We start from the raw sequence: 72089 nt of genomic DNA, 5'->3' as shown, positions 1-72089 counted from the left end.
GCCCTTTTGCTCTCGCAGGTCGAAAATAGGAAGCGTTGTTTTTGTAGAGTGTGTTTGTCGCCATGCCATTGAAACCCTATTATTTTCATCCCGGAGTCAAATCACTTTTGTTTGGCCTTCCCACGGATGCTGTACGTAGAGATCAATGGCTATAGTTTATGGTTAACTCGGTTCCGGAAAATTATAATCACAATTTAAAACTATGTGCAGCACATTTTGCTGAGGACTGCTTCCTCAATCTCAATCAGTTTAATGCCGGATTCGCAGAAAGATTATTCTTAAAAGATGACACAGTTCCCTCTTTGTTGTTTATGGACCACAACCGGTAAGTGTATTTTATTATTTAAGTCGGTCCGTTTAACAGTTTATGTAACTCATGACACAAAGTGCAACGTTTAGCTTTGTTAACTAATGTTAGATGGTAATTTAAACTAATCCGAAAAACTTAGCATATAAAAGTGTAGTAATTCATTCAGACACCATCGGTTGTTGGTGTTTGTAATGATCAGTTTAAACTACTGAATAGACAGCTTACCATTCTGAAACATCCAGCAAAAGTCTTTCATGAGCAGGTCGATCCTCTTCGATATTCTCTGGGTCTGATTCCGACTCAAATAGATAAGGCAATATAGACATTTTTGCAATAACATTGAGCGCACGTATCTACCCGTTATGATAAGAGGCGGGACCTTTCCGGGCAAAGTGCTAAGCTGCTGTCCAATCACAGCGCGGGAAGTGCAGGCCTAATCAGAACTCGTTACGTATTTTTTCTCATGTTATATTGCACACTGTAAACATAATCAAAGCTTCAAAAACACGCAAAGAATGGGACCTTTAAAGATAAGTATACAAATATAACCTCCCTCAAAGGGCATTTTCTCTGCCTTGTCACCCGTAAATCTTGTACCCTCTAGTCACCCTAGCAAATGTCCTCCATTAAATCAGGTGCTTATGACTTAAGTATAAATAAATGAATAAATTCTTAAATGCATAATTTAATAAATAAATAAATAAAAGCATAAATAAATGAAGGAGCAGCGCAAAGAAAACAAAAAAGCATGGCGGATTGCAGAGGAGAAGCCAACGGCCGTGAAATAATCAAGCCACCATTGCGGTCCGGTGTGTGGAAACACTTTGGCTTTTGCAAAGACGGGGATGTACTAATAAGTCGCTCGCTGTTCGTAGGATATGTAGAGGTCAAGTAAAGTACAACGGCAACACAACAAATCTCTCCAACCACCTAATAAGGCGCCATGGGATTTCACACAATGCCGACCATCCAGGCACCTCTTGCAGTGTTCCCGCTACAGCAGCGCAAGGTAAAGTCAACTCTGCAGAAGCCTCAAGCCTCGCCTGCATGTTTAGTCAGACACTAGGTCAAAACTCAGCTCGGGCGAAAAACATCACAGCAACAATTGCAAAGATATGCGACCCTACAGTGTGATTGAAAATCCAGGGTTCCGTGAAATGATTCAAACACTGGAGCCAAAGTACACGATACCAAGCCAACCACACTTCTCAGAAAAGGTTATTCCTGCATTGTACTTAAGTACTAAGAATGATGTGAAGCTGTCGCTTTCTCAAGCTGAACGAGTAGCGATAACGACAGATGGCTGGACGTCATGCTCAAATCAAGGGTATGTGACAATTACCTCTCATCACATTGATCCAGGGTGGAAAATGAAGACCTTTGTTCTGCAAACCAGAGTTTTAAATGAAGCCCATACTGGTAAAAATATTGGCCCATTACTGCGTGAAGCCTGCATGGAGTGGAACATCTCCGACCACAATCCTGCCATCGTCACAGATAACGCCAGGAACATGCTTGTGGCTGGTGCAGAAGCCCAGTTCAGTCCACACATTACCTGCTTCGCACAGGTAGGACTGTGGGTGGGGGTGGACTCGAGGGTGGACTGTGCTTCCAAGTTGTTGGGAAAAGTGCAAAAAATTGTTGGATATTTTCACCGCAGCCCGATTGCATGTCACATCCTACAGGAAAAACAAAGTCTGTTGGATTTACCAAAACATAAACTGATCCAAGACATAATCACCAGATGGAACAGTTCATTCGAAATGCTTGAACGTTTTTCGGAACAACAGCCAGCTATAATGGCAACTCTGATGTCCAAGGAGCTACGAAAGGGGATCACAGATGTATGCACACTGACTGAGCGCGATATTGCCAACATGGATGACATTGTTCAGTTGATGGGTCCTGTCAAAATGGCAACCACTGTGATGTGTGTAGAAGACCAGCCAACTCTCTTTGTAATTGCTCCTCTTCAAGCAACTGCTGAAACACCTACAGCCATGCGAAGACAACTCAACCCAAGTTGCAGAGATTAAGAGGGTGATGGCAAATGACCTCTCCACATGCTACAGAGGCACCCAAGATGCTCTCAACATGGGTAATTAATTTGGAGTCTTAATTAAAATCAACCTGGTTAATATTTTAGGTTTAGACTGTATTCATTTGTAAAATGCCACATATGTGTTTTCAAGTTTGAATTTTAGTTTAGTTTTTCTCATATGGAAGATATCTGCAATAAAATTATAGTTCATGGTGGCTTTACATCATCACTGTGCCACTTTTCTTTTAAACATAATAAAGTTTAATCTTCTGATTATTTTGTGTATCACTTGCAATGTCAGATCAACTTAATTTAATAATGCAATGAATGCAATATTCTTGTTCTTTAAACAGCGTCAGTGTTGGACCCGCGATTTAAAGAACTGCCCTACCTGGAAAAAGAGGACAGAGAGCAGGTCTATGCTAAACTAGTTTTTGAGAGAGAAGCGTCACACCAGGTAACTCTTCTCCCCTCTTTCCCCTCCCCTTCCCTCCCGCTCTTTTTTTTTCCTTTTCATTTGTCCTCTCTCAAATCTCATCTGTTCTTTATTTTCCTCTAAATTTCTGTGTGCAGTCTTACAGAGCAAAAATTCGAACATTTCACACATTCTTACATCAATAGATGCAAGCAATGGAAAATCAGGAGGAAGACGAGGGAAGCTCAAGCACAAAGTTGTCAGGATTCAATGAAGAGACCACAGGTGTGTTTTATGTGATACCAATGAAAGATTGTTGTTGTTTTGTATTAATGAGAAACATTAATATATTTTGAAATACATTTCTTATATTGTAGCCCCAAATGAGTCACCTCCTTGTAAGAAGAAAGCCTTAGATGCACTGTTTGGCGATTCCTTCACCCAAAGAGAAAGAAAATCCACAAGCGAGACAGCAAGAGCAGAGGTGATAAGGTACAGAGCAAAAGATGCGCTGCCTTTGACTGAAAATGCCATAAAGTGGAGGAGATCTCAGGTGAAAGAGCTACCTGTACTTTCAACCCTTGCTAAACGTTACCTGTGCATTCCAGGCACCAGTGTGCCAGCAGAGCGAGTTTTTAGTACTGCTGGCGACATAGTGAACGCACAGAGAAGTGTTCAGTTGATCAGTTGATATTTTTGAAAAAAAATCTGTAGTCATTGAAGAGAAGTTGGTTACACTTGATCTTTTGTTAAATATTGTTTGTTTTATTTAACTGAGAGTAGTAGCAGGTTCAGCCACTGCTCATTCAACCTAAAATGTTGGTTGCACTTTATTTTTGATATTAATACTGTATTTAATTTATATTATTTTTATGTTGAAAAACAACAGCAAAAGTAGTTAATTAAACCCAGAAATGTTAGTTGCACTTTATTTTTTATATTATTATTGTAATATTTTTTATGTTGAAAAATAAAATCAGAAGTATCAGGGAAACCTACTGTTGAAATGTTGGTTGCACTTGTACGGCGTGCACTGTACTTTTATTGAATTTATTGAAAATGAGAGCAGAAAAGGTTCCGGTTAATTCAACCTAAACTGTTGGTTGCAATTTATCTAAATAAAATGTGAATGCATTTGACATTAATTGTTGTTTACTTGTTTATATCCATAATTAATTGATACCTGATTCCCTTACAAGAAACAACAGGAATCTAGGAAACTTCCCCTGCACTGACCAGTATCCAGGTATTTATTTCAGTCACACTGGTTGAATTTTTGGCTAAAAAGTTACTGAATCGATTTCAAGTCACTAAATCGTTTCGGATCGTATCGTTCTAAATGAACCAATATCGTCCTTGAATCGTATCGACAACCTCAAATCATGATACGAATCGAAGTTTAAACGAATCGTTACACCCCTAGTAATTAGTTTACGTTGATGTATTTCTACATTCATTTATTTTCTACATGTATTTATGCATTTCTATATTTATTTATTTATGTTTACCCAAGTTAATAAGGTAGGCAGTCCTAACCTCTCTCAGTGCAGGATTGGTCAATTAGGCAACAACTGTTTCTGTTAGGACCACTGGCTCAGCTGTTGCTGGATGTAGCTGACCAGCTTGAAAACAGTATGTTTCTCCAGTTAATATCTGATCTGACAGTACTGTGCAAAAGTCTTAGGCACACCTGAGATGGATTAAATCCAGAAGAACTATGACACTTGAGGAAACCTTCCTGCAAAACTACATGAATAAGAATGAATATGAATAAGAATAGATGCAGGTGACAAATTTAGTTCAGGGTTTCCATGTGGTCTCAAAGTCCAAAAAAGTCTCAAATTTAAAAATCTTAATTTCAGGCCTTAAAAAGTCTTAAATTCGTGGAAGTATTGAGTTCTAGGTCTTAAATCATTTTAAACAGGTCTTAATTTTCCTATGTCCATGTAACGCTACCTCTAATGTTCATTTAAGTGCTCCCACAGCACTTTAGTGTGTAAATGAGACCAGCATGCATCTTATATTGCAGCCAATCAGCTTTCATGTTATTGGCTCGAGTCTCTTTCGGATTGTACCACAGACAAATAAAACTCAAATATTTTATTCTTCAGATAATATAGCGAGAATATGGGAAATAAAGATGTTCTGTATTGTTCTGGATTTATTAACTATCAGTATCAATATTGCTATTTTATACTTTTTACAGAGTCCAGAGGCATTGGAGCATCACAAAGTTGGAATGAAAATTGGAATTCTTGAAGTGGTGAGCAGCAACAGTTCCACTTCAAGATCCCTCTCCGATGTGGTAAATGTTGCAATTGTCCTTGAAGAGGAAGTTGTCCTGGAAAACATGGGAGACTTTGTGAGTGCGTTCCAAGCCTGCAGCACCCCTCTCAGAAATTGAAGCTTTTGTAACACCTGCTCGTTAGGTGGTAAACATAAGTAATATTAGCTGAATGGTTGACTCAATGCCACCAGGCAGTAGCTAATATTTTTTTCTTTAATTCACTGAGTCAGATCAATGGGCCAATCAGAAGAAGCAAAGCTCACAGGAGGCAAATCAAAACACACGTTCGAGGTATTCGATTTTGTTCTATTGGTTATGTAGTTTTTTCTGATTTTGAAGTGTTGTTAGGATGAACAGTAAATGACAAATGATAAACCAAAGTAAATATCAAACTTTAACAAAATGGACAAATTAAAAATACAATATATTCAACTATAATCAAGTTCGTATTTGAAATGAATTAATTACCACCCCCCCCCCAAAAAAACCAAAAAAACAACAGGTAAAATAAATTCAGCAAAATCCTTTTTCTTTCTTGACTCTTTTGGTTGATGAACTTCTCTTTTTAGCTTAGTCTTGGTTTCTCTAATTTAAATATGCCTATTTGCTTTAATTTAATTAGTTTAGTTCGATTTAAGGTTCTAATTTTCTTGTCTTAACTGTATATAACTCACTTGCTTCAAATGCAAACTCAAATCAGAGTAACCATTCACATTAATTTCCCTCAATATGTACAATTTATATGTAACCAGATAACCCTTTGTTCAAGAAATATACATAAGTAAAAAGTCACAGAACTGCAAAAATAGGAGTTATGTTCACCTCAGTCCATTCAATGAGTTCAGTTCAGAAAAAAATATACCTCAGTCCATCAGAGTTCTGAAGGGAAAAAAACGTTACCACCAAGTGGATAAGAATAGGAAAATAGAAGATCCAAATTCAGTCTGAGGGGCTCCCCATCTTTCTCTTCTCTCAGTGCGGCTTGATGAATCCACACCATGCACGCAAATCACAGTAGAAAATCCAAACTTCAACAAATACAACAAAAACTGGCCTGTACAAACAGGATAATACATTTTTAGAAACTCATTCTTTTACAGCATTCAACAGTATTCCCTCTTCACACCAGCACTTAACATCCTTTTACAACATAGGCCATAGTTCATAAACAATGAACATATCACTTCATTGCAACACGCATAGGAATACAACACACTCTTGTAATTCATCACATATGAAAATAAATCCACAACTCACTGATTCCTTTGGATTAACACTGTTTGTTAATCTTTCCTCCCGATTACACCACGAACTATGGTGATGATTCAACTCGAAGCTGGGCATGCGAAATTTGCATGCGTAACTCCGCCTACCCACCTGGGTATATAAGGAAGTAGCTGGCATGAATCGCATTATGTTTCTGCTTCGGAGCCAAGAGCATCTCTTCACTCCGGCAAGCCTGAATTCTGAAGTCCTCTCTTCAGTCTTCGAGACGAGCGGTTCTCCAGGGTGTTGGTGTAACGGCGCGTTCCAGCGATCTCACATTGCCTGCCTGCTGATCTGTGCAGTGATCTGCAACAGCTGTGTGTGTTTTCCCTGGGCGCTTCGGCACTCTGCAGAGCTTCCTCTCACAAAAAGAGCTTGCGTGTGGCACGTCTTTTTCAAGACGGGTTGCCCGCGCACTTCCGGGTGCGGTCGATATCTGTTGCTGTCTTTGGGACGCATTCACTGCTCGACGTGTTTGGGCCCAGCACGTTCGGACAGTGTTTTTGGATGTGCTGTGTTCCCTCTGTGGGAACATGACCATCGCGATGTTGTGGTCGAGACTCAATGATCTCTGTAAAGAGAGAGAGTCCCCTCTGCCACACCCCGATCTACCATCTCCGAGAGAGGTGGTACTTTGGCTGGTGGCCAGGGTGACCTGAGGGCGGTGCTGTGGTATTAAGAACCCCGACGATCATTCCTCAGGCCACTCCCGCCCTCTTGCACATTGCTTCCAGTGAGTGTTGGACTGAAGCAGCGGGACCGTCTGCTGACGCCCCGTTCGTTTCGTTCATACTCCAGATAGCGGCGAGAGGTCGATTGCCGCATCTCAAGGTGGGCTAGAGTCCTTTGGGGATGACGATTCGGCTATGCTCCGCCTCCGGGTGTGGTAGCACTGTAGAATCTGACCTAGAATTGACAGCCATGTTATCTCGGGCAGCCGCAAGCCTCGGGCTGGTGTGAATCTCCACCCTGTCACGAGTGCTCGCGGTTGGCCGATTGGTTTTTGGAGGTGGCACCTGACAGCTGCGGGCCCCGCCCCCAATGCCATTTCGCTCCTGAGATGCATGAGGAGTGCACGTGGTCCGGGAGATCTCCGGGTCTTCCCGCGACCGTTTGGTGGCCTCCTCCGCCTTCTCTGCCCTCGAGGGGTCGCGGCCTAAGGGTACACTGGGGTCCCTCCCCCTCAGTCAGGTGCTCTGTTGCGCACTACGGTGTCCACTGAGTGCTTTGACTTGACGCGGTGAGGCTATCCTAAGTGCCCTCCCAAGCCTGCTACTTTGGTGGCGTAGTCCAGCAGTGCTATGGGGTAAGCTGCCGCCCCGATGCGTATGCACGAGGACAGAGCTGATCCAGGGCTTACGAGCCCTCTCGCAGAGCAGACCCCAGTGGAACGCGAGAACTTCCCTGGTCTCCTCTGTCAGGGCGCAGTCGTTACCAGTGCCTCGACACCAGGCCGCTATGCCACCCGAGTCCGGGCCGGTAACACTGCCTCGAGAAAGGCGTGCCGCCACCGATCCCGCCCAGCGTGGCATAGGTGACCACACGCCCCCTGGGTCAGGAGATGTCCACAGCTGTGGTCCGGGAAAGACAACTGGCCTTACTTGGTCGATGTGGGATGGCTGAGTGAGCCCGCCTCCTCAGCTCGCCCATATCCCAGGCCGGCCTTATCGGCGGCACGGTCAGGGACTGCATCCAACAGTTCTTGGCTGTCCCCAGAGGCAGACTGAGGCCATCTGCCCCGGCGGCCCGCTGCTGCACCTAAGCGCCGCCGCACAGCACAGTTGCCTCAGCCTCCTCGCCACCAGGGCGACTTCCTGCGACCCCCTCCCGTGTGGCCACAGCAGCAGCCTTCACCCTGGCCATGCCACAGGGCGCGCTGCAGGAAGCCGTCCCAGTCCGCGCCAGCCCCGCAGCCTGCTGAAAATAAGGCCAGCGGCGCTCCGGACGCGGACAGCTCTGGGATGGGCAGTTCTTTCATGGGACGGTGGCAGGTCCGCCCCTTCCCCCGGTGGAGGGCCGGGGGAGAATCCTTTGTCCAGCTGCTGGCCCACGGGTCAGCAGCAACCTTTGCAAGAAAGAACTGATTAACCCATCCCTGAGCACCCAGAGACCGGTGACGGCAGTGTGCGCCGCCCCCGGGCCACGCCGCTCTCGTCCCTCTCTGTCGCCAGCCCCCTCTCAGAGCAGACCCCAGTGGAACGCGAGTCCTTCCCTGGTCTCCTCTGTCAGGGCGCAGCTGTTACCGCCGCCCCGACACCGGGCCGCTACGCCACCCGAGTCCGGGCCGGTAACGCTGCCTCGTGCTCCGTGTGACCCCGTTGGTACACTCCCTGGGAGCGTGGCTACAGCTGCCGAGACTGTCCCGCTGGGTCGCACGGACCATCCGGCTCGGCTACGCGATTCAGTTCGCGCGAGCTCCTCCCCGTTCCGGGGTGTCCGGTACACCATGGTGGGGTCCAATGCCCCAGTCATGCGTGCGGAGATGGCGAAGGGTGCGGTCGAGCTCGTCCCTCCAACCGAGATGAAGTCCGGCTTCTACAGCCCTTACTTCATTGTACCGAAGAAATCCGGTGGGTTATGACCGATCCTGGACCTTCGCGTCCTGAACCGATCCCTATACAGGCTTCCGTTCAGGATGTTGACTGCGAAACGCCTTTTCGAATGCGTTCGTCCATGCGATTGGTTTGCAGCGATCGACCTGAAGGACGCGTACTTCCATGTGTCCATCCTTCTGCGACACAGACCGTTCCTACGGTTTGCGTTCGAAGGGCGGGCATATCAGTATGCCGTACTACCATTCGGGCTAGCTCTGTCCCCTCGCGTCTTCACGAAGATTGTCGAGGCAGCCCTTGCGCCACTCAGACAACAAGGGGTTCGCATCCTGAGCTATCTCGATGACTGGCTCATACTGGGCCACTCTCGGGACCGGGTGTGCGAACACAGAGACCTGGTTCTCCACCACTTAGCTCGTTTGGGCCTTCGGGTCAACTGGGAGAAGAGCAAACTCTGCCCAGTGCAGAGGATCTCTTTTCTCGGTATGGAGATCGACTCGGTCGCCATGTGCGCGCAGCTTACCGGCTTGTGCGCGCAGTCACTGCTGACTTGCCTCAGGCAGATAGAGAGCAAGAGTGGGGTTCCACTGATACTATTTCAGAGGCTCCTGGGGCATATGGCATCTGCAGCCGCGGTGACGCCGCTCGGATTGCTTCATATGAGACCGCTTCAGCACTGGCTTCGCGATCGAGTCCCGAGATGGGCATGGCAGTCTGGCACGCTTCGGGTCCCAGTGACTCAGGCCTGCAGACAGACACTCACCCAGTGGTCGAACCTCAGCTTTCTACGGGCAGGTGTGTTTCCCGGCATGTTGTTGTGTCAACAGATGCGTCCACCACGGGTTGGGGTGCCATGTGCAATGGACATGCAGCCGCCGGCTCTTGGTCAGAGAGCCAGAGCCGCCTGCATATCAATTGCCTCGAGTTGCTGGCAGTTCGGTTCGCCTTGCACCGCTTCCTAGCATTGTTGAAGGGCCAACACGTTCTGGTCAGATCAGACAACACGGCCGTAGTAGCGTACATCAACCACCAGGGCGGTCTACGCAAGTATGCATTTCCCCCAGTGAGCCTTCTTGCACGTGTTCTGTGCAAGGTCAGGGAGGACAAGAAGCAGGTCATCTTGGTCGCCCCGTACTGGCACGGCCGGACCTGGTTCCCAGAACTAGTTCTCCTTGCGACAGCCCCTCCCTGGCCGATTCCTCTGAGACAGGATCTACTCTCTCAGAGACGGGGCACCCTGTGGCACCCGCGTCCCGATCTTTGGAACCTCCACGTGTGGCTCCTGGACGGGACGCGGCAGGTTTGAGTACCCTATCACTTCCGCTCGGGCCGAGTCCACGAGACGGGCCTATGCGTTGAAGTGGAACCTCTTCGTCAATTGGTGCTCTTCTCGCCAAGAAGACCCCTGGAAGTGCCCGATCGGGTCTGTGCTCTCTTTCCTCCAGGAAGGGTTGGATCGAAGGCTGTCTCCATCCACCCTGAAGGTTTATGTGGCCGCTATTGCCGCCTACCATGACCTCTTGGACGGGAAAATGGTCAGTAAGCACGACCTGGTCATCAGGTTCCTGAGGGGTGCGAGGAGACTACATCCTCCTCGTGCTCCTCTCGTACCCTCTTGGGACCTCTCAGTAGTTCTAAGTACTCTGCAGAGGGCCCCATTTGAGCCTTTGCGGTCAGTAGATGTTAAGTTATTGTCTATGAAGACAGCGCTCCTGACCGCATTGGCCTCCATCAAGAGGGTAGGGGACCTGCAGGCATTTTCGGTTGACGAAGCGTGCCTGGAATTCGGGCCGGCTGACTCTCACGTGATCCTGAGACCCCGGCCTGGATATGTGCCCAAGGTTCCCACCACTCCGTTCAGAGACCAGGTGGTGAACCTGCAAGCGCTGCCTTTGGAGGAGGCAGACCCAGCCTTGGCATTGCTCTGTCCAGTACGCGCCCTTCGCGCTTACGTAGACAGGATGCAGTGTTTCAGGACCTCAGACCAGCTCTTTGTCTGTGATGGTGGGAAGCTGAAAGGGAAGGCTCTCTCAGAGCAAAGGCTGCCTCACTGGATAGTGGACACCATTGTTTTGGCTTACCAGCAGCAGGGACGCCCATGTCCCCTTGGGGTCAGGGCCCATTCCACCGGAGTGTGGCCTCCTCTTGGGCTTTAGCACATGGCGCTCCGCTGACAGACATCTGCAGAGCTGCAGGCTGGGCGACACCAAACACATTCGCCAGGTTTTATAACCTCCGAGTGGAGCCTGTATCCGACTATGTACTCGCCTCTACAAGTGGCCGGTAATGGATTGGCTGAGGTGTCTTCGCTTGCTCGCCATTCCACTCCACGGACTGGATACGTGCGATATTCTTCTCAGGTGAGTTCCCCGAGAGCCCTGAGCTCCTCCAGCACTGACGACGCCGACGCCAGTAAGTCTGCCCTTAGCCCAGACACTCGTGTCCGGCCAGGTGCCCCATGTGCATGGTTCCCCTCCGGCGACCCCCACATGTGTATTTCCACCGTAAGCCTCCCTGACCTGGTGTATTCCCTTGGCAACCTTGCCACCCCCTGGGGTTAAAAATCCACCTGCGGCTGGTACCCCAGTGATCTTCCGTATGCAGCCCCCCGGGGTCATACGTGTATTCCTAAGTCCTCCCTACGGGTAGGCATCTTGGCGCATATATCCTCCTGGAATATGCCTCCCAGTCTACCTTGGTATTCCTGCGTTAAGTAGAGGCCTTTGACCGTCCTAACTGGCATCAGGGTTCTCACGCTTGCGCAGGGTACTGGAAGACAGCTGAGTGCCGTTATTGCATTGGGACCCCCATTCGTCAGTCACTGACGTTACGTCGGAGTGACTGAACGAAAGGGAACGTCTCGGTTACGTATGTAACCCTCGTTCCCTGAGGAGGGAACGGAGACGTAACGTCCCGCTGCCACTTCCGCTGTACCGCGGGAACGGCCGAGAGTTCAGTCTTGGCTCCTCAGCAGGTAACATAATGCGATTCATGCCAGCTACTTCCTTATATACCCAGGTGGGTAGGCGGAGTTACGCATGCAAATTTCGCATGCCCATGGCATTGGCACTGCCATTGGGCGCTTTCTAAGATCTCGAAGATGATTGGCTTCTAGGAGAAACCCCCATTCGTCAGTCACTGACGTTAAGTCTCCGTTCCCTCCTCAGGGAACGAGGGTTACATACGTAACCGAGACGTTATCCTTGTATATTTTTTTTCATCTGTTTGATAACAAATAAAATGTCAAAATATAACAAAATATGTTTTGTTTTATCATTTTGTAATTGTTAAAAAATACTAAGAAAGTTTTATACTAATGGGGCAGTTTAGCTATCCATCTGTGTTAGAAATATACACAGGTTCGCTAACGACCCCAATATGTAAGAATGATTGGCGAAACAGTCATGCATTTAAGGGTTGATGAAATGACATTAAACAAAACCCTGAAGTCATTTTTTTACTTCAGACTTTTGCAGCTTTTCAAATATTTGTAAATGTTTTACAAAAATTCAAGTAAATTTACATTGAATATTTAAAGTAGCCCTCTCCTGTTACTTACAGTTTATGTTGTGTTGACATGTTTGCACTTTAGCAAAATAGCATATTAGCATCTTTAGCATATTAGCAAATATTCACATAATATTTTAAATTATTTAAATGTTTATTGTTAGTGCAGTTTCATAAATGTAGTACCTAAATAACAAAATGTCAGTGAAGTTTCCCTAAACACTGACAATACATGTTTTTAAAATATTTGTGGTTTTGTTAATGTAAGATCTAAGGTCTAATGACTTTTGTGTATCTTAGAATCCTGAATTGAAATGCATGATTTTTATCTTTTTAAGATTTTTATATACTAAGTTCTACTGTGCAGAAATGTTCAATGTATTGAACATTTAAGATAATTCAAATATTTTAAATAATTTAATTATTTAAGAAATTATGCAACCATGGGTGTAGCTGCAATCCAGAGGACTCTATAAAGGGGCTTGTGAATTACATAGTTCACATTTGAACAAAACATAAAATAAAATAAAATTTGAAAAATCTTATATATATATAAACATAAATTTTTTATTTAATTTTTGTTAGAAATAGTGATTTTTTTGTGTGTGAATTTGTGTTCCCTTTCAGTCGGTCACATTCGACGTACGTCCGAACTGAACCGACGATTGGGATCTTACTTTAGAGACCAATCCTACTTCGAGTGTTTAAAAACGAGCCAATGAAATTTGGCATGCGATCCACGCATTCCACGCTCCGCCCCGCAGCGCGGGTATAAAACAGGAAGTGGAATGGTAGATCAGCGCTTTCTACTTCGGAGCCGAACAGTTGTTGCTGTTTCTACGAAGAGTGTTTGACTACGAGTCTAAAAACAAGTGATAAGAGAACTGCAAGTGCAGGTGATATGGCGCATCAGCGAGAGACCGATTAAAGTGAAACTAAAAGAGCTTGTTGGTTCGATGCATTTCAATTCAGGATTCTAAGATACACAAAAATTTATTAGACCTTAGATCTTACATTAACAAAACCACAAATATTTTAAAAACGTGTATTGTCAGTGTCCCTGGTGCGCTGAACCAGACAGCCGACGAGCTCTCTCGTCAGCCGACACCTCCGGGAGAGTGGCGACTCCACCCCCAGGCGGTCCCCTGATTTGGGACCAGTTCGGAGCCGCAGATCTGTTTGCCTCTCCGGACTCGACCCATTGCCAGTGGTACTTTTCCCTGACCGGGGGTACCCTTGGGACAGATGCACTGGCACACAGCTGGCCCCGGGACCTGCGCAAATATGCATTTCCCCCAGTGAGCCTGCTTACACAGACACTGTGCAAGGTCAGGGAGGACGAGAAGCAGGTCTTGTTAGTTGCGCCCTACTGGCCCAACCGGACCTGGTTCCCAGAACTCTCTCTCCTCGCGACAGCCCCTCCTTGGCCCATTCCCCTGAGGAAGGACCTTCTTTCTCAGGGACGGGGCACTATGGCATCCGCGTCCAGACCTCTGGAATCTTCATGTCTGGTCCCTGGACGGGACGCGGAGGTTCTAGATGGACTACCATAAGCTGTCGTAGATACCATCGCTTCGGCTAGAGCCCCCTCTTCGAGGTGCCTCTATGCTCTGAAGTGGAACCTGTTCGTTGAGTGGTGCGCTTCCCACTGGGAAGACCCCCGAAGGTGTTCGATTAGTGTCGTGCTTTCCTTCCTGCAAGATGAGTTGGAGTGAAGGCTGTCTTCCTCCACTCTCAAAGTGTATGTCGCCGCAATAGCGGCATACCACGATGCAGTAGAAGGTAAGTCCGTGGGAAAGCACAACCTAATTGTCAGGTTCCTCAGAGGTGCGAGGAGATTAAATCCTCCTCGCCCTACCTCGGTACCCTCTTGGGATTTATATATAGTACTGAGAGCACTTCAGAGCCCTCCCTTCGAGCCTTTGGCGTCTTGTGAGCTTAAGATATTGTCAATGAAGACAGTGCTCCTGACCGCATTGGCCTCTATCAAGAGGGTAGGGGACCTGCATGCACTTTCGGTCAACGAATCGTGCCTAGAGTTCGGGCCCGGTGACTCTCACGTTGTCCTAAGACCCCGGCCCGGATATGTGCCCAAGGTTCCTACCACTCCCTTTCGAGATCAGGTAGTGAACCTGCAAGCGAACCTGCAAGCGCTGCCTTCAGAAGAGGCAGACCCAGCCCTGGCTTTGCTGTGTCCGGGCCGCGCTCTTCGCGCTTACATCGACCGGACCTAAAGCTTTTGGACCTCAGAGTAACTGTTTGTCTGTTACGGAGGCCAGCAGAAGGGAAAGGCTGTCTCCAAGCAGAGATTAGCCCACTGGATAGTGGATGCTATTGTCTTGGCTTACCAGTCCCAAGACGTTCCTTGCCCGTTCGTTGTAAGGGCACACTCCACTAGGACTGTTGCTTCTTCCTGGGCGCTGGCTCAAGGCGCCTCGCTGACAGACATATGAAGAGCGGCGGGCTGGGCGACACCTAACACGTTCGCTAGATTCTATAGCCTCCGTGTAGAGCCGGTATCTTCCCGCATCCTCTCCCCCAGTGGCCAGGAGCGTTAAGTGCCCGTTCTAAGTGTCGGCTTGCAAACGCCACTCCAGCCCTCTGGGCCGGATACATGCGTCTATTGTCTCCAGTTGTGTTTCCCGGGAAACCGGCTAACCCTGTCGAGCTCCTTCGTTGCCCCTTCGGTGTGAGACGTTGCGGACCGTCTGACGCCAGGCCTGCACCCGTATGCTTGTGAAACGTGGTTGTAGGCTGGGTTCCATATGTAGCGGTTCCCTCACGGCAACCCCATATGTGTATTCTTCCACGGTACCAGCTAATCTTCGGGCTAGCCCCGTGTCTTTCCCTGGACAGAGCCCGCTCTGTCGTCTCTGGGCGTGTTCTTTCCCCCCTACAATTAGTTTGGAACCACCCCAGAGACTGTCATATGTTGCACTACCCGGTAGGCTAGTCCTTATGTGTACTCTACCCACCCTCTGGGGCCGTGGTCCGCAGCGTTCCATCTCCCGAGACAGGCACGCTTTCCCAGCGTTATCCAATAGTCATTCTGAGTGGATCTTGCAGAAACAGCAGTGACTGTCCTCCCTGCTTGGAGCCTTGACTTCCGTACCATACTAGACGGCACAGTGTGCTCAAGCAGGATGCTGGGAGGGCCAGCATCCTGGCGTTTTCAATAGGGATCCCATTCGTCGGTTCAGTTCTGACGTACGTCGAACGTGACCGACTGAAAAGGAACGTCTCGGTTACGTGTGTAACCCTTGTTCCCTGGAGGAGGGAACGGAGACGTACGTCCCATCGCCAGGTGCTGTGCTTCCGCTGGGAGTCCAGTCACAAGTCAGCTCCTCAGCAGGAATAGCGCTGATCTACCATTCCACTTCCTGTTTTATACCCGCCCTGCGGGGCAGAGCGTGGAATGCGTGGAACGCACGCCAAATTTCATTGCCTCGTTTTTAAACACTCGAAGTAGGATTGGTCTCTAAAGATCCCATTCGTCGGTTCAGTTCTGACGTACGTCTCCGTTCCCTCCTTCAGGGAATGAGGGTTACATACGTAACCGAGACGTTTTTGCAGATTACCCATTAATTTCCTATGGTGGTCATTTTTGACTGAAGAGCACAAGTGGGAGTGTTTTTTTTTTTTTTTACAACCACTTAGCATGCTCAAATCACGCCCCCAATTTTTTTTGTGTTTACATACCTAATGCTAGAAAAGTCACCAAGTTTAATTTCATTTTGAAGAAGCTGTGATTTTTACAATTTCAAAAACAGACTGTTTTCCAGTCAGAAATGACCGAAGAGCACCATAGCAAAATGTTGCTTGGTCTGATGAGTCTCGATTTCTGTTGAGACATTCAGATGGTAGCGTCAGAATTTGGCATAAACAGAATGAATAAACAGATCCATTCCATCCCTTTATGACCACCATGTACCCATCCTCTGATAGCTACTTCCAGCAGGATGATGCACCATGTCACAAAGCTCGAATAATTTCAAATTTGTTTCTTGAACATGACAATGAGTTCACTGTACTAAAATGGCCCCCACAGTCACCAGATCTCAACCCAATAGAGCATCTTTGGGATGTGTCGGAATGGGAGCTCCGTGCCCTGGATGTGCATCCCACAAATCTCCATCAACTGTAAGATGCCTACCTATCAATATGGGCCAACATTTCTAAAGAATGCTTTCAGCACCTTGTTGAATCAATGCCACACAGAATTAAGGCAGTTTTGAGGGTGAAAGGGGGTCAAACACACGCTGTGTTTCATTTCAGAAGGCTGTGTCCTCCGGAGGTCGCATTTGAAGGCTGCATACATCATAAGGCCTTCTCATTTCAAAATAGTGAGAAGGACACTCCAAATACGCCCTTAGAATATATCCTTCTTTTACAGGAATTCGGAGTGTGCATGAGGTGTATCCTTCACGGCTGGAGACAACCCACAATTCTTTGCGTCGCCATTAACAACCGTCATTTTTTTATATTATATGAAAAACCACACCACCGCCAGATATACATGCAAGCTGGTGTTTAAATGTAAGTAGTTTAAGCTTTTTTTTTTTTTTTTAAGCTATTAAGCTATTACCTTAAACAGATAGTTGTGGTAAACAGGATTACAACTGTTTAGTGCTTTTTTAAACGTTTATAACAGTACATTGCTGTCAAAACAAGAGACATTTCATAGTCATTTTCAAGTTATAAATCATTTTCATTCATATAACTGGCGTGAGAGCGCAAAGAGGCTGAACGCGTTGGCATAGCAACGTGATACTTCCTGCCTGCGTGTCCTACGAAGGACGTCTCATTTAATTCTGATTGAGGACACTCCGTATACTGTATCCTACACAGGATGTGTCCTCCTGGAGGACGCAGCCTTCGAAATTTAACGAAATGAGACACAGCTACAGTATTAGTATGTTGGTCCTAATACTCCTTTAGGTGAGTGTATATACTAATACATGGTCTCACTATTTTCCAGGCAGCAAAGTTGCCTCAAAGTTGTTTTTAACAATTTTACATGTGAGTTCCAAATGAAACATATAAACCAAGAATAAATTGAATGTTACTAAAGCCTGTTAATGTGTTTTTAAACACTTTACAAATAGTGAAAATGCATTTGATTGTGTAAAGTTTCAGACAATTGAAAAACAATTTACCCTAATAGGACAAACTCAGTTATGAATGACGGCACCTAAAAATGGGTCAAAGGTCAGATGTAGAAAACGGCTCGGGTTATGTATATAACCCTTGTTCCCTGAGAGGGAACGAGCACTGCGTCGAAACGCTTTGGGGATGCTCCCTAAGCATCAGCGAATCTGAAGCCTGAATAAACACTAGTCCAATCCAATTGGTCGTGCGTGATGACGTCATTGTGACGGCGTACCCGGAAGTATAAAAGGGGGGCCGGCGCATAATGGCGGCAGTTTTTTGCTCTGAAGCATGCGCTCCAGGCGTGCCGAGGTGTGGCGGTACGACGCAGTGCTCGTTCCCTCTCAGGGAACAAGGGTTATATACATAACCCGAGCCGTTCCCTTATCGAGGGAACTTCCCACTGCGTCGAAACGCTTTGGGGAACGAGTACCCACTAGGCCACACCGAGGGTAGCGCCTGTCCTAGTGTGAAGCCGGAGACCGGGCACAACTAGGGTTGGAGCACCCTCGCGCCAGGCGTCGCAGGGAGATCCAGGCTATAGAACCTGATAAAAGTGTGTGGAGTAGCCCACCCCGCCGCCTCGCAGATATCCTGCAAGGGGACCCCAGAAAGGAGGGCCACCGAAGAGGCCATGCCTCTGGTGGAATGTGCCCTCACGGCTACAGGTGAAGGCAAACTGCGCACCTGATAAGCCATGGTTATTGCCTGGACAATCCAGTTACTGATTGTCTGGGTAGACGCAGGCAACCCCTTCTTGGGTGAGCCAAAACACACCAACAATTGTTGAGATCTCCTCCACTGTGCGGACTTCGCCAGATACACCCTGAGTGCCCTGACCGGGCAGAGTAGGTGAAGTCTCCCCTCTTCCGCCGTCACGTGAGGCGGAGGATGAAATGCCTGCAGAACCAAAGACCTGACCACCCTGGATGGGACCTTAGGCACATAGCCCGGCCTAGGGTGTAAGATGGCCTTCACTCCACCCGGGGCAAACTCCAGGCAAGTCGGCGTTACTGCCAAGGCCTGGAGATCCCCCATTCTCCTCAGAGAGGAGATGGCGAGTAGAAAAGCCACCTTAAGGGTCAGATTTTCCGGTTCTGCTGACTCCAGTGGCTCGAAGGGGGCCTCAGCCAACCCCTCGAGAACCACTGCCAGGTCCCAGGTTGGAACTCTGGACTGAGCCACAGGCCTCATCCGCCGAGCCCCACGGAGGAACTGTACAACCAACTGGTGCCTACCCAGAGGCCCATCACCCAGAGGAGTGTGGAAAGCCGCAATGGCAGCCACGTACACCTTGAGTGTGGACGGGGTTAGGCCCGCAGGGAAGCGATCTTGGAGGAACTCCAGCACTGAAGCCACTGGGCAGTTAACTGGGTCCACCTCACGCCCCCTACACCAAGTGGAAAACACATTCCACTTGAGGCTGTACAGTCTCCTTGTGGACGGAGCCCTGGAACTGAGTAAGGTCTCTACCACGTCTGCCGACAGGCCAGCCTCTAGGTACCTGGCCCCCTCAGGGGCCATACCCAAAGGTTCCAAATCTCCGGCCGGGGGTGGAATATCGTCCCCGCCGCCTGAGACAGGAGATCCCTCCTCAGAGGAATCTGCCATGGATGACCTGCCAGCAGGGCTATGATATCTGAGAACCAAACTCGCGTCGGCCAACGGGGTGCTACCAGAAGTAGACTGACCCCCTGCCGACGGACCCTCTCCAGGACTCCCGGGAGCAGAGCAATCGGGGGAAATGCATACAGACGCAGCCTCGGCCACGTCTGCACCATGGCATCCAACCCCAACGGGGCTGGATGCGTGAGGGAGAACCACAGTGGACAGTGGGACGTCTCTCGAGACGCAAACAGATCCACTTCCACTGGGCCGAACCTCTCGCATATGGCCTCCACCACTTCGGGGTGGAGCCGCCACTCCCCGGGCCTCAGCCCCTGCCTCGACAGGATGTCTGCTCCCTGATTTTGAACCCCCGGGACATACATTGCCCTGATGGACAACAGTTTCCCCTGGGACCACAGGAGGATTAGATGCGCCAATCTGCACAGAGGGCGCGATCTTACCCCTCCCTGGCGATTGAGGTACGCTACGACAGCCGTATTGTCTGTCCGCACCAGGACATGTTGGCCGCGGAGGTCCGGGAGAAAAGCTCCTGAGAGCTTTGTAGACCGCCATCATCTCCAGGCAATTTATGTGCCAGGAGGAATGACGGCCCTCCCATGGGCCCCTCGCAAAGCGGCCGTCCATGACCGCGCCCCAACCAGTGAGGGAGGCGTCTGTTGAAACGGATTTCCGGCAACAGGACGCTCCCAACACTGGCCCCTGGGACAGAAACCAAGGTTTCTTCCATATGACTAGGGAACGAAGGCATCTGCGCGTTACCCTGATCATACGAAAAGGATTCCCTCTGGGGGAAAACCCCTTGGTTTTCAACCACCACTGGAGGGGTCTCATGTGTAGCAGGCCGAACGGTATCATGTTGGACGCTGCTGCCATGTGCCCCAGCACTCTCTGAAAGTGCTTCACAGTGGTGTGCTTAACAGTGAGGCCGAAGGGAAGAACCCGATATTGGTACGCCTCGCCCCCGAAAGCGAACCTCAGGCCTCCTGTGGGCAGGAAGGATGGAGATATGAAATATGCGTCTTTAGATACATCGTGACGAACCAGTCCTCGGACTGGATCTGACTCACGATGGGATAATGAGCATCTTGAACCTGAATCTCCTCAGAGAACGGTTCAAGTACCTCCGATTTAATAATAGACGCACCCTTCCATCCTCTTTGGGAACCATGAGGTAGCGACCGTAAAGCCGGACTCCCTGTCTGGCGGAGGGATACACAATATAGCCTCCTTTACCCTCAGGGAGCACACTTCCTGTTCCCTACCTGCCACTGGGCTGGGCCCACCACTATTCAGGCCACACCGATGAACCCCGGTGGTGGAACGCTGAACTGCAGTCTCTACCCTTTGCCCAAGGTACACAGGGCCCCAGCAGATATATTCGGGAGCATAACCATGCGCCGAGATATTCTACTAGGGGAACCAGCCTCTCAAGGCTGGTCTCTGGTACCCACCAAACCTCCTGCCCGACCCCCTGAAGCGGCCACCCGGCAGGGCTTATTCGGGGAGGATTTTCGGTGTGCGAACACGTTCGCTGCCCAGCCGAGGTCTCCCTAGAGGCGGCTAGAGTAGCATGTGTTCGCAGGAAGTCAATGTGGCCCGAGCGTCATAGACGGCGGATCGCAGCATCGACTTCCAGAAAACTCCACAGAGGAGGCGACCTCGATCGCTCCTCTGGAGAGGGGGCTGGCCAGCAGGCCACTGGGCTGGGCACACCACTATCCAGGCCACACCGATGAACCCCGGTGGTGGAACACTGAACTGCAGTCTGCACCCTTTGCCCATGGTACACAGGGCCCAACAGATATATTCAGGAGCATAATGACTATGCGCTGATATATTCTACTAGGGGAACCAGCCTCTCAAGGCTGGTCTCTGGTACCCACCGAGCCTCCTGCCCGACCCCCTGAAGCGGCCACCCGGCAGGGCTTAGTCGGGGAGGATTTTCGGTGTGCGAACGCGTTTGCTGCCCAGCTGCAGTCTTTCTAGAGGCGGCTAGAGCAGCATGCGTTCGCTGGAAGCCAATGTGGCCCGAGCGTCGTAGACGGCGGATCGCAGCATCGACTTCCAGAAGACTCCACAGAGGAGGCGATCTCGAACGCTCCCCGGGAGCAACACAATTTGGATGATAGGCTGAAATACCTAACTCCTCAAAGTCAGATAAATCCCATTTAATTGCACAGAATTAAATGCCACCAAAAACACCCAAATAGTGAACACAACTGGGATGATAGGCTGATAATCTAACTCCTCAAAGTTAGATAAATCCCATTTAATTCCTCAGAAATAAATGCCACCATAATCACCCATCACGTGAACATGCTGAATGATAGGCTGAATAGACATATCTAACTCCTCAAAGTCAGATAATGTTTAATTTAAATTCCTCAGAATTAAATGCAGCCCTAATCACCAGACCATACTGTTTAAATATGTATTCAACTACTCGTCATCTACACGCTGCCTCAGCAACGCGAGATTCGAATCGTTCCCAACATATTTGGCTTTCATCCCTCGAGATGAAAGCCACAGGCGCGAGGCTGAAACACTCGAAAACGCACGTTTCTGTACGCTACGAGACATTTCTCAACGACCACAGCCAGCACCCTCAGGGGCTGACTGCAAGCCTCGCTAAACAGTATCACATGTACACATATAGCGTGTGTTCACTTCTGTTGCAGACCCTTAATGCACGCGCTGCCTCGGCAACGCGAGATCGAGCCTGCATTAAAAGGTGGCGGGCTCTCGTTTGCTTCACTCCGTCGACGCTGAGCACATCTAATTCCTCGGAATCAGATCGCTCAAGCATCTGGTTCTCCCTCCCGGGGAAGAGCCGCATCGCGGGCTTCCGCACGGGAACGGAGAACACCGGGTTACTACAGGCAGCCCCCTCGGGGACTGCCTGAGCACCTTATTTTATGAGTGAAGCAGTGTGTATGGTGTTTTAACGTCACCCGCCTCGATGCTGAGCACATCTAATTCCTCAGAATCAGACAGCTCAAGCATCGGACCCTCCAACCCGGGGGAAGATGCCGCCAAGCGGGCTTCCACACGGGGAGGAAGATCGTTGGAACTGTCAGGGGAGGATTGGGAAAGTGCCGCGGCAGTCCCGAAACCCTCTGACAAGTCCCGCTGTGAGCCCCATGATCTGCGACGCCGAGCCGCCTCAGCGACCGCGGGTCCAGAACCACGGGGCTCACGAGGCTGGCCGGTCTCATCGAACACGGCCAGCCGAGAGCGGAGCAGTCTGAGTGTCAGCAGCTCGCAGTGTTCACAGGCGGCTCCCTCGAGAGCCGCCCGAGCGTGCTGAACACCCAGACACTGCACACATAACAGGTGTGTATCCGATCCCGAGATGTAACGGGGACACGGATGCACACACTGCCTAAATGCACTCCTTCTCTCTTCCATACTTTTTAAATAAATCTTTCACACACACACTCGCAACTGGACAGACAACAGTAAATAGACAGACCAAACAGAGAGCGCTATGCTGAAGAGCAATAACTGCCGCCATTATGCGCCGGCCCCCCTTTTATACTTCCGGGTACGCCGTCACAATGACGTCATCACGCACGACCAATTGGATTGGACTAGTGTTTATTCAGGCTTCAGATTCGCTGATGCTTAGGGAGCATCCCCAAAGCGTTTCGACGCAGTGGGAAGTTCCCTCGATAAGGGAACTTGTTTTAGCCTTAAATATATGTAAAATATCATAAAAGTCATTAAAGTCATTATTACTTTTTTTAAGGCTCATATAGAAGGCTTCTGAAGCTTCCCAGAGGTAAACACACAACTTGAGAGGGCTAGGAAACTCATATTTCCCAACATAGCATGAGAAATGCAGCATAAACCCATAGTTTCTAGAGGTCTTGATATTCTCCACTAAGAGTCAGTACACTCAATGCTTTATGGATTGTTCTCTTCCACAAAGGCGCGGTTGCATATTTCCCAGTTCTGCACTGACAACTCTTCCAGCTCAGGCTCCAGTACAGGAAATGTGATTTCCTTTTAGCCTTGCCACACTGCAGCCTTTCTTTGACAGTACTTTCCAATTTGCTTGCCAGTTCACGGGACGTCATCGAAAGGGACTTGTGTTTTTGGGAAATCCTTGTAAGCTTTACATTTCTCCAAATATTTCTGTTACAGTCATTTTCATTTTAGATAAAATTCACTCGTGGTTTCGGGTGTGAATTACTGTCATCTTGTCCTGCCAGAATTTTTGGATTCAAAGGTAAGTCTGCTAGTCAGGAATGTGAAAAGCCTGCAGACCACATAGCCTAAAAACAAAATAACTTTTTTTTTTTTTTTTTTTTTAGCCTGATTTGGGAAAACGCTTATTATTGCATGTTCTCATGAAAATGTTTTGGTGTTTCTCACTGCTCAGAGGCCTGTCGCATGAAGCTAGTTGAACAAACTCTGAGTTTCAGAGTAGGTTTAGAGTTGACAAATCCAGATAAATACAACCTGGTTTAGATCAAGTTTAAGCTCTGTTTCTCAAAGCTTGGTATAAACTTTCTCTGTCAACTCATGTTTAATCCAGAATTAGCATTCAACTCTGAAGTGCGTGCACCTGAAAGTGTGACACGTGCGGCAAATAGCCAATCACAGTGTCCGTGTGATTCACTTCATGCAAGAGCGAGGGCGCAATTCACTTCTCTTCTGAGATTGAGAGATCATTTTGAAAAGGATCATGAAATGTGTTTACAAAGCAGGAATAAACACTGCTGCAGCAACAGTTTGAAAAAGCAGCTTAAAGAATATCTGACTATATCAATGCATGATGTGAATCAAAGAAATATGCCTAATTATAGGTTCACAAAGAGCTCAAAGGAATGCACGTTGTTTAAAAAAATTATGAATGCATATATTATTATTAATATTTGTCTACTTGTCAATTCATATAATAATTATATGAATATATTATTATAATTTTAAAATTCAATTTAAAATTAAAAGTAATTATAATTTGTATAATATAAATATAATAAATTATTAGCGCCAAAGGATGAGGGATTTTGTCTCTAACGGTTTTTTTTCTTCTTCCCATTATAAACTGCTTTAATTAGATACAGGGGGTGTGGCTTTAGTGTCTTTGCTTGCAGCTGATTGGTCCAGTTTGGGTTTGTGTTCTCTAACCCAGAATAAAACCTGCACCAGAGCAGGTTTGCTGAAAAAAACGAGTTTGCTCAAACTAATCTTGAACTTACCTGGGTAACAACTGAAACCAGCTTTGTGCAACAGGCCACTGCTGATTCCACTTTCATCAACAGACCTATCAAATTAGGGGTAGAGCAGGGCAGAACCTTACCTAAAGCTTTTTGATTTTCTCAGTTTGTGTAAATCCACTTGGGGTTAAGAGTATTAATATTTTTCCCCCACATTAATTGCACACGTCTAGTACAATTATGTGTTTTTGTTTTACTAAGACAGAATATACTTTTTCCTTGATTTCCCCAAAAATAATGGAAGTGAAATGTGACAACATGCCCCATAGGCAGGGGCGTAGCTAAGGGGGAAAGTCAGGACAATTCTGCAGCCTGTAGCACAATGACGTAGCTGGATCAGATCCAATACTTACTGGATGGTGACTCGTTATGGCGATGTCATACTGATCTCTGGGTTAACTTATAATGCATATGCGCTGGTCTTAAAGGGTTAGTTCACCCAAAAATGAAATTTCTTTCATTAATGACTCACCCCAATGTCGTTCCACACCCGTAAGACCTCTGTTCATCCTCGGAACACAGTTTAAGATATTTTAGATTAAGTCCGAGGGCTTTCTGTCCTTTGAATGTAAGTGTATGCCCACTTGCTGTCCACGTCCAGAAGGTAACATCATCAGAGTAATCCATATGCGACATCAGTTGGTTAGTTAGACTCTTTTGAAGCGTCGACCATAGATTTTAGTCAAAAAATAACACAAAATACGACTTTATTCAGCATTGTCTTCTCTTCCGTGTTCCTCAAATAAAAAATCAAACAGTCATGATTCAAGATTCGGATCGCATGTCAAACTGGCAAACTGCTGAAATCACGTGACATTTGCGATACGAATCATGAATCAATCTGCTGATTCGCAACCGTTTGATTCTTTATTTGAGGTTTAAAAACAAATGGAGAGAATAGTGAAAGCAGTTGTGTAAAACTTATTGTGTAATTTATTCAGCAAGGATGCATTAAATTGATCAAGTGACAGTATAGACATTTATAATGATGCAAAAGCTTTATATTTCAGATAAAAGCTGTTCTTTTGAACTTTCTATTCATTAAATTATCCTGAGAAAACAGTTTTCAACACTGATAATGATCATAAATGTTTGTTGATCATCAAATATCAAATACTCATATTATAATGATTTCTGAAGGATAATGTGGCTCTTGTGTGGAAGCCCGTTTCCGCCACAGTTGAGTAAAAAATATGATTCTTTAAGTCAAAATAATGATGAACTTTCTCAAAATAATGACTTAACATCTCAAAATATTGACTTAACATCTCGAAATAATAACTTAACATCTCGAAATAATGAGAAACTTTCTCGAAATATTGACTTAACATCTCGAAATAATGAGAAACTTTCTTGAAATATTGACTTAGCATCTTGAAATATTGACTTAGCATCTTGAAATATTGACTTAGCATCTCGAAATAATGAGAAACGTTCTCGAAATATTGACTTAACATCTCGAAATAATGAGAAACTTTCTCGAAATATTGACTTAGCATCTTGAAATGTTGACTTAACATCTCGAAATAATGAGAAACTTTCTCGAAATATTGACTTAGCATCTTGAAATATTGACTTAACATCTCGAAATAATGAGAAACTTTCTTGAAATATTGACTTAGCATCTCGAAATATTGACTTAGCATCTCGAAATAATGAGAAACGTTCTCGAAATATTGACTTAACATCTCGTAATAATGAGACACTTTCTCGAAATAACTTAACATATTGAAATATTGAGAAACTTTCTCATAATAATGACAGCAACTCACATCAAGCGAGGCGGGCAGCATTAGGCTACATGTGATATCTTATTAATTTATTTAATTTATTACTGTTGGATGAAAACTGCTGCCCGATCACCTCACAATATTTCTGTTGCAACTTTTCGGCAGCAGAACTCTGTTTCCCTGTCGTTCACCAACCCAATCACATGTAAATGCGTATAAATAGTACGAGTGTGCAATGTCGTGGAATGTATATGCTAAAACTCATTTTGGCGTGCATATGCTACGCTGTTTTTCGCATGCATATGATACGCACTTTATAGCGGTGTAGCCTATATGACACGCGCTCTTGGGTAGGATTAGGGTGGTGGGGTGGGTGGTTCGTCCGTACAGTTTATACGGCATAAAGTGCGTGCACACGAAAAACAGTGTGTGTGTGTGTGTGTGTGTGTGTGTGTGTGTGTGTGTGTGTGTGTCTCCAGAGGTTTGAAGTTGTTCAATGAATGTTGCCACCTCGCAGCCACCTCTGGTCTGTTCTTTCTGCACCAAACCTCGTTCTTGTATAAAATCCTCTCAAGAGCGCGTTTGCTCAGGGATAGCCTAGGCTATCCAATGCAAATAAGATAATAAGATAATAAGGCAATAATTGAATCATTAGTAGCTAAACACCATAGTTAAAATACTCATTAATGTGTTCACAATCCTGTGTCGGGTCGCGGAAGATCAATGAGCAGCATGTTATAATTTTAATTTATTAAATACTAATTTTGTTTGCATGAATAAGCATCAGCAACACCGGCGTCCTATAACATGCGCATAATACGTCGTAATAATATTGACTTAACATCTCGAAATAATGAGAAACTTTCTCAAAATATTGACTTAACAACTCGAAATAATGAGAAACTTTCTCGAAATATTGACTTAACATCTCGAAATAATAAGAAATTTTCTCGAAATATTGACTTAACATCTCGAAATAATAAGAAATTTTCTTGAAATATTGACTTAACATCTCGAAATAATGAGAAACTTTCTTGAAATATTGACTTAACATCTCGAAATAATGAGAAACTTTCTTGATATATTGACTTAACATCTCGAAATAACGAGAAACTTTCTCGAAATAATGACTCAACATCTCTAAATAATGGGACACTTTCTTGAAATATTGCCATACAGCTCATGAAAACCCCAAATTTCTGTCTCAAAATATTAGCATATTTCATCCGACCAATAAAAGAAAAAGAAAAGTGTTTTTAATACAAAAAAAGTCAACCATCAAATAATTATGTTCAGTTTAATACTTGGTCGGGAATCCTTTTGCAGAAATGTCACTACACTGAAGCTAACCCCCTGGGAAATGTAGCAAGCTCAGCTACAGCAACTTGAAAAAAGTAGTTTACTACATCTAAGCTACTTTTATTTATTTATTTTTATATTGAACCCACTTCATTCATATCAATGCTATTTCAGTGAACAATAAAATCAAGCATATAGACACACATTTTTTTTAGTTATTCATAAAACTGTCCGAAATCAATTCGCAACAAAACCATGTGATATTAACAAAACCAGGGGCCTATTGCACAAAACTAGGATAAGGGATTAAGCCGGGATATCTTGATGATCTTGTCATTTTTATGCAAAATTTAGTACACAGCTGTCATGTAAACATACCCTCAAGGCAAACTGTATATATTAGCAGATAAATTGAGCCGGGATAACCAAAATACCCCGGCTTAATCCCTTATCCTAGTATTGTGCAATAGGCCCCTGGTGTCGAGAGTGTGTGTGTGTATATGTTCATCTGTATGTGTATGATATGCATACACAACTGTGTGTTTGCATTTATGCTCGATTTAGACTTGGGTACTTTTGCAGGACAAACTGTAAGTTAATTTACAACTCAACTTGTACAAAAAAAGTCGCAAAATAATTAAGACCTGCTCCAAACAGTACCAACATGGCAAAAAACAAAACATGTAGCCTGTGTGTGTGTGTGTGTGTGTGTGTGTGTGTGTGTGTGTGTGTGTGTGTGTGTGTGTGTGTGTGTGTGCGTGCGTGTGTGTGTGTGCGCGTGTGTGTGTGTGTGTGTGCGCGTGTGTGTGTGTGTATGATCTATCTCCCACACACATGAAACAAGTTTCATTCATTCATTCATATCAAGAGGTGGCCAGGCTGGACCCCGATACTTTTAACAAGAGGTGTTTATTCAAGAGACACAATAGATTTTAAAACTTTGCAGTTTCTCTTTTGTCACCGCTCGGATGATGCGCGTGCAACAACGAATTGAGCGCTAGGGAAAAAAAAAGTCAACTAGATGTGCACTAGTTGAATGTGCACGCGCCTATCCAGTCTTTACGCGCTCACTGCCAAATGAGTACTTTGAAAGGCTCGCGCGCGCATCTGTGCGTGTCTGCGCGAGGCAGAAAGGAACGTAGAAAGTGAAGTATATCTCGTTCTTATCAGTTGTGTTTCCAATTTGAGCTTGATCCTCAGAAATGCTGGGGAAAATGTAACGTTAGCTTGTTTGGACGCTACCGCACTACTTGATCAACAGAAGAGCTTCGCTACTGAAAAGCTATTTAGTTGAGAAAACAGCGACGCTACCACCACGCTACTGAAAAAAGTAGTTAAGCTAGTAGCATCACTACTTGTATCGACGCTACTGCCCAACACTGAGTGTGGGTACTTTGCCTAAAAGTTTCAGATGTGTAGCAACAAAAAAAGGTAGTTTTAGGTGCTGAAGAAAAAAGTGTTAAAACCATACCCGGTCTCCCCTATAGTTTGTCAAGGTAATTACTTACATCTGATAGTAATTTTGAGCTAATTTAAGCAAAGAGAGCTTCAGTGCGTCCACGTCCTCGTGAACGTTAAGAGTTTTTAATACAGCACTCTGGGAACAGCCTGTTCGTTCAGAAATTTATTTCTGTGTCTTACCCTCTCGCTTGAGGGTGTCAATGATGGCCTTCTGGACAGCAGTCAGGTTGGCAGTCTTACCCATGATTGCGGTTTTGAGTAATGAACCAGGCTGGAAGTTTTTAAAAGCCTCAGGAATCTTTTGCAGGTGTTTCGAGTTAATTAGTTGATTCAGATGATTAGGTTAATAGCTTTTTTAGAGACCCTTTTCATGACATGCTAATTTTTTGAGATAGGAATTTTGGGTTTTCATTAGCTGTATGCCAAAATCATCAGTATTAAAACAATAAAAGGCCTGAAATATTTCAGTTGGTGTGCAATGAATCTAAAATATATGAAAGTTTATTTTTTATCATTACATTATGGAAAATAATGAACTTTATCACAATATGATAATAATTTTAAGAAGGACCTGTATTCTCAAAATAATTCATAAAAATAAAGAATAGATATTCTGCTAACAGGGGCTCATTGTAAATCACACAATGCACCCCACCTGCGCAACTGGAATTTAAACCGGCTTGTGTCTTCTGCTGTTACAGTAGATCAGCATTAAATAACTATATCAACTGTTAAATAACAGATATAAGATTAAAATATTGTCAGATTTGTCTTAGTTTAAATCAACACAAAAACAGAGATGAAAAATAAGTGTGTTACTTTTATTTTACTTATTTACTTTTGCTATGGTTAAATAAATGTTCAGTGATATCTTCCAAAGACTTTTTAATTTTGATGCAATTTTTTCTCTAAATAATGTTGATATGGCAACTAGAAATAAATGAAGTTTGGTCATCCTGGCATGTGTGGAAAGTAACATGTAACATGCGTGTTACAACTAACCCTGCGTTAGAATGTGCCTCGCTCTCGCCTATTTGAATACTGTAACTTTTCATATTTTTGACATTGTTTTGTGTTTTTGCCTCTTTATTTTCTAGAGTCCATCCAATATGGGTGCATGGGCACTCGTTCTTCTCTGCTGGCTTCAAGGTTCGATTTTAAATTACCAAAAATTATGAATAAAATATTAATAAAGTGTTATTCACTTCACCTGTATATATACTAAACTGAGATGAACAGTATCCATCCGAAACATTCTACCTTTTTCTTTACCCTGAGGTCAATTTATTTAGAAGGTTTTTGTGACCTCTTGTGTAACTCAAATAAGAACACCTTTTCAAAATAGAGTCAGCCTAGAATGTAGAATTCCACCACTGTAGGAGATATATGTACAGTTTATTAACTTCACTGATTGTATTATTATTATTATTTGCAGTTCTTTGTGCTGTCGTGTTTGGTGATGTATGGAAGGTTCACGTAGAGGCTGAAATGGAGGCTCTGGTCTCATCTTGTGTCGTGTTGCCCTGTTCATTCAAATACCCTGCTACAGTACAGCCCTCCAGTCGTATTAAAGCCATTTGGCACAAGAAGGCCAAATGGGACGATTTCATCTACCACAATGATCCTACAAGGGTTCTAGACAATTTTAAGGGTCGCACACAACTGCTTGGGTCACTGGGTGGTTTAAACTGCTCCTTGGAGATCGATGAAGTCAAAGATCACGACAAGGGCCCATATTGTTTCAGGGTTGAATTAGAGACGTCTCAAAAGTTCTCCTTTGTGGAAAACTGTGTGACAATTAGGATGATTGGTAAGTGTGCTTCTGAGCTGTCAACCTCTAATACTACCGCTAAATAGGGTCCAAGAGAAAAAAGAAAGAGTGCAAATGATGATTTTGTGGCTAAATAATTAGTAAGCTTTATTAGTAATAAATATTAGTAAATCATTTATTAGTAAAATTATCAGTCAATAATTTTTATTTTATTTTATTTACTATGTTAAATATATGTTTTGTCTTTTAAAATAAATGTATAGAGCAAGCATCAAAACCTGAGCTGCAGGGTGAGGCGTCTGTGCAAGAGGGTCAACCCGCAGTCTTGAAATGCTCTGTCCGACACACCTGTCCATCTCATCAGCCCGCTCTCAGCTGGAACCACACTGGAAAAACCGTCATGAGCAACAAGGACAATGGACATGGAGAATGGGAAGCAGAGTCTATTCTTACCTTCATCCCAACGGTAGAGGATGATCACAGCTCGGTCACATGCACAGTCAATTACCATGGGAGTGTCCTGGGCGAAATGAAAGCCACTCACCCCATCTTTGTGAAAAGTATAACAATAAAACTCTTTTTTGTATATATTGTTATAAGTGATCATTTTAAATTAATTAAGTATTTATGTTACCAGAACAAGCAACTCTCAGCCACATCCTCATTCCAAGCATCTCCGGTCTCGGAGCTGCTCTTTTGGTTGGAGTTCTGTGTTTCTTCGTTGTCAGGAGATACAAGTAAGTCTGGATCTGATTTTAAAATAAATATCACTTATATCACAGTAATATTATAGCACACATCCCTAAAAATGGTTCACAGTGTAATTGTAATGAATGAAAATAACTAATTTAATGTATAATTTATAATTTCTTTAAAAAAAAAAAAAATGCAATTATATGCAATGAGCATTGAGAATGCATTGTGGCATTCTGGTATCTTTCAGTGTGATTTTGTTTTAAATCACTCAAATCTTTCACAGGAAGCACATGGCAGATATCCAATCCAGAAACGACAATGGGTGAGTAAATCATAAGTTTGCATTTTGATCATCAGTTTTAAATGTACATTATTTTGCCTTAGTCTTTTCTTCTTCTTCTTCTTTAAAAAAAAATGGTTGTGTCTTTGAATCCATGTCTTAAAAGGTGTCAAAAGTCATGTCAAAAGTTTCAAAACGCATGCAAATAATTAACAATCATTATGACAAAGAACTGCAATGCCATGTGAGCGTAATCGTGATGGAGATGATAATCTGAACCAAACAATATGTTTTGTTTTTGGCAGAACATCCCAGGCATAGCTGTAAAGGCTCCTTCTTGAAAAAAACGGGGTACAGCTTTGGGGTATTTTGAAACTTTACAGACACATTCTGAGGACACCTGGGACTTATACTACATCTTGTAAAAGGGGCATGATAGGTATATTTTACCTGTATATAAATATACCTAATACATATCCACCCTGTATATTTCAAATATTTGTTTAATGGTATCTTTTTACAAAGAATATTAATGAAGGACTGTATCATTGATCCCAATATATATATATATATATATCACTTATATTGATGGGGCTCAATGGGGCTCAATGAGATTCTGCTCCCTTCTGGAGCCTGTCCCTAGTGGCCAGTCGATGAATATATATATTTCCCCCATAACAGCATATGTTGTTTGGGCCTGTAGAATCATACTTTTCATTATAAATTTAATTTGTATTATTTGAATCATTTAAATTTCTTTTGTATTATGAACAGAGTATTAATGTTTGTATTTTTTGTGTATTATTTGTAATCAAAATCTAAGAGAAGAGACTTTTTTATCATTACATTTTCAAACAGTCAGAATATGTTGTGTGTTACCTATCCTGAGGGGCCGTTTACTTTACACAACACCATTTCAACTAAAAACTGGCCGTTCATTTACAACGTTTTGAGTGCCTGAAAATGCTAACTTTTTTTGAAACAGGATTCAAAGCGCATGTTTTTTAACGCTACTGTTATTGTTTCAGTGTAAAATAAAAACGTGAATTTGTGAAAACGTTGACGTAATGCATATTTTGTTCAGTCTATAGGGGTGTAGTTTCTTTACAAAGGGACATCGGATTCCGATAAGCCGTTTTTAAGTGTGAAGTAGAGACAAGCTGTCCGTTGCCATCTTGCTAGTGTGTCACTCCCGGATAACAGATAATAGGTAAAAAGGCGGGATCTTAGGTGACACAATGACTATAGACAGCGTATAAATGGCTATCCACCTGTCACTCAAAGTAACCACACCCTTAATTATGCAGAACTTTAAGGCTTTATATAATGTAAACGAATGAGTTATAAAAAAATTCACCCCCTCACAGTTGTCATGAAGGGGAAAATTAGCCGTATAGGCCAAAACCACAATTTGTACCAGGCTGTAAACATGTTTTTTTCTGCTGTAAAGTTGGGAATTTTAACATGGGGCTCAATGAGATTCTGCTCCCTTCTGGAGCCTTTCCCTAGTGGCCAGTCGATGAATTGCAGTTTACGTTACTTCCGTATTGGCTTCAAGAGAGATCGCAGGAGGTTGCCGCTTGGTTTTTAGTCATTATCGTGAGGTGGATGCGTGTGAATGGGGAACAATTTGACGATGGTGTTGTCTGTACGTGAAAAAATGCAAAAGTAATACTTTTCTGTTTTTAGTACATTGTTGTTCTGTAAACGTACCATTAATGGTAATGTTTCATATTATTTGATATTTGATTTTTTTCTATGAAATTAAGATTTAATTTATGCTTTTATTCACAAAAAACAAATGTCGCACAGTGCTTTTGCACCCTTGAAGGCCATTTTTGAAAAGGGCCTATCATGTATAGGGCTCTTCCAAATGAAAGTGAACACCTGAATACCTTCATGAAGGGCCCTTCCACGAGTTTGTTAGCTAAGGGTACACTATAATGCCAACAATTCTGGGATGCCTGCCATTACATGCACATTAACTGCCTGGCTTGCAGTCTCCACTATTATTCATCCCCAAAGTATTTTAATGGGTTGAGGTCAGAACTCTGTGCAGGCTAGTCAACTTCCTCCACACCAAACTCGCCCATCCATGTCTTTATGGACCTTGCTTTGTGCACTGGAGCAGGAAGGGGCCATCCCCAAACTGTTCCTACAAATGTGGGAGCATTAAATTATCCAAAAAGTCTTGGTATGCTGAAGCATTAAGATTTACCTTCTCTAAAACTAAGGGGCCGAGCCCAACCCTTGAAAAACAACCCCATACTATAATCATCCTCCACCAAACTTTACACTTGGTACAGTACAGTCAGGCAAGTACTTTTTCCTGGCAACCGTCAAACTCAGGCTCGTCCCATCGGATTTTCTGAGAGCAAAACGTAATTCTTCACTCCAGAGAACACGTCACCACTGCATCCAGCGCTTTGCATTGCACGAGATGTAAGGTTTGGATGCAGCTGCTTGGCCATGGAAAGTTTGGAGGTCTGTAGCTGCTGACTCTGCAGAAATTTGCCGACTTCGCATGCCTTTGCATGCGCTGACCTCTTCTGTGATTTTACATGGCCTAGTTGTTGTTGTTACCAATTGCTTCTACTTTGTTATAATACCTCTAACAGTTGACCATGGAATATTTAGTTCTGAGGAAATTTCACGAATGGACTTATTGTACAGGTGGCAACCCATTATGAGAGTTCCTGAGAGTGAGCCATTCTTTCACAAATGTTTGGAAAAGCAGTCTGTAAGTCTATAGGTGTTTGATTTTATACACCTGTGACCATGAAGTGTTTGGAACATGAAAGATTTCATCATTCAGTGATTTCCAATATTTTTGGCAATATAGTTAACATGTGAAGGTCACTATAAGGAAGTAATTTTATTGTTTCTGGTCATGTGACCTGAATGGTGAATCCTTGCAATTAATTTTAAAGCTAGATAAGGTGGGAGAGTTTGAATTAAAGTATAAACAAAACAATTCAAATATATATATATATTTTTAATCATATATATATGTGTGTGTGTGTGTGTGTGTGTGTGTGTGTGTGTGTGCGTGCGTGCGTGCGTGTGTGTGTGTGTGTCAGATATACAGATATACAGCAGGTAAATGTGACCGTACCTGCAGGGTTCAAAGAGGAGATGGGACACACATATAAAGCATTTTTTTTAATCGTAATTATACAATTTATATTTATTTGCAACATCTTAACAGCTATAACAAGTTGCCATATATATGTATATGTAGATTGCACATTTGACTGCTCCAGACATGTCAGCATGCCCGCCATCTTGGAAAGGTCAGTGTGTTGTCATTCACAGTAAGAATCAATGTTGCCACTTCTGGTTGTGAAACCACAGAGATATAATTTCCAGAAGAAATGGGATAAACTTTCGTAGGTGGGAATGTGTTGGTGTGTGTTTTTATATTTATTAAAGGTTTCACGAACTGGCCTTTTATTTATTTTTATACGGTTGTCTGAGGTCAATGTATGATGTTCCTGTGGTTTTTACATTTCAGCATCATAATGAATAAGTAATAGGCTATTTTCTTTACTGGTTTTGAGGCTGTCTTCTGAACGCTGGATTTTGATGGGCATGCCACGCCATTTGGATTTGGAAGTTAACGCCCATGGCTAGGATTGGATAATATTTGCATATTTAATGAGCTACTGCTCCTCTGTCAGTTCACATGAGGGATTGTTTTGAAAGTGTTTGGGAAAACGGCAACCGGAATGAATCGCCTAAAGGGCTCACAAAATATCTTTATTAAACAAACAAAAAATATTTATTTCTCATCCACATGCTATTGATTGGAATGTTATCCAATAAATATACACCATACGCGAACCACACACACACACACGCACACGCACACGCACACACACACACACACACACACACACACACACACACACACACACACACACACACAAATACACATTCTTGCACAAAACAATACACATAACCCCAAAATGTTGGGGTTTGTCAGCCCCAGAGTAGCCTCCCCGGAGTGGTTATTGCACATTTTTAGGATAATATTTTATTCACAGTATACTTGGAGATTATTTAAAGTAATAGTTTTATGCAAAATGCATATTTAAAATGCAGCTTTGGCCTTGTGACAGACAAGGTTTGCAGAAATGCAGATCATCAAATCCATGGCTACTGCACTGACAATGACAAAAAAATACATAAGGACAAACAGGATCTACTCAGTTTTTTTTTTTTTTTCTGTATTATTAATGTTTTATTTGTTTTTTTGTTTTTTCAAGATACTATTTACAGGAGATAAATACAAAATAACCAAGGCCAATACGATACAACAACAATCGTGTTAGTGTGTGTGTGTGTGTGTGTGTGTGTGTGTGTGTGTGTGTGTGTGTAGTTTAGTAATAGTAGTAGTAGTGATCACAATAATAACAACAATAACAAACAAAATAATAATAGTTATAATAATGATAATAGTAATAATATAAATAATAAATAATTCAGTACTTATTTAAAGATTTGGGGGAGCATAATTTTTTTTTTGTCGCACCTACCTAGCTCCAGTTTCAAGAGGTCTTGATATTACACTCAATGCTTAATGTATTGTTCTCGTCTAGAAAGGCAGGGTTGCATATTTCCCAGTTCTGCACTGATAACTGTTCCTGCTCAGACTCCAGTGCTGATGGCAGATGGCAGTAATGAATCTGATTTCCTCTCGCAAGATTTATCTTTGCCACACTGCAGTCTTTCTTTGACAGTACTTTCCAATGCATGTATTTCCTTAGGGCATCCTTGTAAGAGACTCTGCCTTCTGGGAAATGCTTAGTGAGCCTTTCATTTCTCCAAACATTTCTTTCTGGGTCCTGGGTCAGCAGCAACCTTGATGTCCCATTGCCCATGATATAGGATGCACTAGGGGGAAACATCACACAGTAAAACTAGTATTACTTTGTTGCACAGTAATTTCATAACATGTACATGCATACACCATTCAGCATGATCACACAAGCATTACATGCAAAAAGTAAAGTAAAAAAAACAAAAAACAAAGGAGAAGTATTTGTTTCATTTACCTGAGTTGATGATTTTGAATGGACTCCTCTGGTTTGAAATCTGATTTGGATTTAAATAGTGATGAGTGCCCCAGGTTATGCCTGTTTGAGCTATCAGTGAGTGGTATGCACAATTATGTTAGATAGCTGTTTCTTTTCTTTAAATGGATTGTGAAAATTAAATGAAATTACTGAGCACAATGGATTCTCAAATCCTTTGACATCAGTGATGAATCACTATTCTCACAATCCTTGATAGTAGGCTATCTAATTAAACTGATGTTGATTCAATAAGCTCTGTCTAAACATTGACTAACTGACGTGATTTCATCGGAAGAGTTTTCAAAGATCGTCTTATAAACAGATTACTTGAATAGTTTAGATCAAGAATAGCTATAAACAAAAGCTCCTTAACATAATGCAAATACACATAACTAATATTTATTTCAATGATACAACAGAGGCTATTGGTTATAGCCTCTCTCAAAAGATGGGCTACTAAAGGCTAACGGAAATACAGGCCTAGAGGAATATAAACTATGGCTGGCCAGCTGGCCAACCTTAAGCTAACTGATACATCTTGTCCAGGCTAAGAGATAACACCAACTTATGGCAAGTTTCACTTCAGCCACAAACATATGCATGACAGTAACACCCATCCCTATATTGGGTTACATAAGCCATGTTATTTTGAATAATATGTTGATCTACTACATATATGTTTTGTCATGCATGCCTTTGACAAAAATGTGATTTTCTCCGCTATTTGTTAAAAATTAGGCTTTTTATGTAACACAACCACATTTCAACACATTCAACGAGTGAATTTGCAGGAACTCCCTCCTGTCCTTTCTTCACATGTGTTACTTCTCCCCCACTTCCTTCCCTTTACACATTCTTCTCTTCACTCAGTTCACCTCGAAAGATTATATAAAATTATGTTCTATGCCAATGCAAGTGAATTAACAGTTAACATGTTTGGTATCATTTGAAACATCTCAGTGTGACTCAATGGTCTCATCTCCTCAGAAGTCAAGCAAAATGTTAGCCTGGATGCCAGCCGAACTTAACCCCCGCCCACAACATTTTTAGGTCGGGCAGTTCAGTCTGGCCTCGATCCATAGAGGAGTAATTATATAGAAATCATCAGAAAAATATAGAAAAATTCTTTTATTTTTTTACAACACTGGCAAAGATCGTTTATTCCAGTGCACGTGCAGACAGGGTTGCCAAGTTTTTACAACAAAACCCGCCATCTACTAGCCCTACACAATAGCTTCTCGGGGGGTTCTCCAAAAAAAAAAGGCGTTTGGGGGGTAAAATGTGTGTTATTTTGGCAAGGTTGCCTGATAAAATTCACACTCATGGGTCTATATATCACATAAGAGTCGCTTCCACCCGCGGACATAGAAAACAACCCTTGGAAAAAAATGCGGACTTGGCAACACAGTGCAGTTGAGCTCTATTGACATTTGACAACTAATGTAATGCCTTGCTTCGTTGCTCTGATTGGCTATAGCTCTATCCAATTGAGGTCTTTCCTGGTTCGGTTGAAACACGCCCCATAATCACAGCCCAATGGAGCCGTTGCAGACTCATATTATGACTAGAATTGAGTATGACCACGTCAGGCTAGCAAAATGTAGTAAAAAATTTAAAAGAATTAAAATTGTAATACTTTAAATTTGCTGGGTGTGTATCGTTCCCTGGGCCATTCATCTAAATTAACTTCCATCCCCAAAAGGTGTAAATGTCCCAGGTCTGGGGCCTTGATTAATGCAAATTCCCATTGTTTGCTCATGTTTTACATTTGGAAGAGGTTTCTGTCTTGGTCTGGCATTTGAAACTACTTACTGAAATTATTAACTCTAGTAGAATACATTTGCATGTTTACCGCAAATCTACACTCACCTAAAGGATTATTAGGAACACCATATTAATATTGTGATTGACCCCCTTTCGCCTTCAGAACTGCCTTAATTCTACATGGCATTGATTCAACAAGGTGCCGAAAGCATTCTTTAGAAATGTTGGCCCATATTGATAGGTAGGCATCTTGCATTTGATGGAGATTTGTGGGATGCACATCCAGAGCACGAAGCTCCCGTTCCACCACATCCAAAATATGCACTATTGGGTTGAGATCTGGTGACTGTGGGGGCCATTTTAGTACTTTTAGTATTTAAGAAACCCTGTTTCCTCCCTGTTGTTCCCAACCTCCTCTGATGTTCCTGTTACAGCGTGAGGGCGCACCTATTCGGAGGTGCGTAATGTTACATGTATACCTTGTCTGCTGTGTTCCTTGTGTTTTGAGTTCCTCCCCCGTGGTTTCTCCCCAGTCTGTCTAATTAGTCACATCCTCCACACTATTACACCACCACCATCAGCCTTCACAGCGCATGATAGATCCATGCTCATTCTGTTTACGCCAAATTCTGTCTCTACCATCTAAATGTCTCAACAGAAATTGAGACTCATCAGACCAGGCAACATTTTCCCAGTCTTCAACTGTCCAATTTTGGAAAGCTTGTGCAAATTGTAGTCTCTTTTTCCTATTTGTAGTGGAGATGAGTGAAGTGGAGACCCGGTGGGGTCTTCTGCCTTTGAAGCCCATCCGCTTCAAGGGTGTGCGTTTTGTGGCTTCACAAATGCTTTGCTGCATACCTCGGTTGTAACAAGTGGGTATTTCAGTCAAAGTTCCTCTTCAATCAACTTGCATCAGTTGGCCCATTCTCTGACCTCTAGCATCAACAAGGCATTTTTGCCCACAGGACTGCTGCATACTGGATGTTTTTAGTACCTGAGAGAAAACGTATTTCACGTTAAGTGACATAATTTTTAACAGTAAGAAAAAAGTGTTTTAAAGCTTGTTGTTTTGCAAAAAATCTTACCCGATCTAACAGCAATTCGTACATATTTTACAAGGTTGCTAATTCATACGAATTTGCACAACCTCACTCGGACAGATTGGTACAATTTTTGCTAAATTGTAAGTATTTGATGAGTTGGTCTATTCGTATGATTTCGTACGAATGACCTAACCTGAAACACCACCCCTAAACCTACCATTCACTGCAATATAGACAAATCATACAAATTAATACGAGCGAGGTTGCACAAAAGTCATTTTTGCCACTTAATCTCCTATCCTGCTGTTTTCCTGTCTCTTGGACTGCTAGATAACTTGACATGATTGGTTTTGGATGTCAGAGAAAATTCAGTGTTGACTGGTTTTAGATATGCCTACCATGATAAAATGAATATCTTTTGATATGAGGTCTAGTAAAGCAGCTGGAATTTCCTAAGAATATAACTTCTGCTTAGTTGGTCAAGCCACCTAAAGATGAATGTTGCTGTTTGTTTTTAATCAAGCAATAAACTTAATCTATTATGAACTTCGCTCTGATGCTCAGCATCCTCAAGGGATGCATAAGAAAACAAGAAATGAAATAAAGGTCTAAATTCTCAGAAATCTGCCGGCCAAAATATACTTCCTGTTTTTTTGTATAGGCAGTTTATATCTCTGGTTTGAATTCAGTCAGACAGTCATTCAGTCAGTTAAGGCACACTGGTTACACTCTGAAAAATAAGGTAGGCTCCCTTTCTTTTTGATATTTAATTAAAATCATATGAAAGAAAAGTATATAAATTATACTATCTGTTTATATGAAATATGAATACATGATGAGAAAATACAAAATATGCATAAAGAGTTATTGCCTCGTAATATTTCATATATGTAATGTTAATTATGCGTCTAGTATACGTCTACATAAGTTAATTTCTGTTATATATATATATATATATATATATATATATATATATATATATATATATATATATAAAAATCATTGTTATATGTTATATCATATTTGATTGATTATTGAATACATTTTTTTCTATTCTTGTTACACTGTAATTATACATTTACGTTCTAAGTAATATGAAATTACTATATGTACTTACTATAGGGTTAGGATTAGAGCAGGGCTATTGAAATCTTGCCCTGGAGGGCCAATGCGCTGCAGAGTTTAGCTCCAACACTGATCAAACGCACCCGCCTGTGATTTTCTAATGATCCTTTAGACATTAATTAGCATGCTCAGGTGTGTTTGATTAGGGTTGGAGCTAAACTCAGCACCGCATTGACCCTCCAGGGTGAGATTTGAATAGCCCTGGATTAGAGTTTGGTTTGGTTTAGGGTTGGTTGCATAATTTATAGTTATTACTATAGTAACTACATGTAACATGTCACAATGACACTGTAAAACTGTGTTACCTTATTTTTGCAGATATTTGCCGATGTAAAGGTCATTTTGCGCTTAAAGTATAAATTCTAGAGAAACGTATATCTAGAGAACTGAAACCGGTTATTGTATTAACCGCAATAACAAAATAAAAAAGCAAGGCTCATATTTATTTTTAACTTTTTTTCTCTCTGTACAATATTGCTTGTGACCTTTAATGTAAGACTTGTACATTCTTCTCTTCTGTCTTTACTCTTTGACTTATGAAATCTTATATTCTCTTTGTATTTGCTTAAAAAAAATCACTGATTCAGTTTGTTATTTCATTATCAACAATATAATGTACTTAATATACTTTTCCAAAAACCTTTGGAACCTTTACTGATTCTACTTGCATCAGTAAAAAAAAAAAAAAAAAAATGATGTGATCACTGTAATTGAAGCCTATCCAGTACCCTAGATAAAGATGTAAAGTAATCAGTCATTTTTTTTTTAAACAATTCCAGTTTCTAGAGTCCAGTCCAGCATGGGTGTACGGGCAGGAGTTCTTCTCTTCTGGTTTCACGGTATATGATTTTAATTATTTGTGTGAATACTTTTCAAAAAATATTTATTTTAAGAATTTAAGTGTAAGTTTTTTAAGTTTATGATCTTTCACTGATTTTATTATTATTATTTGCAGTTCTTTGTGCTGTCGTGTTTGGTGATGTATGGAAGGTTCACGTAGAGTCTGAAATGGAGGCTCTGGTCTCATCTTGTGTCGTGTTGCCCTGTTCATTCAAATACCCTGCTACAGTACAGCCCTCCAGTCGTATTAAAGCCATGTGGCACAATAAGGACAAATGGGACGATTTCATCTACCACAATGATCCTACAAGGGTTCTAGACAATTTTAAGGGTCGCACACAACTGCTTGGGTCACTGGGTGGTTTAAACTGCTCCTTGGAGATCGATGAAGTCAAAAATCACGACAACGGCCCATATTGTTTCAGGGTTGAATTAGAGACATCTCAAAAGTTCTCCTTTGTGGAAAACTGTGTGACAATTAGGATGATTGGTAAGTGTGCTTCTGAGCTGTCAACCTCTAATACTACCGCTAAATAGGGTCCAAGAGAAAAAAGAAAGAGTGCAAATGATGATATTGTGGCTAAATAATTAGTAAGCTTCATTAGTAATAATTATTAGTAAATCATTTATTAGTAAAATTATCAGTCAATAATTTTTATTTTATTTTATTTACTATGTTAAATATATGTTTTGTCATTTAAAATAAATGTATAGAGCAAGCATCAAAACCTGAGCTGCAGGGTGAGGCGTCTGTGCAAGAGGGTCAACCCGCAGTCTTGAAATGCTCTGTCCGACACACCTGTCCATCTCATCAGCCCGCTCTCAGCTGGAACCACACTGGAAAAACCGTCATGAGCTACACGAACAATGGACATGGACAATGGGAAGCAGAGTCTATTCTTACCTTCATCCCAACGGTAGAGGATGATCACAGCTCGGTCACATGCACAGTCAATTACCATGGGAGTGTCCTGGGCGAAATGAAAGCCACTCACCCCATCTTTGTGAAAAGTATAACAATAAAACTCTTTTTTGTATATATTGTTATAAGTGATCAATTTTAATTAATTAAGTATTTATGTTACCAGAACAAGCAACTCTCAGCCACATCCTCATTCCAAGCATCTCTGGTCTCGGAGCTGCTCTTTTGGTTGGAGTTCTGTGTTTCTTCGTTGTCAGGAGATACAAGTGAGTCTGGATCTGATTTTAAAATAAATATCACTGACTAACATTAAGGAATGCTTTATTTTGATGTATAATTGGTTTCTTAAAAAGAAAATCACACACCAAACAAATTCAAAGGTCAAGATTCATTGAAAAGTTGAACATTGAATGCTGACAATTCTCATAAGTGACAAAAGAAGCAGTAAGCACTGAAAGTAGTATATATACTATATTCACTATTAAATATGACTTTTGCCTCAATAAACTTTTTTTTGTAGTGTTTAAGATTAGGTATGTGGTAGGATTAAGGGATGTAGAATATGGTCAAGCAGAATAAGTCAAGTCAAATCACCTTTATTTATATAGTGCTTTTGGTAACACTTTATTTTAGGGTTCAGTTATTAAATATTAACTAGTTGCTTATTAGCATGCACATAACTAGGATATTGGCTGTTTATTAGTACTTATAAAGCACATATTAATGCCTTATTTTACATTACCTTATTCTACATCTCTTAATCCTACTCAGTAGCTAAATTTACTTGCTAAAAAAACTACCTTACAAACTAATGAGTTAAGTATGAGTTTATTGAGGAAAAAGTTGTAGTTAATAGTGAATATGTGTTCCCCATACTAAAATGTTACCGTGCTTTTTACAATGTTGATCGTTTCAAAGCAGCTTTATAGTGTTAACATAAAAAATAATGCAACAGGATTTGATTCAGCTGTACAACTGTGAAAACAGCGATGTTATCAGCTCATTTCAAGTGTCATATAGCGTCAATATGGGCAGATCAGTAATAAATAATTTAAGTGTCCCCAACTGAGCAAGCCAAGAGCCAAAGGCGACAATAGCAAGGAACCAAAACTCATTCAGGGCCAGAGTGGAGAATAAGGCATTATTATGTGCTTTACAATTACTAATAAACAGCCAAAACAGCTGGATTTTTTTTTTTTTTTTCCCACAGTATCTTTTCTATGTTAGTGCGCTTTGGTGTAGTGTTGTCACTTTATATGAGAGTTTTTTTTTTTTAGTAAAATAGTAATTTTAAAATAATCTTGAACTTTGATTTAGTTTGGTGTCCAGTTATTTCTTCTTCTTTTTTTTCTTTTTTTTTGTAAACATAATCTATGCACCCAGACACTGCACTTATATGTGATATGTGAAAATGCATTATGACAGTGTTACAACTACTTGGGACCCAAATGACAGAATGATTTAGAATGTCTCCTTGTCTAAGGAGGGGTTAGGAATAATCTTAAATCTAGATTAAATCAAGGTTTATCTTATAATTCTGTTGCACCAAACTTTAAACTGTGTTTAATAATAAATAAGCAGGTTTACATTTAAACCATCATTTTGATCCTGGATTTAGTTTATATATAAAATAGATTAACTTTAATCCTGTTCCTCCATAACTAAACTCAGATCTCAGTTGTGGATTAATTTTAAATTTACATGTGAGGAGGAACCTTAAATGATGTGAGAAGGTTTAAATAAAATAAAGTTAAATGATGCAGATGATTGAACAGAGATACCGTGGGTGTGTCGTCATGTCTCAGAGAGGTGTTTATTTCAAATAAAAATAACCATTAAAGCGCATTGCCCGAGTGTGAGGGTCGTGGCGGACTAGTTTATGTCCGGGATGCAGATCCCACTCATTTCAGTGCACCTCGGTGTCAGATAAAGAAAAGAACAGAGGAATATATTTTATATTTCCGGGATCTGTAATTGGTTTAGGTGAGTGCCAGTGATCGTGGCCATTAATATACTCCATTAATGGATACTATAAATATATTGCCATGCTCATGAAATCTGCACGCGCTGCCGCAATGTTTTCATTGCCTGTGTGAACAGTAGCCTAACGGTCACTCTATGTAGCGTTTTAAGACAGCTGACAAGTTTATTATTATTATTGGCAAGAGCTACTTATGTGTGTGTGTGAGAGAGAGAGAGAGAGAGAGAGAGAGAGAGAGAGAGAGAGAGAGAGAGAGAGAGAGAGAGAGAGAGAGAGAGAGAGAGAGAGAGAGAGAGAGAGAGAGAGAGAGAGATATTCTAGCTTTAAACTGTTTAATTTAATCCTTATTGGTGCAAACCACCCTAAGTGTTACAGTCACAGTCAAATGTCACTTCTGCACTTCTCTTCAATTGATATTGCCTGTTGTTTCGTGCTGTCTCAAAAAAGGTATTTTAACCATTCCTCTCATGTTCTGAGTAAGTTATAGTACATTCCGTAACACTAAGAAGCTGATGAGTTAAGTGATGCATTTTCATTGGGCCCCAAGGACTGGAGTTGAGAAACACTGCATTATGAAATTCTGGTGTCTTTTAGTAATATTTTGTTTTAAATAACTTAAATCTTTTCTAGGAAGCGCATTGCAGAGCTCCAATCCAGAAGTGACAATGGGTGAGTATTAACAGCAATTCTACTAGGGAACATTTTATAGTGCCTTTTATCCTTTGTGAACTTTGAGTTATATTTAGGAGTATACACTTAAATAAGCTGATAAAACAAACTTTTAGCATTATATATTTATGTCAGGACCAATAACCAAAGGACCAAAGATGATTGACAAAAAGCATACCAGTTGAATTGGCAGTATGGTTCTGTTCTGGGTTCTCTGTTAAATATTATTTGTTCTTCAGAGATTCTTTTTTAAATAAATAAGATGTATGCAAAGTGCCCCACATTTGGTTTTCAACCATTGTAAATGGGTCAAATTCAAACAATGTGACCAGTCACATTGGGATCCCCGTATCTCTGGAAGCTTCATTCCACCTTAATTCTGACTTTATATCACACAATTCTGACTTTCTGACTCACAATTCTGACTTTCTGACTCACAATTCTGACTTTATATCTCGCAATTATGACTTTATATCATTATATTAGAAGTGAAGGTAAAGTCCAATTCCAAGAAGGAAAAAAGACAATTTCTGCAACTTATAACTTGCAATTCTGAGAAAAAAAAGAAATTTGAGAACAAAAAAGTCACAATTACCTTTAATTAAAAGCCAGAAACCAGCGTCCATACATATCGCTGGGACCGAACGATATAGTAATGAAAATGCAAATATCAAAAGAGAAGTTTATTAAGAACAAGTTATATTAAGTTATATTAAGTTATATTATATTATATTATATTATATTATATTATATTATATTATATTATATTATATTATATTATATTATATTATATTATAAAGTTATTTTAAGATACTTCTTGAGTTACAGACACACAAACTTGGAGGAAAATATACAGGAATGCTCTATGCACATAGATAAACTTACATTTCTATTTTCAACATGACTTGTTCTTCAGACATTCCAGTCACGTATGTATGGTTTATATTCTAGTTATTTGTCTCTCTGCTATATAAACCCTTAGTTTCCTCAGTGCCTTTCATTTATAGTCTTCAGTGTGTCTTTTTAGCTCCTTCATTGTGTTCTCTTTACAACAGCCAGACCACTACAATTTCTCTTTTAAAATAAATTATCAGTGGTATGAAAAATTACCTGCATTTTTTTTTTTGACCCCTGAAAATGTTCACATGGAGCCATATTGAAATCCCTATATCTGTGAAAATTAGCCGTGTTGGGCAATACTTGGTAACTTGTAAATGATACCAAAATAAGTTTAAGTGCCAACATCTAAAAGTATATTAAGATATCTTCAATACTTCTTGAGTTAAAGGCACTTTGACAGGGGAAAAACAAGTTATTTCAAATTTTTATTTTAATCATCACCATTGGCATATAATGCAGCAAATATAGATAAAGTAATAATAATTTTTAAAAAAATCTAAATAGACTACCAATATCTGCGAGTCATTTTTACCCCCTTTAATTTGTCATTTTTAACCCCCTTTATAAAATATTAAACAGTAAATATTCATCCATGACATTTTGGCTTTCCTTTTAAAGAGATATCAAACTGTGTCTGATCTGTCAGGGGTAGAGAGGGGAAGTACATTCTGTTTAAAGATGCTTCCTGCTGATAAAAGCACACAGATATGTTTCCAGTCTAATAATACAGATACTAATTAGAATATGTGAATGTTACAACAAGAACCCATAAGTAAACAACGTAACTGAAAGTATAAAGTCATAATTGTTTAATAAGAATGATAATGTCTTGTGTTAATGCTTTTTAGAATATGGAGTCGAATATCAAGAATGTCTCGCAGGTACTTATTTTTGAGTCTATTTTTAACATTGGATAATTCATCAGCCTCTGTCAGTTGTGAATGAACTTAAACTGAATGAAATCCTTGCCTTTCTTCTTTCTCTCTCTGTGTGTGTGTGTGATTACCAGATTTCGCCCGGGTGAAGGCAGCAGTGGTCCAGGTGGCAGAGAGCAGAGGCAAGTACACAACAGCTTCTAATGCGCTCTTCTGCAACAAACCAGGACAAAACAAATCCTCTAGTGGAAATATACTAAATGTGTGACTTGATTGGGATTTTAGTTATGGTATAGAGTTGTTGGTAGCACTCTATGAAGTCCATGCTTATAATATTATATAGCCCCATTTGTACTTATTTCTAAATATAAATATACATTAATTTTTATAATTAGTCATGCATTTGCTTTTGATCATGCTCATAATCCATTTTACTGATTTACAAATGATCAAATATAAAATTAGTTCAACACATTAGGTACTTTCAGTTATCAATTATGTCTTTAAATTGATGATGTTCACATTAGTGGTCAAGAATGGTACATTTGATTTGTTCAAATATATCTCCTCAGCCATATACATGGTATTGCTTATAGCAGTTTGGAATTATGCTTTTAAATAATGTTTCAGTGTTTTGCTAGTATGTAACTGTTTGTATTAATTTTTTTTCCCCATTATTTCCTTACAGGGATTATTTTTAAACTTAAAATGTGTAATGAGCACATGTTCAAGATTTCTTAAAGTCCCCTTGTGGTAAAAATCAAGGTTTCGATGGTGTTTATATGTGGTGTTTTTAATATACTTGAAGACAAACCATGTGCAAATTCAACAGTCTACCTACTACCTTGTAACTGAGGGCTTTCCCTCCCTCCTGTCTATTGTAATTAATATAATGATACTTAAAAAAAAGTGTTTCAAGTTTAGAAACAGTTTGAGTTTGAGTTTTGTCCAATAAGTTGGCGATTATTGTTTGTTAGCCTGTTGTAAGGCACCCACTACAACTAAGATGGCGATAAACCTATGTGTGAACTGATATTATGTTTTGTTGTTGGCCATATACACTGACAGAAAAAAAAGAAAAACTGACATAAGATAATTTTTCAGTGCACCAAAACGCCACACATATATTTACAAGTTACAATATTGAGTGTATTATTTGTGTCCCCTGCAAAAATCCCTGAGCAGGTGCGAGTGAGTGGAGGCAGGTATAATTGGGATATTTATAGAACTGCCTATAAAGGGCATGCACGTGACGTCACCGTCAGCCGTCACAGACATGTTTGTGGATTTCTACAACGCAATGGCAAATCGCAGGTGTTGAAGTTAGAATCCATTCATAGCCCATAATATATTCAGAATTTGAATAAAACTTTTGTTTTTCATTCTTGACTAGCAGCCACATACGCACTTTGATATACTGTATGGCTCATCCACATATAAATGTGGGATTCAAAATTGTGATAACTGACAGTCATATTTATGCATTGAAATTAGGCTCATATAAATGTTAGGAAAACTAAATTCCTGCCTGCATGTCATGTAAAAAAATATTTAGGAAAAAAAGTTACCTGGTTGCCTTAAAATATTGAGTTCATTGAAATTAAAATTTTGAGTTAATACAATGAACATTTTTTGAAATTCGACAACCTTTAATAAGATATTATTAAAAGATTTTGTAAGCATATTGGGTAATTGTGAGTGTTTTATTTATGTTGACGCAGTGAAACATGCAGAATAGTGCTATTTTCATGATTTATATTTTTTTTATGTGGTTCAGATACAATAATATTTTGAGTTTCTATTTATTAAACAAATTTCCTTCATTGTATCAACTCAAATTTTTTTTATTCCAATAAACTCAACATTTTAAGGCAACCAGGTTACTTACTTTTTTAAGTTAAAACAAAAACCAACACTTTTTTTTTACAGTGCATGGATCTTTGCCAAGTTGTAAGGAACACAAATTCGAGTCCAACCATTAGTTTAAAATGATAACCATTTGTTTTACTCGAGTGTTTGCCTATTAACGTATTCCGGGGGAAAGGGATGTCGATGAGGGTATGACATGTCGATTTTTTTTATTTTATTTAAAATATCCATTTGTGCTTCAAAGAATGTAATGACCTAAAATGTCATTGTAAAGGCGTATTTTGTAAACATTTGTAGCAAAAAAAAAATGACATTCCAATTATTGTTAAAAGTGATGACTTGTAAATAAATAATAATACATTTCTCACTGTACACTGCTATCGTGGAGCCGTTGCTTAGCCTGCACTTTACTAGAGCACCCTCAATTATATGATTCTGGAACCGGGCCTTGCGCATCTTCAAATTTGGGAAAAAAAGGAAAAAAAAAGAAATTGTAATTAATTTTGTGTATCGCTCTCTCCAATGTAAGACACATAATGGTAATTTATATGATTAGCCTTTGGCTTGAATAAATTATCAAATAGCTAATAATGTGCTGCTTATGGTACACAAATCATGATTGGTTATGATATATTTGTGATGTAGAGAACAAGGGTGATTTCAAACTGCTTTTTTGAGACTGTGTTTAGTTCGGTGTTGACTGATGAATTTGCACATAGACAATACACAGACATAAACAACATTAAAAACCTGATTTTCACCACAGGGATTTGTTAATAATGATTAATCTGTATTTCATTTATTAAGACTATGGAGTGTTATTTTACATATGATTATATTACTGTAAGAACTACCTGGAAATCTTAGAGATTAATTTTAATCTCAAAAATTAAAATTATCCCATAATTTACTCACCCTCAAGCCATCCAAAGTGTATATGAAATTCTTCGTTCACACAAATACAATCAGATATATATTCATAAATGTCCTGGCTATTTCAAGCATTATAATGGCCGTCAATGGCAGCCCAAAAATTGCAACCCAAAAATCCATCCATTATAAAAGTGTTCCACACGGCATAAAAAAGGCTGACTCTTCTAAATTGAAGTGATGCGTTTGTGTAAGAAAAATATCAATTTTTAAAACTTGATAAAGTAAAATATTTAGCTTTAGATTTTGCTCAACTTACAAAGAAAGTATAATGCGCAGTTCAAAACGCTATGTCCGACGTCATCGCCATGCCAGTAACTCTTTTTTTAAAAGTTGAATATGGAAGCCCAGAAGCTAGATATTTTACTTTATAATGTTTTAGATTTAAATATTTTACTTACACAAACCCATTGGTTTGCTTCAGAAAGCCTTTATTACCAGTCCCATATGGAGCATATATTATAATGGATGGATGAACTTTTTTGGGTTTCAAATTTTGGACTGTCATTAGAAAGCTTGGAAGAGCCTTATAATGAGTTTTTAATATAACTCAGACTGTATTCATCTGCAAGAAGAATGTCATATACATCTATTACTTGAGGGTGAGTAAAGCATGGGCAAATTTTCATTTTTGAAATTATCCCTTTAAAGCAGTTTATAAGGAGGTTACATGGGTCAAGAGCAACTAAATCAAAAACGTTCACATAAAGTTATTTATTTAGTAAAGCATAAACTCACATAAATTAAAAATGTATATATGTTAAAAGCCTATTAAATGTTAATTGTTATCAGTGAATACTGGCCTTCATTCATAGTAGGCTACTTAGTAAACAGTAAAAATCATTTAGATAAATAATTTGACATTAATTTGGTTCAATGTGAAATTGTTACAAGATTTAAATTTAAAAAAAAAAAAGGATTGAGTTGGTCTGATGAAAGGTTTTGGAGATCATGTTGTTTTAATAAAATACTTCACTAATTGCTTTTAACTTTGACTAATTTTGAGAAGTAATAGCACTTAAAACTTTAATGTTGTGTCCCATGTCTAGAATATGTTTTTACTGTATTATGAACACAGTATAAATGATTGTAACGTGTGTGTCTTAATTGTAAGCAAAGTTTGCTTATACAGCACTAAATGTTGTTTATCATTAAATTTGACAAATTAAACAGTCAGAAGCTGTTGTGTGTTACTTATCTTTAGTTATTGAAAAAGTCCCCACAGGGGATTTTTTTTTTTCCTTCTATATTTAGCACTGTTGCTGAGGCAGAATCTTCACAGTGGTCATAAGCCACTAACAAAGTGTCCTTTTTAAAATAGAGATAGAGAAATAGACAAATGTTTCACTACCGTTTCACCAGCTTGTGGTTATCAATTAATGCACTTTTAGTGCAGTTGTTGTTGGAATGTCAAATAATAATCTGTAAATGAGGATATGACAAGATTAAATTTACTCATTTGCATTTTTCTATTCCTCTTTTTGATTTAGGAGGTCTATTTGGAGTAGATTTTCAAGGTATCTATGCACTGCTTCTCCTGTCTTTTAAGGCCATCATCTTGCTTGTGTCATTGCAAAGACAATATTAACCTGATTCCTCTTCAGTCAGTACACTGCGAGTCACGTCAGTTACTGATGTCTCCGTACCCTTCGTTACACGAGGGTTACATACGTAACTGATACATCTGCTTTGAGTAAAATAAAAATTAAAAGCTTATAATGAACAAAATTAATAATGGCGTCAAAACAAATATTATGGTACTAGTTATGTTGATTAAATTAGTTAAATTAGATTAATCTAAAAGCCTTCTCACACCTAGAGAGAGAGAGAGAGAGAGAGAGAGAGAGAGAGAGAGAGAGAGAGAGAGAGAGAGAGAGAGAGAGAGAGAGAGAGAGAGAGAGAGAGAGAGAGAGAGAAAGAGAGAGAGAGCAATTTAGAAACAATAGAAGCAATTTAACATGGAAATATATGGTCTGCTGACCCTAAATATTAATTTTTCTTTTTGCATTTTAAAGGAGAGGTCAAGGGCATCAAATTGATAGGAATTTTGACAACAGGTAAGTATCTGCATGTTTGGTTTAATTTTTCTTTTTTAAATTAATATTATATATATATATATATATATATATATATATATATATATATATATATATATATATATATATATATATATATATATATATATATATATATATATAAAGATGATAGGTTTTTTATTAAAGTATGATGGAGGTTTTTGAATATTCACAGGGCAAATAATGTTTGTACAGTGTCAGGAAACAAGCCTTTCAACAAACCTCCTATGCCATCTCCAAAGAGGTACAGTGCGTTTGAACTAAATATTAGTCTCTGAATAGATTCACAGTATTTAAGGCTGTCTGTTTGTGCTCAGTACTCAAATAATATATTGTTCTATTTGTTACGACAATGCAATATATGTTTAAATATTAAACATAGATAGGTCAACATTCAGCATTTCTGAATCCTTTAAATAAAGTGGGGAGCAGTGAAAAAAAAAATCAGCCATAACCATAGTTGCTTCAATCAAATGTCAATAATTGATTTGATGCATTTTTTAATCAATGTATTAATCATTTATTTAAACATTATTTTTTTCACATGATTCTCCTCAGTAAGGCCAAATGCTACTCTGTGAGTATATACTTTACTCTATTAACTGCTGAATGTTTGATTTCTTGTCCTGTAGATTATGTTCTCCCATAGCTTTTGATTCAAAGTGCATATCTGATATGTGTTATTGTCTGTCTAATCTGACTTCTTTATCTCTGTTAAAATCTTTCATTTAAAGGGTGATGATCATGATGATGATTACACCAACACGGCAGACCTCAACTTATATGGAAATATCTGATGAAAATGGCATGTCAAAGTAACAAGTGTTGCAACCTGTTCTCACTCCCAAGGCATCAAAATCTGAAGCATGGTCAAATGCCTTCCAAGTCACAATGACACAACTCCATTCACTTTAACGAGAAACCTTTGGCGCCATTATGACAGGCTGTAGTTTGATTCTTAATTTAATTAGCAAGTATACTTTAATGTACATGTATTTTATTTACTATATTTAGACACACTTTAACCAAGCGGCATCCTCTCCAGTTTCTGTTGAAACAAATACGGAAGTAACTTAAACTGTGATTCCTCTACTGGCCACTAGGGCTTCAGAAGGGAGCAGAATCTCATTGAGCCCCATGTAAAAATTCACAACTTTACAGGAAAAAAAAAAACAAAACAAAAAAAACCACATGTTTACAGCCTGGTACAAATTGTGGTTTTGGTCTATAGGGCAAATATTGCCCTTCATGACAACTGTTAGGGGGGTGAATTTTATTTATAACTAATTTGTTTACATTATATAAAGCCTTAAAGTTCTGCATAATTGAGGTTGTGGTCACGTTGAGTGACAGGTGGATAGCCATTTATCTGCTGTCTGTTAGTCATTGCAGCACCTCAGCTCCGCCCACATCCCGTCTCTTTGCCCATTTTATTTTATACGAGGAGTAATGCGCAATGACACACTGACAAGATCAGTGTGAGTAGAGTAACCCAACCCAACACCATCCCATCTACCCATCTACCCATTTGTGTGATATATGAAATAAAACATAGGTAATAACAGGCAGATATGATTGCATCCACAATTTATTCAAGACTTAGAAATAATCCAAGTGTTCTGAGGCCAAACGAATGATTTGGGCGAAGAAAATCCCCAAAAGCGATCAGCATCTCCATCCGCTCAAGAGTCAGGTATCATTTGAATTAGATATGAATAGGTTCATTCACAGAGCAAGAGAGGATCTTCATTTCAGCGATTAAAACATTAGGATCAACTCTGATTTTTAAATGAAGATATTGTATGATTTCAAAAGTTTTTGCAATAAAGAACTGTGACTGTACTTTTGTTTGCCTGTTATGTGTTTTATATTGTTTAGATGTTTATTGATTTAGGGTAGGATTTGGGTTATTTGTTCCAAAATATAAAAGTAGCCTTTAAATATTAATAAAATCATATCTGATTTTACAACTGCTAATAATTAAACATGTCTTGATCTGATGCATTGGGTAAAAATTACGCCTAGGTCTATGGGTACATTTAGAGTCTTCATTGTGATGCAGAAGGCACTTGACCATGCTTCAGATTCTATGCATAAACCTGGCCCAGTTGCCTAATCATGTATGCATTGTACCACATTACTGTATTTACATTCTTTATGATGCTTACTTTTACAAGAAAAAAAATCACTAGAGTTCTGTCAGGTGCTTCACAGAACCCTTTAGAGGTTCCCATCATGGGATAATTTTATGAATTTAGTTTTAATGAATTTAAAGGTGTCATGAACTGTCTGTCTTTTTTTCTTTTTTTATACTGTTGTCTGAGGTCAACTAATTATGTTTGTGGGGTTTTTACATTCAAAAACATCATAACTAATAAGTAATAGACTATTTTCTACACTGGTTTTGAGGCTCTCACCAAAACACTGGGTTTTGAAGGTCGTGCTGTACTGGAGATTTGGAAGTAAACGCCCACGGCTAGGATTGGATAAGATTTGCATATTTAATGAGCTTCAGCTCCACTGTCATCTATGCCCCTGTCAGTTCAGTTCACATGAGGGAGAGATTATTTTGAAAGCTGCAACTGCAAAGTGTCTTTATTATTATTATTTTTAAATTCTGTTTACAACTGTTTATATTTTAATTTTTACACATTGTCTTATTTTTTCTTATGCATTTGTTATCCCTATTTTAATTAATTTCTATGTACAGCACTTTGAATAGCCATTGTGTATGAAATGTGCTATATAAATAAACTTGGCTTGCCTTTATCAAACAAACACAATGATTTATTTCTCATCCACCCGCGATAGTATTACATGGCCCGCACACGATCACCACACGATCGGTCGATATTATAAGCGTGAACCGCACGCGCGCTCACACACACACACACACACACACACACAGCTCAAGAAATAATTTGCCGACGGCATACGTTTTGCTCTGGGTCAGCCCGGGACTAATAATATTGCATATAAAAAAGACATTTTACTCACATAAGTTTGTTGCACCATTCCTGGATCAAATATAGAAGGCACAAAATTGTGTCTGCACATCCAGCAGTTGAGACTTGATTACAAACGATTCCGCAGTGAAATGTAGTGAACACACAAATGTTCTTCCCCACGTGAGCTGGAACTTCATTAAAAATAAATGAAGTATCACACATTCCTAATATTATGATCCGAAGGAAGCTTATGCAGTGACTGTGTTCTTCCACAATGTCTTCCTCTTCCACATGTTTATTGCTGCTGAGTAGTGATCGACCGAACAGCTCCATGAGTCGGTGGGCAGGGGCTACTGAATTATACGTTCTGTAGAGGTGTGTTTTGTAGCACTATGCCGTAAGAATGAAGCTTACGATCGTTTTATGGGCCTGGTGTCTATAAAAGCTTTTCTTTGACTAAAAAGGAAGTTTTCAGCTCTGAAACTTACAGGATAATCTTATAATATCATGACATTTTATATTTCAAAAGCTCAAGGGAAAGATGATTTCTCAATTCATCACCCCTTTAAAAAATATTAATTAAGCAGCCCATAAACATATTTTATCACTACTGAAATTAAACACAAACCCATGAAACATGATCCAATCATTGAATAATCCAATCATTTTAAGACATTTTCCATAACAAATAACCTTTTTTGACATAAAGAGCCCTTTAAAATTGAGGGTACTGCATTGAACCCATACATTGTCCAGGTATAACACTTTAGTTTAGGGTCAAATTCTCACTATTTAAAGTTGCTTATCATTCTTATTACTAGGATATTGGATGTTTATTAGTACTTATAAAGCACATTAATTCCTTATTCTGCTTAACCCAATCCCTAACCTTAACAACTACCTTACTATAAATAAACAGTAATTAGAGCTTTATCGAGGGAAAATATGTAGTTACAGTTTTTTTCAGTCGCTAACAAGCACTTAACCATACTTCAGATAATTTTACTAAACTCTTAACACAGACTTACACCTACAAAACACAATTGGCCAAATGGATAATTTTATTCTCAAAAACACATTTTGTTAAATATATACTAACTCTTCATTTCAAAATAGAACACATCTTTCTCTGCACACACTAACTTTACCAAAACACTGGAAATCTGCCTCAAAATGGAATTATTCTGTCAAAGAATAACACTTGTTTTCACTTCACAAGGTACATGTAGTCAATCAAAGTACACCAGGTTTCAAAATTATGGCTATTGTTAACATTTAAAAAAACTGCATAGACTTTTATGTTTAAATTTTACAGTTATTTACATGCAAAACATGCAATCCTCCGTTTTTACACCAAATTTCTTGGTTGGGAACTGTATGTCCACATGTACAGTAATGTTCACATTCAAAAGCATTCTAGTAAAAAACAATCAGTTTTTTTTTTCTTTACTGTAAACAGTAAAGAAAAGTGAGGTACAGTATATACACGGTATGATAGAACAGATTTTTACCGTATTGCTTACAGTGAACAAAATATCCATTAAACACACAAGAACATAAAAGATAAAAAAAAGAAGGGGGGGGGGGGGGGGGGGCTAAAAAATAAGCACAAAATTACTGTGTTTAATCTCTGCGATCTTCAGGGTTAGGCCACATGTTTTCATCAACATAACTTCTGATATTATCCAAGTCGATGCACCTGGGATAAGACCACTTGGTATGTCAGATTCACCCTTGGCAATTACAAACTGTGATGTCCCTGCAGCCAGCATCCATGGCCTCAAGGAGGGACATCTGTTCATGTGGCTGATGGTCATAAACCTTCCACCTCTATGCAGAAAAGAACTCCTCTATGGGCTTGAGGAAAGGTGAATAGGGTTCCTTGACTCTCTCACTCTTCCTCCCAAAGGGAACAGTGAAGAGCTGCTTCATCCGCACTCTGTGTTTGGACAATGCCCGCGTAATGGTTTTGAGGCTAATGCTATCGATATTGTCAAAAATCTTATGGTCCTCCACAATTCAAGTTTGAATATCTTGCGCTTTTATTGCATTATTTTCAAGAACTATGTCTACAATGGCAAGCTCTTGATCATTACTGAGGAGCCTTCCTCTTCTCCCAGAGGGTGGAAGACGTTGTATTCTTTGGAGGGACAAAACATTCTACATATGCATTGCTGTATGACCTTATTGACATATTGACATGTCAAGTGAGAATAGAATTATTATCAGCTGAGATATATTATTTTTGAACTGATATCATTGCTGAAGCAGGGTTTTTTATACTGTATCTAAGGTTTGGAATATTGTTTTTTCTATTGTGTGATGTTGTGTGTTAGCATTCTTAAATACAACAAAAACAATCCATAATTTTGTTGGGAGGTATAGCTTGTCTGTTAAGAAAATGTAAGCATTGTGGAAATGTGTTAACTAACTGCATATTGTGTGAAAACGACATGAAATGTGTGAATGGTATGGCCACAAAAGACTAATGCTGTGCTAATTGTGTTTAGAGTTTTGAAAATGTGACAAGTGATTGGACAAACGCTTGTTAGCGGCTGCAAAAAACTGTAATAGTTAGTTAATAATGACATTATTTAATAATGATAAATGAACCTTAATCTAAAGTGTGACAAAAAAAAAAAACATTATAATGTACATAATAGTCATATATTGCACTAAAATACTTTTTTAATGTGTGAGGCAATGAAGCATTTAGCTGAAAGTTAATACTGTTTTTTTTTTTTTATAACCAGAAATTACTTATAATGTAAAATAGCATCTTGATGTTTAATTTGTACCATATAGCCTACATGTTTAATAAAGTGCACTGATATCGTACTCGGTTACTTTCGAACCGAAAATGGTTCGCTCCTCTCAGCCGCCTCACCATAGGTTCCTGCAGTTGCTGCGGCCCGGCCAATCAGAGCACTCCTCGCACCGGGCTATGGCCGTGCAGCTCACTGTGCCTTACATAGATACCTTTATTAATAAAGTTTTGCTTCACATTCTCAAGAAAAGGAGTTCCCTTTCAGTCGGTCACATTCGACGTACGTCAGAACTGAACCGACGAATTGGGATCTGCCCTCAGAGACCTATCCACTTCGAGTGTATAAAAACGAGCCAATCGGAGATTGGCATGTGATCCACACATTCCACGCTCCGCCCCGCAGCGCGGGTATAAATAGGAAGTGGAATGGTAGATCAAATGCTTTCAACTTCGGAGCCGAACAGTTCATTCTGTTTCCACGAAGAGTGTTTAAGACTGAGTCTTGGAGAGAAAGGAAGGAACTGCCAGTGCGGGTTTTACAGCGCTTCTCAGCGAGAGACCGACCAAGTTGCAATTGTTTGCATTCAATTCTATTGATTCTAGACATGGGATGTTTAGAATCAATAGAATATTGCTTTTTACTGTATAATGAACACAGTATAAATGTCTGTAACATTTTTGTCTTAATTGTAAGCAAAGTTTGCTTATACAGCACTAAATGTTATTTATCATTAAATTTGACAAATTAAACAGTCAGAAGCTGTTGTGTGTTACTTATCTTTAGTTATTGAAAACGTCCCCACAGGGGATTTTATTTTCTTTCTATATTCAGCACTGTTGCTGAGGCAGAATCTTCACAGTGGTCATAAGCCACTAACAAAATGTTAATTTTTAAATAGAGATAGAGAAATAGAGAAATGTTTCACTAGCTTGTGGTTATCAATTAATGCACTTTCAGTGCAGTTGTAGTTGGAATGTCAAACATTAATCTGTAAATGAGGATATGACAAGATTAAATTTACTCATTTGCATTTTTCTGTTCCTCTTTTTGATTTAGGAGGTCTATTTGGAGTAGATTTTCAAGGTGTCTATGCACTGCTTCTCCTGTCTTTTAAGGCCATCATCTTGCTTGTGTCATTGCAAAGACAATATTAACCTGATTCCTCTTCAGTCAGTACACTGCGAGTTATGTCAGTCGGTCTTGATGTGACGACACATCAGCGGGTCGTGTGTTCTCCGGTCCGTCTCTCCTTGTTGTTTGTGAGAGCAACCACAAAGGCTGTTCTTACAGCTGGTTCTGTGCGCTAGGTGGAGAGTGATAAAAAGTGCCTAAGTGTCTTCATGAGAGAGAGTGTGCACTTCAGGCTGCATTACTTCACTGACTGTGTCGCCGCGGCCCCACCCCCTGTGTGATTCAGCACCAAGGAGAGTGTCCTTCTAAACGAGCAACACAGATAGAGCTTGCATATTTTTAAAGATGACATTCTATTTGTGTGTTTCTAGGTGCGGTGGTTACCTTTCACTGCGACATGGTCACCAGTGCTGTATCTCGTGTTTGGGCGTTCAGTACGCTAAGGCAGTGCTGGTGGATGACTTATGTTCTTACTGCGGGACCATAAGCATCTCAGAGTTGCGGTCTAGACTTCGTCTTGCAAAAGGTGGAGCCCCTGTGCCTCTGCCACGATCTAACCTCCCACAAAGGGTTACTTCCCACAAGTAGTGCGAGTGATTTGAGGGTGATGATGAGTGCACTTCCCCCAGGGAACCAACCCCCAGGAAACACGCACTCCACCGCCAGTAGAGCTTCCGATGGAACACGGTGGGCCATCCTCGAGATGTGTAACACCCTTATCCTTGGGGGCTCCCCGCAATGAGGAGATGTCCATCGCTGCATCAGAGGGAGGGTCAGACCATTCCGGAGAAGACGTGTCGGTGCAGGGGGCTCTTACAGTAAGATCCACTGTGCCCGATACTGATCCGGAAATGATGGCCATGCTTTCTTGGGCCTCCGAGAAGGTGGCGGACCTGCAAAAGGTTAAACACAGGATCCTCCCTTAGAACGGGCCATTGTTATGCAGCTGTGCCCTAACTCCACATCCAGGGGGAACCTATGTCTCCTGTAGGTACTCCTCTGATCTGATAGGGAAGGTCTACCAGCTTCCCTATTGTGGAGAGGCAGGCTCCCCTTACACGCTATGGCCCAAGCACTGAAGGACGTGCACTAGGGTGGTCACAATCCTACAGTTCTGGAGCTGAGAAATGCAACGGACATCGCGATTCATGCGACGAATGTGAAGGCCTGGGTCGTGCGATGAGGGATACCGTCAAAGTCAGGTCCCTTAATGCCCACGTGTCCCAGACTGGCCTCTTCGTCGATGCGTTCCAGAACTGCAATTCAGTTCGCCCAGCGTCCCCCTAGGTTCACGGGCGTCCACTCCACTTCTGTGAAGGCTGCAGATGCCTATGTCTTGCTTGCGGAGATCGCAGTCCTACTGGTGAAAGATGCGATAGAGCCGGTCTCTCCAGCCAATATGAAGACATGCAAGAAAACCAGTTGGTTACGGCCAGTTGGTTATGGCCAGTTACAGCCAGCAGTTGTGTGAACACAGGGACCTGGTGCTCAGATACTTCATCCAGAAGGGTCTTCGGGTCAACTGGGAAAAGAGCAAACTCGCCCCTGTGATCTTTTCTTTGTATAGTTGGATTCGGTCGAATGGACTGCGCGCCTCATGGAGGAGCGCGTTCAGTCAAATACATTTTAAGGCAGGAGGCTGGTTCAACTGAAACAGTTTCAGAGGCTCCTGGGGCATATGACGGCCGCAGCAGTAGTACCACCACTCAACTTGCTTCATATGAGACCGTTTCAGCATTGGCTTCACAGTCAAGTACCAAGATGGGCGTGGCAATGTGGCACTCACCTGGTGAGCATCACACCGGCCTGCCACCGTACCTTTAGCCCATGGTCGGACTTCTTGTTTTTTCAGGCCGTAGTGCCTCTGGAACAGGTTTCCAGGCATGCTGTGGTTTTCACGGATGCCTCTACAATGGGCATGCAGTATCAGGTGTTTGGAACAAGCCAGCACCTGCATTGGCACATCAATTGCCTCAAGTTGTTAGGAGTATATCGTGCTGTGAGCCGCCTTAAAGGCAAAGATGGGCAAAGATGTATTGGTCCTTACGGACAACACTGTGACCATAGCGTACATCAACTGTCAGGGTGTTCTACGCTCCTGTCACATGTTGTAACTCGCCCGCCATCTCCTCCTTTGAAGTCAGAAGTGTCTGAGGTTGCTTCGGGCCATTCATGTCCCTGGTCTCCACAACCGTGTGGCCGACAAGCTTTCACAAGCTGCACTCCCGGGAGAGTGGCGACTCCACCCCCAGGTGGTCCAGCTGATCTGAGTTCAGTTCGGGGTTGCACAGGTCTACCTGTTTGCCTCCCCAGAAACATCCCACTGCCAGGGGTTTTATCAGCTGACAGAGGGATAAACTCGGCACAGATGCACTTGCGCACAGCTGGTGCTAGGGCCTGCGCAAATATGCGTTTCCCCCAGTGAGCTTACAAGCACAGACACTGTGCAAGGTCAGGAGGAACAAGAAGCAAGAGAATGACAAGAAGGTTGTTGAGTGCCTTGAAAATAAACCGTAACAAACTCCGTGACTGAACTCAGTGTATTCTTTATTTCTCACATGTCATGGTACAACTACTTCACTTGTCTTTTTATTCTTTATGCTCTCTTACAAGAGCTCCCTCTAGTGGCTTATTCCAGAACACCACATATCCCTCTCTCTTAAGAATAAACATACCATAGCAACTTTGTCTTGTTACTAGTAACAGTAAAGATAACATTTTAACATTTTCCTTTTTAGCCTTTTTATAATAGTACTCCCAACAGTAAGACTTGGAATCAAAACCTTCACTATGACCCTCACAAAATATTCACAGAATAGTTGTTATTTTTCCTTAAACTGCAGAGACACAATTTATGTGATTAATGCATTAAATCACATTTAACATCACATAATCCCGGGTCCATGCAGGCGCACACCTACTCCGAACAGGATGTGCAACTACAGCTGGTTGTTCACCACCTATCGGTTCAGTGTTCCCTGCGTCAAACAACGGCAAATCACTGGACTCCTCTGTTCTGCTTGGAGCGAGTGCAGGTGCCAGGTGAGATGTATTCCAGTATCGCCCATCTTACAGCTTGTATGTGTACAGTCCTCTCTTACCCACAACCTGTAGGGGTTTTCCAAATTTAGACTGAGTCTTTGGCACAATTCCTGGCCTCTTTACGTCCTCCATAGTGCCGAGTTCACGCAGAGCAGCGACTGTTGACTGTTGACTATTGGTCTGTTGTCTCGCTTACGCGTTGACTCCGTTGGCGGAAGCGGTAATGTTCAGCAACCACATTAACTTTAGGGACAAAAAAGTCCTGAATTGCACTCAAAGCAGAAGCGTACCTATCGTCTCCGTGTTGGCTCACATTTAGGGTGTAGAACAGTCTTTGCACCTCCGCTCCGAGGCAGTGTATTACAAGTGCACGCTTCCTAGCAGTAGATAGTTCTTCTCCCAGGGTCAGGCTCTGGTCCAGTCAGTTCCTCCACATCATCATCAGGGTGAGTCTCTTGACTCTGAGTGCACTGGACCACATACCCCTCTGCCTGCTTAAAAAGTTCCTGAACACTGTCATCAGCCACATCAAGGAGAGGATCACACACAGTAGGGTAGAGAAAGAAAGCAGCGGCAACAAGTGGAGAGAACTTTTCATCTGATGAATCCAATACCCAGGCAAAGCGCTGGTTTAAATTTACTTTCATTTTTTTGCGCTAGAGTGGCAAAATCCCGATGATTTGTGTTTTCTTCAAAATCAATAAGGTGGCTATGCAAATCTGTGAGGGCAGGGACGATCAGTGACATAGACATCGTGTCACTCTGAAGAGTCTGTGTGTGTTCGGCAAAAGGCAACATGAGTTCATGCAATGAGCTGAGCTTCTGCCACTCACTAGAAAGTAAGTTGTCCCACCCCATCTCGTTCGCTATTTCACAAAGAGGATCTTTAACTTTGAGGAGTCGTGCAATCATGTAATATGTACTTGACCAGCGCGTAGGACAATCATTTACAACAATTAGGCCACACTTATCCAAAATCTTCTGTGTTGCAACAGATGACTTATGAAAGAGCTTCACAATTGATCATGCTTTGTCAAGGATTCGCTTCACACTTGCCTCCTTGTTTAGCATGTGGACCACAAGCTGTAGCGTGTGAACCACACATGGCATCCTTTCCATATCCATCTCCATGTTTTGATAGCTAACAAAAAGAAAGTAAATACATATCAGGTAAATGAGGTAATACATTAACTTACTGTCAAATGAAATTATGAATAAAAGTGGCTTAGCGATGGTCTTCAGTCTCCTCCTCTGAATCACTTTCACCTCGGGGGGACTCATCTTGATCATCTGAGCTAGCCTCTTCTTCTTCTTGAGTAGTGTGTTTAAATGCTGCTACAATATTGCTACCATTGTCCGTTATAAAAAATTGTCCGTAATTACAGTCAGAATTTTGTCATTTGAAATGCCCCATTCCTGCATGCACTTATCCACACAGGCCTTAATGGACTGGGCAGTGTGTGGATGGGTAACTTGTTCAAGAGCGAGCTGGATGTGTTCTGGATTGTTTTGATCAACACAAAAAAAAGCAACAACTTATGGCAAGGAATGATGCAGACAGTCCCTTTTTAGTCCATAGGTCAATTCCAATTGACACTTTACGCGCACCACACAGTCGTTTCTTAAACTTTGCCATATCTTCCTCATAGTGTTTTTCAATCAGATTGTTTATCTTTGTTTTCTTTGGCACTGTCAGCTTCTTATCAAATGCTTCTATCATGAGAATAAAGTCCTTATCTTCTACTGTAGTCAGTGGTAACCCTGACCGTCCAATCCATTTTGCTATAGCCTCCTTTTTTACTTGCTGTTCTCTAGCATTGCTTTTGTACTTTGTAGTACCTAACAGTGCTTCTGCAATGTTTTGATTAGACATTTTTGCCTTTTTTTGCGCTTGGTTCACCGCCTTCATCAGGAGACTTCTGTAGCTGTGACATAAAAAAGGAAAATAGTTTAAATGTTTATATTATTTATTTATTGCAATCACTTTATTTATGCAAGCAGTAAATATTAAAGGACTAAACGCAAATAAAAGCGTGAAAAAAGTAAATATTTAAGAAGTTGGCAGCTAGGTGGATAAAAAAAAAAGATTTTATAAGGTATTCATTTGTCTAGCAATATTGTATGTTTTAAATATCACAATATTGCTAGATTAGTATGTATAATGATAGGATCTGAACAGTCACGTTTCACATGAATAATCTAGAAATATTTGTGATATTGTCAACAAGTAGAACATTATAAAATATACTAAACATTAGTATTAATCAAATTTATATAGCATAATATTACGTATTAGTATGGTGCTCTCATCTAACTTGAAGAAGGGACTATTTTACAGTACTTTTCAGTTCATAATATTTAATGCTACAACATCTACCCACTGCAGTCTTCCAATTTTGCTTAGCTGAATAAACAAAAGAACATCGTTGTGAATTTACCTTTGAGAAAATGTCCGGATGGCTCGTCTGTAAACGTCTTATTAAATTGGTTGTGTTCTCGCCACGAATGATCGCTCCACATGCTTTACACTTTGTTTTGTTTTGTTCGTCGTCAAACGTGAAGTGAGCCCACAAGTCTCCCCTTCTTTTAGACATCGCCTCTTTGAATGCCGTCTTCCCGGGTGCTCAGTCAAATAAGTGAGTCTCTGATTGGTTCTCTTCTCTCGTGTAGTTTCGCCTGTTCCGTTTTGCATCTCTCCCGTCTGCTGATTGGATTTTCATCACAGTCTATTTTCGTCTCGTCCTTTATTCGTTGACGATAATTTAGTCATAGTTTTAGTCTCCATCATTGACTTATTTTCTAGTTTTCCTTTTCGTCCGCAAAAAAATATTTGTGACGAAAATAATGATGAAAATATTTAGTCAACGAAATTAACACTGCTTTCAGCTTGCTCCGTTAGTGGTGAAGGAGTTGGGTGAAGCCCTATTCGGACGGTAATTGTTTCTCTTTGGGTTCGAAGGTATTGTCATTATTTAAGTTACAGGGGCCGGGCTAGTCAGTTATTTTATTGCCGTCCGTCTCTCACCACCCGCATAAAAATCCCCGGCCGAGTTACCTACTGTTTTTGACAAACACCAAGGTCGTGTGATGTAATAGCTGTCCGAATCCACATCTCTGACTTTTCAAGAATATATCACTTCAAAATTCACTGTTTATAATCAGTTTTGACCACTGCAGAGCACCATACGGTTGCCCTTTGCTGTTATTTGGATGCATTTCTAGACTTGTATTTCTTTTAAATGCTGGCAAGTATTTACAAAAGCAATATATTTCATCACCGCTCAAACAAATTAAAATAAAAGCACGTTAACATTTTAATTGGTCCGTTATTTATAGCAGCATTTATTATCATACCAAGCATATGACATTTAATTTACAGCATACAGTCGTGTTACGGACCACGTGAGCGGCGCTACAGAAATTAATTACAGATGTACTTATATGCAGGTGCTTTTAAAAAATGTAAAAACATGTATGCACATAAGTGCATTTGTATCAAATGATTTAAATGTTAGTACATAGAAGTTAAGGCCACCTAATATAAAGTGGGTCCAATTACATTGTGTGGGTGTGTGTGTTTAAATTTCAGTGCCAGATTCATAATTCATAGATTCATTTATTTAGAATTGAAAAAGGTTGTGCATGACACAGTTGATATACAATCTCAGGATGCTGTTTGAGAAGAGTTTTGTGTATGTGTGTGGTTTGCTACCAAGAAATGTACAAAATGCATTAGTTTTAATTACATAGTATCACTAAATTAAATTAGGCTGCTATACACATCTTTACATATAAAGATACATGCTATACATCTCATTTGGGCGATACATTGAGTAACACAATGTGGCAAACTAATAGTTATTTAGTCTGCTGATTAAAAGGGCATCTTAAAGATGTATAATAAGGTGGAAACAGAATAAAATGACATCAACATGAGTTAAACAGTAAGTTTAGTATCACACCGAACGCTATTGCTATAGCAGACTAATCACATTAGACCATTTGACATTAGTTAAAGTAATTGCTTAATGCACACAGTACTGCACAAATTATAGAGATCACGAAAGTTTTTCAACGCGTTCAATCTGGGCCAATACAACACAGTAAGGTGGATAGGCAATACCGCACCCCATCAGTTAGTTGGAACTATACTGCCACCTGTTGGCGCAGGTACTTAGAAGATCAGGAGAAACGTCTCAGGTTACGTATGTAACCCTAGTTCCCTGAGGGAACGAGACGCTGCGTCGAAACGCTGTGAGAACGCCTCTGCGTTAATGCGTCGTGAAGCGCCTGTAGAACCATTCCATCGGAAAAAAGATCGATCGTCGGCGTGATGACGTCATCGACCGGAAGCTATAAAGCGTCCGTGAAAACAAACAGGAACTAACTTCTGATAAAGCCTGAAGTAAGTGATCACGGACACGCCGGGAGTATGGCAGAGCGACGCAGCGTCTCGTTCCCTCAGGGAACTAGGGTTACATACGTAACCTGAGACGTTCCCTTTCGGGGAACTCGAGCTGCGTCGAAACGCTGTGAGAATGCTTATACCCACATCGCCATAGGACCAAGTGTCTCGTATGTGTGAAGCCGAAGCGCACACGGTTACGAGAGAACCTGTGCCCCTACTGTAGATGCCAGGTCTAGTTCGTAGAACCTGACGAAGGTAGACGGAGACGACCATCCGGCCGCGTTGCAGATATCGTGGAGGGAAGCCCCCGACAAGAGTGCTTTTGAAGCAGCCATACCCCTGGTTGAGTGCGCCCGGACAGCCAGTGGAGACGGCTGCCCGGCCGCTTCATAAGCAAGTGAGATGGCCTCGACCACCCACTTGCTCATCCTCTGCTTGGATACTGGAGCCCCCTTCTTAGGGGGTCCGAAACAGACAAATAATTGCTCAGATTTCCTCCACAGGGCAGCTCTGTGGACATATGTATCCAGTGCCCTCACAGGACACAGCAGATTTAACCTTTCCTGGTCTGACGTCTTAAACGGAGGAGGACAGAAGGCTTGTAGAGTGATGGGGCCCCGTGGGCTCGTAGGAACCTTGGGGACATAACCCGGCCTGGGATGTAGAAATGCTTTCACCATCCCCGGCGCAAACTCTAAACATGAGGGCCCTACCGACAGGGACTGAATATCTCCTATTCTTTTAAGAGAAGAAATGGCCAACAAGAAGATGGTTTTCAGAGTGAGGAACTTATCCGAAACCTCCTCCAGAGGTTCGAACGGTGGTCCGGACAAGCCCCTCAGAACAATGGCCAAGTCCCATGCTGGGACCCTCGAGTGCATAGCCGGCCTCAACCTTAAAGTGCCACGAAGGAAGCGTGTAATTAGAGGGTGTCTTCCCAAAGACACTCCACCGAAAGGGACGTGGAAGGCACCCAAGGCCGCCACGTACACCTTTATTGTGGAGGGGGTCAACCCTGCCGAGAATCTTGCCTGCAAGAACTCCAGCACTGTACCAACCGGGCAGTTAACTGGGTCCCACTGGCGTTCTCTGCACCATGCTGAGAAAAGTCTCCATTTCAAAGTGTACAGCTTCCTTGTGGACGGAGCTCTGGAGTGTAGGATGGTCTCCACGACCTCGGCCGAGAGACCCTCCTCTATGAGCCTAGCCCCCTCAGAGGCCAGGCCCACAGTTTCCACATCTCCGGGCGTGGGTGCAGGAATCTCCCGCCCGCCTGAGAGAGTAGATCCCTCCTGGTCGGAATCTCCATCGGAGAGCCTTCCAGGAGAGATATCAGGTCCGAAAACCATACTCGGGTCGGCCAGTTCGGAGCCACTAGAAGTACCTGGGCCCCGTCCCGGCGTACCCTCTCCAGAACTCCTGGAAGCAAGACAATCGGGGGGAAGGCGTACAGAGGCAGCTTCGGCCACTCCTGTACCATGGCATCCAGCCCCAGCGGGGCCGGATGGGTCAGAGAAAACCACTGCGGGCAGTGGGAATTCTCCGCCGAAGCAAATAGATCTATTTCTGCTTTCCCATAAACCTTCCAAAGGAGCTCCACCACCTCTGGGTGGAGTCTCCATTCCCCGGGCCTCGGCCCCTGTCTCGACAGGCTGTCTGCTTTCTGATTCAGGGCCCCCGGGATATATACTGCCCTGATTGACAGCAATTTCCCTTGGGCCCACAGGAGGATCCGATGTGCCAGTTTGTCCAATGGACGAGACCTCAGACCCCCCTGGTGATTTATATAGGCGACCACGGACGTGTTGTCTGTCCTGACTAGTACGTGGTGGCCCCTGAGGTCGGGCAGGAACTGTTTCAATGCAAGAAACACTGCGAGCATCTCTAGCCGATTTATGTGCCAGTGCCGCTGATGTTCCTGCCATAGACCCTGGGATGAGCGACCACTCATGGTCGCCCCCCAGCCCGTGAGAGAGGCGTCTGTCGTTAGCGTTACGCGACGAACATGAGCCCCCAACACGGGACCCTGAGATAAAAACCCCGGGTTTTTCCACATGACCAGAGCACGTAGGCATCGCCGCGTGACTTTGATCGTGCGGAGCGGATTTCCCCTCGGGGAGAACCCTTTCGTTTTGAGCCACCACTGCAGTGGCCTCATGTACAGTAGGCCAAAAGGTATCACGTTGGACGCTGCTGCCATGAGACCTAACAGTTTCTGGAACTGTTTCACAGTGACGGCTCGGCCTAGCTTCTGCTCTTTGACGGCTGCTAGGATCGATGCTATGCCCACCTCTGTAGGTAGGACACCGCAGAAAGGAGGTGGCCGACTTCTGAATTGAATGGCGTACCCCTTTTCTATTATCTGCAGGACCCAATGAGATATATTTGATAGACGTTTCCACTCGTCTAGAAAATCTACTAAGGGAACCAGCCTCTCGAGGCTGGCCTCTGGTGTATTTTGAGCAACAAGCACAGTGCCCTGAAGCGGCGGACCGGCAGGGAACAACTGACTTGACTGCTCGGGGGCCCCCCGAAGGGGGTGCGGACCACCCTCGGGTGGCCCGCGGAGACCGACTGTGCCCCGGCAGGCGCCCCGGCAGCCCTGGCAGCCCCGGCAGCCCCGGCAGGGGTAAACACCGTTTCCCTACGGGGGGAACCACCCTCAGCGTCCTGACGCTTCTGGCGTCAGGAACGCTTCGACGAGGCCTTCTTGGCGATCAGGACTGTCCACAGATCAGCCCTGCCCCTCGAAGGCCTCGTCTGAGAGCGCCGCCCCTCGTCCCCACGCTGAGGGGGAGCTCGGGCAGCGACGCTCTGCTTTTGTTGAGCCCTGTGTGAGGAGCTCGTACTCGGTTTGGGCTGCTTGGTGGTATCAGCAGCAGCCCCAGGGACCTGGACCCGGAGAGGGAGGAACTGCTTGAGCGCCGGAGCTTGCTTTTTCGACTCCTGGAACCTCTCGGTGACAGTGTGGACTGCGTCACCGAAGAGGCCTCCAGGAGAAAGCGGCGCATCAAGCAGAAAGGCTTTCTCCCTCTCCTTGATGTCTGTGGGGTTCAACCATAAATGCCTCTCCGTAGCCACCAATGCTGCCATGGAGCGGCCAACACATCTGGCCGTCTCCTTGGTGGCCCGGAGAGCTAAATCAGCTGACGTTCTTAGTTCAGCGACAATATCTCCCCCCACAGCATCACTACTATCCAGATCCCTCAGCAGGTCAGCCTGGTATGCCTGCACGATAGCCATCGTGTGCAGGCATGCAGCCGCCTGACCCGCTGCCGAGTACGCTTTACCCACCAGCGCCGACGTTGTCTTTAAAGGTCTGGTGGGTAAAGTCGGGGCCTTAAGGGACGATGCCGATGAAGGTGAGAGATGGCTCGCGAGCGTCTCTTCAACCTTTGGCATCGCCCCATAACCATACTGTCTCAGCCCGCTGATGTTACTGTAGACCGAAGTCTGCGGGCTGAACACACGATATGATGCCGGTCTCCTCCACGATCTTGCCACCTCGGTGTGCAAGTCGTGGAAGAACGGCAGGCCCCGCCGCTGAGGTTCTGAAGCGCGAGATGGCAGGAAGCGTTCGTCTAGCTTGCTATGACGTTTTCTCCCTGCCTCAGATCTTTCAGTGGGCCAGTCGATGTTTAATCTGGCCACTGCTCGCGTCAAAACCTCAACTAGCTCCTCACTAGCAGGGGACTGAAGTGGCGAGTCTTCAGTGTCGATGCTTTCAACGTCCACCTCCTCAGAGCTGGACAGATGAAGCACCGGCGACTCTCTCGGGGGGGAAGAAACCGTCATGCGTGCTTCCATGCCCCGAGAAGAGCCGCTGGATGGAGCAGGTGAGGGCAGAGATAAGGCAGCGCCCGTCTCTAACCCCTCTGCAACATCCAATTGTGATCCCCACGACTGCAGCCTTCGCTCCGCCTCGGCGGCAGCGGGACCAGAGCCGCGGGGAACACGAGCCGAGGCACCCTCCTCGAAGAGTGCCCGGCGGGAGCGCAGCGTTCTTAATGGCAATCGCTCACAGTGCTCGCAAGCAGCCCCCTCGAGGGCTGCCTGGGCATGCTGCGCTCCCAAGCAGGCTACACAAAGAGAGTGTGTATCCCCGCTCGTGATGTAGCGTGGGCAGGGATGAACACACCTCTTGAAGTTACTGCTTTCACTCGCCATAATCTATCTATTTATTTTCTCTTTTTTTGTAAATATAGGAATATTTAACAAAAGGGTGGAAAAACTCTTGCAAATAGACAGACAAAAACACCAAATAGACAGACAGGTTCACACAGATCGCTTGCTGAAGGCTCAGAAGCTAGTTCCTGTTTGTTTTCACGGACGCTTTATAGCTTCCGGTCGATGACGTCATTACGCCGACGATCGATCTTTTTTCCGATGGAATGGTTCTACAGGCGCTTCACGACGCATTAACGCAGAGGCGTTCTCACAGCGTTTCGACGCAGCTCGAGTTCCCCGAAAGGGAACTTATGTCGTTATCATGAGAAAACAACTTTTGTTATCTCGAGATCACAAGAAAAGTAACTTGTGATCACGAGAAAACAACTTTTGTTATCTTGAGATCAGGAGAAAATTAACTTGAGCGACATAACAAGACAAGAAAAAAAAAAAAAAATTATCCATGGCCGTTCAGGGTTTCCGTACTTGTCAGGGATGGTTAACGTTATCTATGCAGTCTTAGGTGCAAATGTCAGGGCTGAAGCACTGACATTAGGTCATCACAGGAATGTATCTACAGACACTGTTAAAAACCATCTGCAAAAGTAAATTTTATGTAGTGTTACCACATTAAAGGTGGCCTAGAATGAAAAATTGAATTACCCATGGCATAGTTGAATAACCAGACTTCCCAACATTTGTATACAGCAGCGCATGTGTCACGCAAGAATAGCGAAAATGGCAGATCATGGAAATAGATGTTATGTTCCAGATTGTGCAGGGGACATGGGGACTTTTTATACCCTTCCCAATGAACAAAACTGTCAACAGGCATGTTTATCTATACCAGGAAACCGCAACAATTTAATTAAAAGTTGTTCGTTTGCTCAGCCCATTTCACTACGGATAGTTTTTCTAACCTGGACAATAGCAGGCTTCACTCAGTGTCTGATACTGGAGAAGCGGCAATTCAAACTATATCACCGCGAGCAGTAAGTAATTGTATCCACTTATTGACTGTCTAAACAATTTCTTAGTGAAACAACATTAACGATAATATCCACTGTGTTGTCTAGATCCAACGCAAGTTGCTAGTACAGTAACAATAGGAATCTCCAAGTAGTATACATTAGTATGACAAATGTCAAAGTTAATATTATTTCCTGTCAGTGGTGTCATACAGATCTACAAAATACAACCGGAGATCAATCCCTTTTGTCGGGTAGAATTATAATTTAGCTTATAGGCTATTTTCATCAACAACACATTTTTTTAGGAGCTAACTATGTTAGTTTAGTTGCTTACAGATCGCTCACTCGATCCTTCTAGCTAATGTCACCTCCACCACTTAAAGGGTTAGTTCACCCAAATATGAAATTGTTGTCATTAATGACTCACCCTAATGTTGTTCCACACCCGCAAGACCGTCGTTCCTCATCGGAACACAGTTTAAGATATTTTATATTTTAGTCTCAGAGCATAATGCAGTCAATGCCCACTTTACTGTCCATGTCCAGAAAGGGAATACAAACATCTTCAAAGTAGTCCATATGTGACATCAGTTGGTTGATTAGAGTCTCTTGAAGCATCGAAAATATATTTGGTCCAAAAATATCAAAAACTACGATAAAACGGTAATGAATCAGTGAATCGATCAAAGATTCGGGTCGCCAATGTCACGTGATTTCAGCAGTTTGGCGCCGAACTGCTGAAATCATGCTTCAAGTTGTGACTGATGATATGAGTTAACATGTAAGGTTAATGTTATATGCTAGTTCGCAGGCTGACATTATAGTACGGACATTATGTTTTGCAGGTATTACTGAAAATAAAGACTAAGCTTACCACTCAAAAGCATCCATTTCCAATCTCAAAACAATTGGTTGTTACTCAAAATCTTTGTCTTCGTAGTTGGAACCCCTAAAAGGGGAGCTTAA

At 41.9% G+C, this 72089-nt stretch overlaps 1 protein-coding gene across 6 annotated transcripts; it reads left to right on the top strand.

The window, feature by feature from the left end:
- The first annotated feature begins 23152 nt into the window (after positions 1 to 23152).
- LOC137084208 (sialic acid-binding Ig-like lectin 14) lies at positions 23153 to 54457 on the top strand. Of its 6 annotated transcripts, none has more exons than XM_067450251.1 (13): positions 23153 to 23265; positions 29968 to 30019; positions 41583 to 41957; positions 42182 to 42478; positions 42556 to 42655; positions 45001 to 45039; positions 46788 to 46820; positions 46949 to 46996; positions 51104 to 51130; positions 51629 to 51670; positions 51864 to 51932; positions 52247 to 52265; positions 52423 to 54457. In XM_067450251.1, exons 2-13 carry the CDS (start codon positions 29980 to 29982, stop codon positions 52483 to 52485), a joined length of 1152 nt encoding a protein of 383 aa, XP_067306352.1. In that variant the 5' UTR covers positions 23153 to 23265; positions 29968 to 29979; the 3' UTR covers positions 52486 to 54457. The 6 variants fall into 6 exon arrangements, with proteins under 6 accessions (XP_067306352.1, XP_067306354.1, XP_067306350.1 ...); XM_067450249.1 differs by having other exon boundaries at positions 23161 to 23386; XM_067450250.1 differs by lacking the exons at positions 23153 to 23265; positions 29968 to 30019 and adding exons at positions 40198 to 40244; positions 41407 to 41466.
- The last annotated feature ends 17632 nt before the right edge of the window (positions 54458 to 72089 follow it).

Source organism: Pseudorasbora parva, chromosome 8 (assembly GCF_024679245.1).
Source record: "Pseudorasbora parva isolate DD20220531a chromosome 8, ASM2467924v1, whole genome shotgun sequence".
NCBI lineage: Eukaryota > Metazoa > Chordata > Actinopteri > Cypriniformes > Gobionidae > Pseudorasbora > Pseudorasbora parva.
Note: the sequence above shows the minus strand (reverse complement) of the source record. Positions and strands in the feature narration are given on the sequence as shown.

Coding starts and splice junctions, on each gene's coding strand:
- LOC137084208 (XM_067450251.1), top strand. CDS start 29,980: ATGGGTGCATGGGCACTCGTTCTTCTCTGCTGGCTTCAAG. Junction 42,479..42,555: donor TCACCCCATCTTTGTGAAAA/GTATAACAATAA, acceptor TTATGTTACCAG/AACAAGCAACTCTCAGCCAC. Junction 46,821..46,948: donor ATATCAAGAATGTCTCGCAG/GTACTTATTTTT, acceptor TGTGATTACCAG/ATTTCGCCCGGGTGAAGGCA.